The 72,089-nt window shown below is 37.1% G+C and overlaps 1 protein-coding gene and 1 long non-coding RNA gene across 2 annotated transcripts in view; one reads left to right on the top strand and one right to left on the bottom strand.

Moving 5' to 3' along the window:
• The window catches only part of LOC145159974 (uncharacterized), a 17,172-nt gene extending 11,539 nt beyond the window's left edge, over positions 1–5,633 (bottom strand). Inside the window, exon 1 of the long non-coding RNA XR_013737974.1 lies at positions 5,362–5,633. This is a non-coding gene — a long non-coding RNA (uncharacterized LOC145159974). The remainder of the gene's footprint in view (positions 1–5,361) is intronic.
• A 14,029-nt stretch (positions 5,634–19,662) lies between these two features.
• Positions 19,663–41,775, top strand: LOC145158116 (protein FAR1-RELATED SEQUENCE 5-like). The gene is made up of 5 exons (XM_079077055.1): positions 19,663–19,756; positions 19,831–19,865; positions 30,427–30,651; positions 40,474–40,952; positions 41,034–41,775. The coding sequence occupies exons 1-5, from the start codon at positions 19,663–19,665 to the stop codon at positions 41,773–41,775; spliced, it is 1,575 nt and encodes a 524-aa protein (XP_078933181.1).
• The last annotated feature ends 30,314 nt before the right edge of the window (positions 41,776–72,089 follow it).

Genomic DNA, 72,089 nt, shown 5'->3' with positions numbered 1-72,089 from the left:
AAAAAAATATCTCATCCTGATAATAAAAGTATACTACCGAGCGATAAGCACAGAAAGGTTACTAACGCAAGTAAGTTATCGCTTAAGGGAGAAGAGGTAGCAACACTTAGAGTGAATATGTATACTGAGTTTGGCTCTAGCGAAGATACTCCTATAGTATTTTATGTGGGATGATTTTGGTAAGTTTTACGCCTGCTATAACACCACAGTCACTCCCAAGCACATGTTGGTCATGTCTCGACTGAATATAGTTGATCAGGCTATATTCACCCTAGACATGATTACATAACTGCCCAGGTTTAACCGCAACATTCCAACATCCAAATACTTTTTGTTTTGTTCTACTAGAGACACGAACTTTGTTATGTATGCATGCTCGTATACTTTTATAAAAATACTTATATTTTTGAAAGTATACTTTTAGCGTAGAGCACTTAGGCCCCTTAGTGTTTATAGTTGTATACCACGTAAGGTTCGGTATACTAGTTCGCTATAAACAAGGGCTCTGATACCAATCTGTCACACCCTGAAACCGATGGCGGAAACGTTCCGGGGCGGAGGACGTCATGTGTAGCATCACAACCAATGAATAACAACAATCATAGCAACACAACCATTACACTGAATACTTAAATAAAAATGTTTACATCAGTTGAAACTTTGTCTGGAACTTTGTTTGAATTACATCCAATAGCTTTGTATAGTATAAACATAAAACTCTTATAGCTCCAGTTCCTCGAAAATCCAGCAAATACCTATCTACTGATTTCCTGAGAATACAAGCAGTTTGAAAGAGTATCAGCATAAAGCTGGTGAGTTCATAAGCGGTGATTTGTAGTGAAAATCGTTGATGAGTTCGGAAAATATTTGTATTGTTTCAAGAAAATCCGATATTTTCCTTAGTGAAAATCTGGTGTTATCAGTTCTGTAATAAACCATGAATATCTGTATGTTTCCAAGAAAATCTGATATTTTCTTTAATGAAAAGGTAGCGTTATCGATTTCGTATAAAACCATGAATGTTCGTTACTGAAAACTGTAGTGATATGCGAAAATACTACCTCATGTGATTAGCTAAAACTAATCATTAAGTATAAGTATTTTGTATGTGAAAGCATTGCATAATCGGTTCTGTTTGAAAACCCTGGCTTTAGCCAGTATACGTAGTGTGTATCAGTTCTATTTAGTAAAAATAAAATTGTTGAAAAGTGTCAGGTTGTAAACTAAAGGTGATTTATACATAATGTGAGTCGTATAACCATACTTGATATGACTAGAGACCTTTCCAACGTTCTTCAGGCGTCGAGTTAAATGACATTTGTACATCTCAGGCGTGCCCGCCTGACTGTAGCTAGCAGTCCAGATGTGGGATTGTCAGTCCCGAATAGATCTATTCACAAATCTCACGCTCTCCCTCCAGGAGACTCTGGTTATACTATGGTAGGATTTATCCCTGTACACCTAAGTGTACAGTAGTGAAGTAGCGCCTCACAGTATCGTACAATCTAGTTTACATGTAGTGTAGTAGCGTTCTATCGTAGTGAAAATCCGTATGTATACCGTATATAGTGATAATTACAGTTATGAAAACCATGATAAAGTAGTGATGTAACTGTAAACTATTTCTGTCTTAGTGCATATGTTTAGTAGTGAAAGTCTCTGTACCCGTTATGTTTAGAAAATCCCAAACTATACCGATTATAGTTTGCATGTATAGTGAATAGCGTGTCCGGAAAACTATGCAAATTTTAGTGAAAACGTCCCTTATGCTCAACACAGTACAAAAATGGTTAAAGTATGAGATTTGCATAAGTTTTGAAAACATTTATGTTTAGCTTGTATTCCCCCCCTGAAAACATTAAAAAATACGGAAAATGTAGGGGTATGAACTCACAGTTGTTGTGGGAAAGCGTTGACTGAAATGAAGATCCTCGAGTTGTTGCACGTGACACTTAACAGAATCCTATTATCAAATAAATACATATATGTATCTAAATTAGCGATTTTGTTAGATAACGTGTTAGAGGAACACTTGTATTCGGTTGAGGAATGTTACCGGGACTTGATCGAATCGATGAAAGTGGGTTTTCAGCCAATTGCACCACTTAAAATGTGTTTACGGCCGTGAATAAGAGTTTACGGTTTCTGAATGCTTGGACCGTAAACTCAAGAACAGGGTTTACGGTTTCTGAATGCTTGGACCGTAAACTCAAGAACAGGGTTTACGGTCTTTGAAGGTGGACCGTAAACTCAAGAACGATGGTGCTGATTCCGAGGAGATAAGCATTTCCAGACGTTCCGAAGTGACTCCAAACGGTGTTTCTCGATGTTTCCCGAAATTTGAAGGTGTTTTTAGGTGTTTACGGTCAAGGTTCTTAGAGAGAGAAGGAGAGAGTTTTTGGCCAGAAATGTTCAAATGAAGGTGGAGGTCTCGTATTTATAGGGGTTTTGTGGGGGTCCACTCTTTACTGGCCGTAAACGGGTTTACGGCCGTAAACGAGTTTACGGTCGTAAACTAGTTTACGGTCGTAACCTCACTTAGACCGGAAATGTTTGGTTTTTCGAGATATTCAGGTTCCCGCGCGATTTTTAGTTCCGACTCGTAAATAATTTAATTATATATAACTAGATTATTTTCTTAAACCAAGAAGTTTGACGGAAAAGTTAATGAATTCGAATTTTTATTAACGGAAATCACGTAACGGAAACGGTCGAAGTTTCGGGTTGTCACATTTTCCAACCACATTTGCCACGTGATTTATTTACTACGTCGGCATTAAGTTCAGTCACTTTTAACAAACCAAGTTCTTCAATTTGCCTTATGGTTTCTTCACCATTCATACTTGGAGGAGGACCTTTTGTCTCTACACGATTCTTTTTGAACTTATTTTTATCTTTTCTATATGGATGATCAGTGGTGAGGAATCTTCTATGACAATCAAACCATGATATCTTCTTACCATTTTCAAGCCTAAAAGCTTGTGTATGTTTCCCACAATATGGACATGCTAGTTTCCCTACGGTTGCCCATCCTGATAACATTCCATATGCCGGAAAATCGCTAATTGTCCACATCAATGCAGCTCTTAATTGAAAATTTTGTTTCAAAGAAACATTATAAGTTAAAACACCTTCTTCCCATAACTGTTTGAGTTCTGCAATAACTGGTTGAAGGAAGACATCTAGTTTTTGCTTAGGGTTTGTAGGTCCGGGCACAATTGCAATCAAAAACATGTAAGGCTCTTTCATACACATAAACGGTGGCAAATTATAAGGTGTTATAATGACAGGCCAAGATGAATATTGTTTTCCTGAAGCACCATGGGGTTGAAACCCATCTGTACATAGGCCTAATCTAACATTACGTCTTTCGGCTGCAAATGAAGGATGGTTAATATCAAACTGCTTCCATGCTTCAGAATCAGATGGATGACACATTACACCGACATGGTGGCCATGATTATCAGCGTGCCATCGCATGGAAGCGGCTGTTGTTTGTGAAGCGTATAGTCTCTTCAACCTTGGAGTCAAGGGAAAATAATGCATCCTCTTGAAAGGTATACGCGAACGTGTGGACGAATTTCTTGACTTTTTGTACCTCTGTGTGTTGCAAAATTTGCACCGATCAAGATCTTTGTCGCCCCTCCAATATATCATACATCCAGACCTGCAGCAGTCAATCAATTCCATAGGTAAACCCAATGCTTGTATTAACTTTTTGCTCTCGTATAAACTATCAACCATGTTATTCTCCTCCGGTAATCCATCCTTTATCAATTGACAAATGGCATCAAAACATAACTCAGGGATGCGATATTCTGATTTGATATTCAATAGTCGAGCTACAACAGATAGTTGTGTCACCTTTTTACAACCAGGCCACAACTCTCTATCGGCTGCCTCTAGCATATCAAAAAACTTCTTATCTTCTGAATTTGGCTCCTCATCAAGAGTTCTAGTCATGAAATCAGGACCCGCTGCATCCATAACCAGTTCTCTATAAGTAGGATCATGGTGTTCATTTAAACTCGTGTATGTATCATCCATCCCTAATGAAGTACTATCCAATGATGTTTCTCCATGTTTATCCCAAAACCCATAATTTGGAACAAAACCAAACTTGTATAAGTGATATTTTGCCTCATCAACTGCTTTATATGCTTTGTTATTGCATTTTGTGCATGGGCATTTAATTTTATCCCCATCCATATAACTATGCTTAGTAGAAGCAAACTCGATGAATGTTTTCACACCATTAATGAAAAGATGAGAGACATGACCGCGATCATCAAGCCGTTCATACATCCAATTTCTATTTCTATTGCTCATTTTATTATATCTGCACACAAATATCAAAAACTAGGTGTAATCAGGGAATAATAAAAGATTAGGAAACAAACCTACTAACCTTATTTCTTGAAATGAAAATATTAATCTAAGAAAATAACATGCAACTAGGTGTTACTTTATCCTTTATCTTTTGTGCTACAAAAAGTAAGTATTTCCACTAATAATATGCAAATGTTTTATGATTTTGAGAAAAATGGTTACTTTTTTTTGTATTGTTAGGTGCTGATCATTTAATACCAATGAAGATTACATTAAAGATTACTAGTAAGATAAGGGCAAATGAGAGATTTGTGGTTTACATCATCATTCCAATGTGGCCTGAAGGCCATCCCACCTCTGCCCCTGTTCAAGAAATTTTATTCTGGCAGGTAGATTTTATTTTCATAAAACTTTCTTATAAATGACCATTTTACCCTTGAATTAATGATTGTGGTTGGGTCTCCCAGGGACAAACTATGCAAATGACATACGATATTATTGCTCAAGAGCTAAAGAATTCAGAAATCACGGATGCACATCCACAAGATTACTTAAATTTCTACTGCCTTGGGAATCGTGAAAGAGGCAAAGAAGAAGATTCAACTTCCGGAAGTAATTCGGTAAATAATGATGCAACATTTCGTATATAATACATATTTCTACTGTTTTTATTTTATTTATAAAATTTTCAGGTTTCGGCTTCTTATAATACATATTTCTATTGTTTTATTGTATTTTGCAGGGGAATAGGCTTCTTGCTTCAGCAAGTGATGACGGGACTATCAAGATCTGTAACATTCTTGTCAAGGAAAGTATTTTTCTTAAATTACATATTTGCCCAACACACTTTTCAGCAACTAGACTCCTTAAAATTTCATCTCTAGTGCCTTGATTAAACCCACAACCAGATTTTAATGTAATTCTTGGGTGTTGTCATCTTTTCTTGACTTTGGAGTAGATTAGAATATTTTCTATATCTATTAAAAAGAAACAACAAAAATACCTAATTAACATGAAAGAACAGATGCTTACCGTGATACAAGAATACCAAGGAAATCGTTTAGGGCTTGGGGCAGTACTTGAAATGGGGTTCGAGTTTGCAAAAATTACCAATGAAATCAGAATGTTATGACCGGCGACGACGTGGCTAAGCAACGGCGGCAGCAGCAGCAGGTTGAGAGAGAGGAAGAGATGCGATCGGCGTCCGACGATGGATTTGAACTCAACAAAAATACCTCTAATTTGGGAGGAAGTAAATTGGCGTTATTGGATTTACTAATTTGCCCCTAATGAAACATTATTGAAACAAATTGAAACATTATTGAAACAAACTTTATGCGGCAATTCCTTTGACCATTTTTTTAACTAAAAAATCAAAATAAAACATTTTTATTCTTTTTTTAGAACAGCTAGTACAAGAGAGGGTAAATAAATTTTGATTTAGAGGTAATAATTTCCACAGTCGGGATAATATTATTATAAGAAAATTAGCAAATGTATGTCATCAAAATCTAAAAATTGAAGCTAAAATATTTATAATGTAGAAATTATGTTATAACTAAATTTTCAAAACAATTAAAAATAATATTTTATTTTTGTTGTTGAGTTTTCAAAGATAATTGTGTATTTTTAATATATTTTTTTCAATAATTTTCTATATTTTGCTACGGAAACATATTCCGTAACTACTTAACTACGGAATTTTCCGTAGCCAAATACCTATGGATTTTGATTTCGTAGCTATTTTGCAAATTCACCTTTTTTGTAACAAATTCCATAATAGATTAGCTACAAAATTTTATTTTGTAGCAAAATTTCCTAGCAAAATAGTTACGGATCCTAATTCCATAGCTAACTAGCTACGGATTTTTATTTTGTAGCCAATTATGTAGCCAACTAGCTACATACATGGATTTTGTAACAAGTTTCATAGAGAACTAGCTACAACCAAAAAACTTGTAGCATTATTTGTAGTAAACTAGCTACGGATTTTAATTCCGTAGCAACTATTCAAGATTTAGCTACGGAATGCAATTCCGTAGCCATTTCCGTAGCAAATTAGTTACAACCAACCATTTTGTAACATATTCCGTAGTAAAATAAATATGAATTTAGATTTCGTAACAACTTTACGTAGCTATTTAAGATTTAGCTACATAATGCAATTTCGTAACCATTTATGTAGCAAAATAGCTACGACAAGTCGTTCCGTAGCATATTCCGTAGTAAAATAACAACGAATTTTGATTCCATGGTAACTTTCCGTAGCTATTTAAGATTTTTTTTGTAGTGAAAGAATAATAACATGAAGTTGCAAATAAATTTAAAGTTATAATAATGTAATCAGATTTTAACTTCCGAGACAACCTATTCCAATAATAAAGACATGACAATAGTAGGGAAGTGACACATTTTATGTGGATTTGAAAGCTGCATAGCAAGATACAAGAGTTGATGTTAGATTTCTGGATCAGAATATATCGATGAATATCTAAAATAGGGGAAAAGTAAAGGGAAACCTTATTAGCATTTTACCCAACATTTGTAATTGTGTGAGACTACAAGTAAGACAGGAATCCCTTTGTAGCTTCTACCATGGGAATTGGGAAGGAGGAGGTATTCAGTGTTCTCTTGCTCAACTAATATGATGTGGAGCTCAACTACTTAAAGACGAACCAAAATGCCAAAATGGTAGCTTTTAATTTGTTGTCCTATTTCACTGCAATGGGTTGGTAAAACCCATTAAATAGAGAACTAAAATCAAATACTCCTGCTTGTTACTTTATGCATTGGTTAAAAGCAAATATAAATTGTCAGAATTGTTTGTCTTATATTGAGCTGGTAAATACCATTTTTCATGTTCTATCTTTTCCCAAATTTAGCCAAAAGGAGAAACTTTGTCATAACGTTTAATATAAATTTATGTTTTATCAAAATAAGTAGTAAATTGTTTATAATAGTTATTTTTATTTATATTTTAAAATATAAACATAATAAGATATAATACTTACAATTTCGTAATCATATTTTCAATCAAATAAATAACCTACAACTTCACATAGAATGTTTTACCCAACATATAAAATAAAAATCAGTTTATCAAATAAAATACACAATGAATTAAGAACAACTAAGACTTAAACTTTTTACCCAAAAAAAAAAATGAAACATACTTTTATATATATTTTTTATTCATGACGTGGATCAAGTTCTATCATTTGAAACATATAAATTTTTGGAATGTGGGAATGAAAAATATTAAAATAAAATAAACTGGTTATCGAGAAAACTATTAATGATCTAAATTGGGAGGGTATTTCGATTTTTGGCATCTTATTGGACCACTTTGTGGTGCTCTTTTAAGAAGAGTGATTATTGGAGGTGGTTTTGGTACCAAAAATTCAGTCAAAGATGTGGTACAAGATGTACTCATTGATTCCTCTACTAACAACTTTCAACATTACATACCAAGTCATAGTTTTATGTTAGGCTGAATGGAGTGGGGTTCGCCACCGGGTCGCCAAGGCTCGCTATAAAGAAGACAACACCGCCCCCTAGCTCTCGCTAGGGGACTCGCCAAGAGTTAATCGTCAATTGCATGGCGAGTAGAAAGAGAAGACAGTGGAAGAATTTCATTGGTGCAGAGGAATTGAATGAGATATATGCAAATATTTTGACTCCTTTTCCCAGCCACTTATTTAATTTACCACTTTAATTTCCAACTGCCTAACATTCAATTTTTCATTTACTTTCCACAAAATTCAATTGTACATTTACTTTCGTCAGTAAAAAAAATGTTTTTTTATAATAAAATTCAAAATTTATAATACTATTTCACTACTTTCACACACACAAAAAAAACGTTTTTTAATAAATAAAAATTAAAAATTTCATCTACTATTCAACTACTATAAATCAAACCACATTCTTAACATTTCACACACATACAAAATATCATTATCTCAATTCATCAACACAAAAAATTTCTTCATCTCAAACAAAAAAAAACTCCAAGAACCAACAAAAAGAAATCTTCAAACCTTCCATCAGTACACCTTCCACCTCCAAACACTCAATCAAGAAATCTTCCATCCCCAAACCTTCCATCACCACCATGTTATCGACCATCATTTGATCAACCAATTCACTCTCCCCTAACTTCTACTTCCCTACAATGGCTCCGCAAATGTTTTCATTTAATCCCTTATCTTCTCAACCACTGGGATTTTACCACAACCAATCTCAACCAACACCTCGTTAGGATATGGATCTTGATCCGTTTGAAACGGTTCAAGAAACTCAATTCTTTTCTCAACCCCAACCGCAAACTAACTTTCAATCTCAACTACGCCGCCTACTCGACGATATTAAATAAAAATGTTTGTTTATTAAAATATAGTAATTAACTTAAATTAGAAAAAAGAAAATAAAAAAAAAAAATTGAGTGCTTGGAGTGTTACCACTCTTTACCAAATGTTAAGTTTATGTGTTAAAAGGAGAAAAATGAAGTGGCATTTAAAATGCTGATGTGGCAATGTGTTAAGAGTGTCACCACCCTCCTTAGCCTTATAGTTAGGCATACAAGGTAAACAAAGACGTCAAGAACTGGGAGATATGATGGTGACAGGTGCGGTTGAAAAAAAATTAGGAAAGAAGGAAACCCAAACTGTTAGTTTTTTACATATACAAAGCAAATCACATTACTTGCAATTTTGTATTTGATTATTTGATTTACTTTACACTATAATTGACGACATACCACACCCGTGAACAGCAAGCCGGACCGGGTTAATTTGTTGAACCAATAAGTTGTCAGTTCTCAACCTTGTCAAAGTGCCGTCCGGATTTCAAGTGATGGACAAAAATGACGGACATAAATAACGAACACACATAAGTGATGGACACAAGTGACAGAAAGAAGTGCATGACCCAAATGTATGACTCATTTGAACCCAACTAGATAAAGAGCCTTGATATCCTTACATAGAAGCGTATATTTATATTCATTAAGCATACATATTGTGTCACACGCATAAAATATTAGTATATATATTATATTAGATTATATTATGACGTGTTGATCAGAATGCACACTAATGCACTGTACTTGCATATGAGTATATCCTAAGTTGGGTCTATCTAGAATATTATCAAGATTCAAATTGCTAAACGTATTCTAAATGTAATTCGGATGACATGTAAATCATATATTATAAATAACTAAGGTTTCTAGCCCAAAAGGAGGGGAGAAGAAAACCCCTGAGACCTTTCATTGAGCTTGTATCGTTCACTATCATCAGAAACTGACTTTATCATCGGAGTGTTGTCTCGGGTCCCTGCCCGAGATTGTTTCAAGTATCACCGGAGTCAAGATTGAGCGAAGATCGTGGCACTTTTCCTTGTTTCAACCGTCTCGTGAACCCATGTATTCATCATTGGCGCCATTTGTGCCCTGAACAAAAGCCACAAAAGAGAACATGACTTTTAGATCAAGGGACTCATCTCACAGTCCTATCCCATCGTTTCCCAACTTGGGAGATGGACCGGTCGTAACCAACATCACTTTTGCGGAAATCGGTTTCTTCTCGTATTCGACAACTGGAGCGTCGATCGTAACCGTAACACCCATAAAAATTCAAGCCAATTTAAAACTTTTAAATCATTTCCAAAACCATTAACCATTACAAAACTTGTTTTCAAAATGTATAATATCAGAGTTTTCCCAGAAACATAAACAAAACATGAGGAGCTGTACGATCACGCCTTCGCCTTGCCGCGATCCCCTGATGTACCTGAAACAATAAACTGAAACTGTAAGCCCGAGAGCTTACTGAGTTCCCCCAAAATACCAATACACTATACATAACACATATATAAACAACAGCATGTACTGGGTCCACAGCTTTACAGACTGGATTACCCCCTGGGCCCACAGTATGAGTCTGGATTGCCTTCCGGGCCCACAGCTCATATCTGGCTTGCCATCGAGCCCAAAGTACGAGTCTCCCTTAGCCCGTAACTGGAATGCTCCCGAGCCCACAGTACGAGTCTCCCTTAGCCCGTAACTGGAATGCTCCTAGGGTTTGTTGGCTACCGCACGGGGCAGTACAACCTCAACCCATCCCACATAACATATAACATATAACATAACCACTGAGCATGCAATAATCATATAACATCACAGGTAGTCCTACAAGTTTACCTAACTGGCATAACCACTAGTATACATCACTAACTCATACTCAACATCTAACACTGCTAGGATAACATATCCAATGGGCCGGACTTGGTGCCTTAGACCCCTTAGTATAGTGAGGATAACTCACCTCGCAACTGTCGTCTGAAACTAGAAAGCTCAACTCCCGGATCACCAACACGAACTCCCCTACCTATAGTTACCATAAAACCCTTTTTCATAAGTTTCCAAATTACCAAAATACCCTCATAAGTCAACTGGTCAACTCTTGATCAAAGTCAAAGTCCACAGTCGAAGTCAACAGTCCATGTCGACTCGACTCGTCGAGTGTAGTTCACCGACTCGTCGAGTCCTTCCTGAACTCGAGAAGTCGTGAAATCCTTGGTTGGCTCGTCGAGTTCCCTACAACCCGCCGAGTCCATGCGTGTCCAAAGCTTCGGGAGAAACCCTAACCGACTCGCCGAGTCATTCCACTGACTAGCCGAGCCCACAGAAATCTTCATCGGACTCGCCGAGTTGTTCATCAACTCGACGAGTTCATGACCATCTTCATATGACTCGCTGAGTCGACCTTGCGACTCGCCGAGTCCCTTCAATCCTTCAACCATACAGATGCTTTTTAAGCCATGCAAGGGCTCCAATTTGCAGATCCATCCTTCCAAGGCCTGCTTATCACGTAAAGTTGCAAACTTTACATGCATGCAAGGCTTTAAGGACCTAAAATGCCAAAACTAAGCTTGAAATGGAGTCCAACATTTGAGGGAAGGCTCATACTTGCCAAATCTGCTACCTTTATGGATCTAAAGACCAAAGGGAATCCAGATCTGAAGTTGCAACCTCAGATCTTGGCTCAAACACAAAATCCTTTCCTAAAACCCACCCAAAAGAGGTTAAAGATGAGATGAGCCAAAGAGACAGCTTAATACCTTCCAGAGAGTGTCAACTGGTGTATATCTTTGCTTCCCACGAGTTCCTAGCTTCGATTTTACTTGTTTCCTCCAAGTGTTCCTCACCAAGATTTCTCTTCCAAGCTCTACCACACCAAAGAAACACACACACACGATTTAGGGTTTAAGGGTGCCAAGGAGCTGTAAAGGGGAGGCTAGGGAAGGCCAATGATCCTTTAAATAGGGTGCAATACCCCGAAATTTAGGGTTTCATCTGCCAGCTCCTACTCGTCGAGTCCCTTCTTGGACTCGGCGAGTAGGTCACCAAAACACGCGAACCAACTCGTTGCTAATCGACGAGTAGGGCAACCAACTCGTCGAGTAGACCTTGAAAACAAGAAAATTCTTATATTAATTCAATACCCGAGAATCGGTGCGTTACAATTCTCCCCCACATGAACTAGACTTCGTGCTCGAAGTCTGCCGCAGCGAATAGTTCCGGATAGTGCTCCCGCATCTCTGCCTCTGGCTCCCAAGTCCACTCAGATCCTCTCCGATGCTCCCACTGTACCTTTACCAAAGGTATCTCCTTGTTCCGTAGAACCTTCCTCTTCCTCTCCAGAATGGCCACGGGCCTCTCCACATAATCCAGACGCTCATCGACCTGAATATCATCCAACGATACTACCGCCTCCTGATCCATAATGCATTTTCGCAGCTGCGAAACGTAGAAAGTATTGTGGATCCGACTAAGCTCCTCCGGCAGCTCTAGCCTGTAAGCCACCTTGCCATGATCCTGAACGACCCAATATATCAGGGACCCAATTTTCCCCTCTTCCTGAAGCGGATCACACCCTTCCAGGGCGAGACCTTCAGGAGTACCATGTCACCGACCTGAAACTCTAACTCGGATCGGCGCCGATCGGCGTAACTCTTCTGTCGACTCTGAGCGGTCTGCAGCCGCTGCCTAATTTGCTGAATCTTCTCGGTAGTCTGCAAGACCACCTCCGTCCGACCCATCACCCTGTGACCAACCTCAGCCCAACAAACCGGGGTGCGACATCTCTGCCCGTACAACAGCTCGAATGGCGGGGCGCCAATGCTGGAATGATAGCTGTTATTGTAGGAGAACTCTGCAAGCGGTAGGTGGGAGTCCCAGCTCCCACCGAAGTCAATGACACACGCCCTTAACATGTCCTCGAGGGTCTGAATGGTCCGCTCGCTCTGACCGTCAGTCTGCGGGTGGAATGTTGTGCTGAAGTGCAACCGCGTGCCCAGCTCCTCGTGGAATTTCTGCCAGAAACGGGAGGTAAACCTGACATCCCGATCAGAGACAATGGAAACGGGAACCCCATGGCGAGACACGATCTCGCGAATGTACACGTCGGCCAACTTCTCGGCCGACGAACTCTCCCGAATCGCCAAGAAATGGGCGCTCTTGGTCAATTGATCCACGATGACCCATATAGCATCAAATCCCTTAGTCGTCCTCGGCAGCTTGGTAATGAAATCCATCGTGATCTGTTCCCATTTTTACATGGGAATCTCTAGAGGTTGCAGCTTACCATGCGGCCTCTGGTGTTCGGCCTTGACCATCCTGCAGGTCAAGCACCTCTCGACATACCAAGAGATTTCTAGCTTCATACATGGCCACCAGTAACTCAAACTCAGGTCTCTATACATCTTGGTGGCCCCCGGGTGAATAGAAAAATGAGACTTATGAGCCTCCTCCATGACCGTCTGCCTGACCCCACCAGACATCGAAACCCAGAACCGACCGTATCGGGTCAACAATCCCCGACTATCCTGCACAAACCGGGTATTCTCACCCTTGATCCTCTCCAGCTTCCAATTCTCCGGTCGCATGCCCTCAACCTGGGCATCTCTGATCAAACTCACAAGCGGAGAATCCACCGCTATCCTCATACATACCGCTGGGGTGGAAGGCCCAACTGACTTGCGGCTCAAAGCATCCGCAACCACATTCGCTTTACCAGGATGGTAAAGGATCTCGCAGTCGTAGTCCTTGACTACATCCAGCCACCTGCGCTGCCTCATGTTCAGGTTCGGCTGATCCATGATATGTCTCAAGCTCTTGTGATCCGTGTAAATGGTACATCGGACCCCATAAAGGTAATGTCTCCATATCTTGAGGGCGAACACCACCGCTCCCAACTCTAAATCATGCGTAGGGTATCGCGTCTCATGCGGCTTCAACTGCCGCGACGCATAAGCTATCACTCGTCCCCTCTGCATGAGGACTTTCCCTAGACCTGTGATGGATGCATCACAGAACACCACAAGGTCCTCAACTCCTTCCGGGAGTGTCAAAACTGGAGCCTCACACAACCGATGTCGGAGGGCCTCAAACGCCCTCTGCTGCTCAGGGCCCTACCAGAAATCCACCCCCTTCCTCGTCAGACGAGTGAGGGGTACTGCAATCTTGGAGAAATCCTGTATGAATCTCCGGTAGTACCCTGCCAATCCCAAAAAGCTCCTGATGTCTGAGGGAGATTTCGGAACCTCCCACTACATAACCACCTCGATTTTGGCCGGATCGACCAAAATCCCCTCCTGGTTAACGAGATGTCCGAGGAACTGGAGCTCTCGTAGCCAAAACTCACACTTCGAGAACTTGGCGTACATCCGTTCTCGTCTCAGAACTCACAATAACTCCTGTAGATGCTCCTCATGCTGCTCTCGGGTCTTGGAATACACCAAGATATCATCTATAAACACTATGATCGAGCGATCGAGCATCGGTCTGCAGACCTGATTCATCAGGTCCATGAATATTGCTGGCGCGTTGGTGAGCCCAAACGGCATCACCACGAACTCGTAATGTCCATAACGAGTTCGGAACGCGGTCTTCTCCACGTCCTCCTCTCTGACCCTGAACTGATGATACCCAGACCTCAAGTCTATATTGGAAAACCAAGATACGCCCTGCAACTGATCGAAGAGATCATCTATCCTCGGGAGTGGGTAACGGTTCTTCACCGTTAACTTATTCAACTCCCGGTAATCAATGCACATCCGGTGCGAACCGTCCTTCTTCTGGACAAAAAGAATCGGTGCTCCCCATGGAGAACTGTTAGGTCGGATGAACTGATTGCCCAGCAGTTCCTGTAGCTGTGACGACAGCTCCTGCATCTCAGGTGGCGCCAATCGGTACGGCGCCTTGGCAATAGGGGCCGCACCAGGAACCAGGTCGATCCGAAACCCGACCTGCCTCTCCGGAGGTATCCCTGGCAACTCCTCTGGAAACACATCTGCAAACTCCCTGACCACAGGAACATCGGAAACCGAAATCTGATCCCTGACGTGCGTATCCAATACATACGCTAGGTAACCTGCACCCCCGTGCTGAATATACTGCCGAGCCCTGGCGGCTGAACAAAACCCTGATCCCGATCTGGTGCCCTCGCCATATATAATCAACTCTCCCCCACTTGGGGTTCAAACTACTACCCGCTGGCCCTCGCAATCAATCATGGCACTGAAACGACTGAGCCAGTCCATCCCCACAATCACGCATACATCCCCCCATGGGGATCGGAATCAAGTCTATCGGAAAAGGTACCCCGAAGATCTCCATCTCGCACCCTCGGTAGATCGAAGAAGCAGAAACCCCGTGTTCGTTGGCGATAGAAACTCGCAACGGACACTCTAGCTCGCCTACTGGCACTCTGAACTCCCTACTAAGTGTCTGAGATACAAAAGACCGACTCTCCCCCGCGTCAAATAAAACCAATACAGGTAAGGAGTTCACTAGGAACGTACCTAATCACAAATATAACGGATAAGCATGCAACAGATATAACCAATGGGAGTAAGGATAGAAACATACCACCAACCACATGCGGTGCTGCCCTGGCCTCCTCGGCTATAAGCTAGAAGGCACGACCCTGAGCCTTCGGAGGCTCTGCCTTGACTGGTCTCCCATCCGTGATCCTCAAGGTAGTCGGCGCTGGAGTATGCGCCGGCTTGGCAGCTAGCAACGGACAGTTGGCCTTAACGTTGCCAACCTGATCGCAGTGATAACATAACCTCAGTCCCTAAATTGGGACTGCCTGGCGACAGTCCTTCGCGTAATGCCTCTCCTTGCCACACCTGTGGCACCCACTACCAGCTCGACACACACCAGAATGACCCTTGCCACACTTCCCACAAGTGCGGCTCTGCTGACCCCCGGTCCTAGTATCAGCGGTCTTAGACCGCTTCGGCGCCGGCTGAGACTGTGTCGGGGCCTGCCGCTGCTCTCTCAACTGCAGCTCAATCTCCAACTCATGCCGTCTGGCGGCGTCCTGCAACTCTAGAAGAGTATCACATCGCCCTCTCAGTGAACATACGGGTGATCTCCGTCACCGACTCCTCATCCTGTCTCAAACTCAGAAACTCCTGTACCAAACGTTCCCGCTCAACCCGCGGAATGTAACGGGCGCGGAACATGTCCCTGAACTGCTCCCAAGTAACAGCAGCTCTCTGATCATCAGTGTACGACCCAGTCGCAAGTCTCCACCAGTCCTTAGCCCCGGACCTAAGCAGGTTCAGAGCACACCTGACCTTCTGGTCAGTAGGACACGAGCAGGTGAAGAAACACCCCTCCATATCTGAAATCCACCTCATAGCCTTGATGGGATCCTGCGTCCCATAAAAAGTAGGGGGCTTCGTGTTATCGAAGTCCCTGTACTGAAATCCCCTACCAACTCCTCCCCCTGCCGCTGATACAGCTGATGGAGCTGCTGTGGCAGCTGTCTCTGCAAGGGCTGCGTAGCGCTCATCAAAGTACTCCACCATGGCGGTCTTAATCAACCTGAACATCTCCGGCAACTGTGCCCGGAACGCAGCAGCAACCTCATCATGCAGGATCTCTCGAATCCTGGCATCCAACTCCTCTGTACCCATCTGCACCACCGGCTCAGGTGCTGTCGGCCCCTCCTGGACTCTGTCCCCTGATCGTGATCCCGAACCGGATCCAGTCACAAAGCGCCTCGTCATCACCATTCTGAAACATACCACAAGATATCAGATAATCCATATAAATAACTGGGAGCCAACTCCCTACTAACCCTAGGGGTTGTGACTTACTTGACACGCGTATGGGTCCTATGCTTTCAGTAGTACGGGCCCATACTACCTTCCACACCTACCCATATTTGTCTCAGGCATCACCACAATGCCCTAACTGAATACACAACATGGCGAGCGCTCAATCCTCACTCTTAGAGGAATGCTAAATATCTCATAACTGGCCTCCCGACCTCACACAACCTACCCATCCATGAAACTTCCACCAACCCTGCAGCACTGGTGTATGCTAGCCATACATAACGCTGGACCCTATAGACTTTCGAATATCCAATCCTACCCTAAGCTCCCAATCAAACAAGAACAGAACATAAGGCCAAATCAAACATTCTCAGGCTATAAGATCTTAATTATGTATAACCGTGATGCACACACTAAGCAACTACAGTAATGATGTCAATCTCATATAAGGAAACCCTAGGCTAGCAGGCATCATGTAATCAGACAATTCTATCATGCAATTCCTGAAGATCCCTAGCCTAGTACTAACATGCTGTTATACATATCTCATAATCAAATAACTTGTATGGTATTTTGGGGTCTACTTACTGGCTTCGGCTAATCGTACACCCTGCATCCTCCTTTACTTATTTTGAAAACCTTTTTGAAAAAAATTCATTTTGAAAATCCTTTCATTGATTTGAGATTGGAGTTACACGAGTGTTCCTCCAATTCACTCAAACCAAGGCTCTGATACCAACTTGTAACACCCATAAAAATTCAAGCCAATTTAAAACTTTTAAATCATTTCCAAAACCATTAACCATTACAAAACTTGTTTTCAAAATGTATAATATCAGATTTTTCCCAGAAACATAAACAAAACATGAGGAGCTGTACGATCACGCCTTCGCCTTGCCGCGATCCCCTGATGTACCTGAAACAATAAACTGAAACTGTAAGCCCGAGAGCTTACTGAGTTCCCCCAAAATACCGATACACTATACATAACACATATATAAACAACAGCATGTACTGGGTCCACAGCTTTACAGACTGGATTACCCCATGGGCCCACAGTGTGAGTCTGGATTGCCTTACGGGCCCACATCTCACATCTGGCTTGCCATCGAGCCCACAGTACAAGTCTCCCTTAGCTCGTAACTGGAATGCTCCCGAGCCCACAATACGAGTCTCCCTGAGCCCGTAACTGGAATGCTCCTAGGGTTTGTTGGCTACTGCACGGGGCAGTACAACCTCAACCCATCCCACATAACATATAACATATAACATAACCACTGAGCATGCAATAATCATATAACATCACAGGTAGTCCTACAAGTCTACCTAACTGGCATAACCACTAGTATACATTACTAACTCATACTCAACATCTAACACTGCTAGGATAACATATCCAATGGGTCGGCCTTGGTGCCTTAGACCCCTTAGTATAGTGAGGATAACTCACCTCGCAACTGTCGTCTGAAACTAGAAAGCTCAACTCCCGGATCACCAACACGAACTCCCCCACCTATAGTTACCATAAAACCCTTTTTCATAAGTTTCCAAATTACCAAAATACCCTCATAAGTCAACTGGTCAACTCTTGATCAAAGTCAAAGTCCACAGTCGAAGTCAACAGTCCATGTCGACTCGACTCGTCGAGTGTAGTTCACCGACTCGTCGAGTCCTTCCTGAACTCGAGAAGTCGTGAAATCCTTGGTTGGCTCGTCGAGTTCCTTACAACCCGCCGAGTCCACGCATGTCCAAAGGTTCGGGAGAAACCCTAGCCGACTCGCCGAGTCATTCGACTGACTCGCCGAGCCCAAGGAAATCTTCATCGGACTCGCCGAGTTGTTCATCAACTTGACGAGTTCATGACCATCTTCATATGACTCGCTGAGTCGACCTTGCGACTCGCCGAGTCCCTTCAATCCTTCAACCATACATATGCTTTTTAAGCCATGCAAGGGCTCCAATTTGCAGATCCATCCTTCCAAGGCCTGCTTATCACATAAAGTTGCGAACTTTACGGGCATGCAAGGCTTTAAGGCCCTAAAATGCCAAAACTAAGCTTGAAATGGAGTCCAACATTTGAGGGAAGGCTCATACTTGCCAAATCTGCTACCTTTATGGATCTAAAGACCAAAGGGAGTTCAGATCTGAAGTTGCAACCTCAGATCTTGGCTCAAACACAAAATTCTTTCCTAAAACCCACCCAAAAGAGGTTAAAGATGAGATGAGCCAAAGAGACAACTTAATACCTTCCAGACAGTGTCAACTAATGTATATCTTTGCTTCCCACGAGTGCCTAGCTTCGATTTTACTTGTTTCCTCCAAGTGTTCCTCACCAAGATTTCTCTTCCAAGCTCTACCACACCAAAGAAACACATACACACGATTTAGGGTTTAAGGGTGCCAAGGAGCTGTAAAGGGGAGGCTGGGGAAGGCCAATGATCCTTTAAATAGGGTGCAATACCCCGAAATTTAGGGTTTCATCTGCCAGCTCCTACTCGTCGAGTCCCTTCTTGGACTCGGCGAGTAGGTCACTAAAACATACGAACCAACCCGCTGCTACTCGACGAGTAGGGCAACCAACTCGTCGAGTAGACCTTGAAAACAAGAAAATTCTTATATTAATTCAATACCTGAGAATTGGGGCGTTACAGTAACACCTACGGCACCCATCATGACCTCCACAGTACCAATCGTAACGCCCACACCCACGACGGTGTTCCCCAGAAGCACGACAAGACCACAACTTGATATCTAAAAATTTCGAAATCCTGGGGTGTGGATATCTAAAAATTAAATATTAACAGCTAGACCCTGGAGTGTTGGGTGTTCAACACTAGATATCTAAAAATTTGGAAAAGTGGATTTTGATATCTAGATCTGAATTTTCGGATTATTTCATATCGGATTTTCGAATTAGCATATTTTTTAATACCCCTAACTAGACCCAACTTGTACCAGGTAGTTGTTAATGTATTCTCTTAGTTTTCATTAAGTTTCTAAGTTGTGCGGATCCACCCCATTCCCCACAAGTCGCAAAAATGCTTGCAAGTTGCACATATGCATATGGATTCTTCGGATCCATCCCAATCATTTTCTCCGCAACTTTCTTCCCTATAATTTTATCTCCATGAATTACTTCCAAATTTAGAAGTATTACGAAATAAAAAAAGGTCGTCCTCATTCAACAAGACTAAAAAAATGGTATGTATATCAAAGAAGGAAGAAATGCCAATCTTTGTGGAATTTGTAGGCAATCGGGGTATAATCGAAAACGATGTCCGTCTAAGCCAAGGTAGTTTAAAAAAATATATTTTTATGGTATTTGTTGTGGTTATTCTTTTATTTTTTTTCATTTTTATTTTACAGGTAAGAATTTGTTATCGTTCAAGTTCAAGTTAATTGTGATATATATATATATATATATATATATATATATATATATATATATATATATATTGTAATAAACAATGTTTTTTTTTACCTTCAAAACATTGTATGTGAATGTTGGAGTTTTAGCACCTTAAATTATATTGTATTTTTAATTTAAGATGGCTAAATTTTGATGGTAAAGGGTTGTATAAAAAAAACAGATATTAAAAAAAAAGATACAAAAAAACTGTTATTTATAAAAACAGTAAAAAAAAGGTAAAAAATTTAAAATAAAGGTTGTTATTTAATATATATATATATATATATATATATATATATATATATATATATAAAATAAAGGTTGTTATTTAATATATATATATATATATATATATATATATATATATATATATATATAACAATAAAAAGGTGGAATAAAAGATAAAAAGAGAAAAATAGATATTTAAAATAAAAAAAAAATAAAAAGAAAACTGAAAATTAAAGAAAATGAAAAAAAATACAATTTTGGTAAATATTTTTAAAAGAACACTAAAATGGTAAATATTTTTTTACACCACCCCATTATGGTAAAAACTCACACATAGTCACTAACAAACACTCTATAGAAAAGAGTAGAACTTTGGCATTGTTTATCCTCTTTTTGGGCTTAATTTTAATATTATGTAAATATTAGATATTACATTGACATTTAGTCATTGTGCTAACATAACTAAAAGCTTTTCTAATTTTGGTTCTTAGTTCAAGGTTGCATATTGAATTTGATATTTGGAATCTCTAAAATAAGGAGCACGTTTGATACTAGACTTTGAAATAATGAGCAAGTTTGATACACGAATTTGAAATAAGGACCAAAATCAAAAAGTTTACCAACTCCCCCTCCCTCACACGAAAAAGGTAGAAAGTTCAAAATTTAAACATTTTTATCGAAATTAGTCCACACATAGACACACTATGTGGCGGCTTAGGTGGAATGACATAGTTGATGACTTTCACATGATTTCGTTTAATATATAGCGACATACTTTCATTGTATTGATTGTTATAACATAACAAAGTCAATGTAGATGAAATCATGTTGCTTTTTCTTGTATTTAGCCTAACTTTTACAACTTTCCCTTGTAGGGTTTTCAATGGCAATCAACTATGTTTATATTCACTTTTTATATTTTTTACAGTTCAAGTTCGCTCTGGGCATGTTGAAAATTTTGTGCTTATAATTTAGAGCTTTATGCAATAATTTTCTATAACAGAAAGAAGTCAAATTAATTAAAACTATGTTGATATTCACTTTCAACATTTTTTACTGTTCAAGTTCACTCTTGGCATGTTGAAAATTTTGTTTATACTGTTTAGAGCTCTATGCAATAAATAACAATGTGCTTTTATTTATTTGCTTGAAAATTTAATTTCGATGTGTGGCAGCTTGAAAGGAATTTTGGCATGATGATACTGTCACATGGTAAGCATATTGAAATGATCCCATAAAAGGGAAGTAAGCATGTATTGTTATCTGCTAGAAGTAACGTAATGGGTCAAAGTGATAAGGAGAAGGGCGAGAAAGCAAGTTTGTTGAATGTACAGTTATGTTGCTAAAACAATGAAATGGTGAAAGTAAAAATGCTTTTTTATATTTTGCTATCTCCTCTTTTTAACACCCCATGTGTCAATTTATTGTTAAAATGTGTACTTTAAATTGACAATTAAATGGAATTTCTCAACTTAACCCGAGTATTAAACTATAAATGTTATTAATAAACCATGGAAGTACTACATGGAAAAAGTACTATTGCAAATGTGTAAACGGTCATATCCAATAAAAAAAATGTGACACTTGATCGCGAAATTAAATTTATGTATGTTACATTTTGAATATTAGTGCATAGTGTATCCATTTTGTTAGGAGGATTTTCCTTCTAATGGGTTTGATTGGAAATATTAGTTGGAAATTGTAGTCAAATGTCGTTATTGTGCCTGAATAGTAGTCAAATGTTGTTGTTTTGTTTGAAGTCAAACTGAAAAGTGGAGAAATAAATAATTTAGAAGTTGAGAAAAAGTAATAATAGAATACTATAAATAAGAAAAAGAATAATTACATTGTCACTATTTTCGTTTAGTATTTTTAATATTCAATTTGTGTTTTTGTTAAATATTTGTTAATTATAAAAGAGCTTATATTTTTTTAATGTCGATGGTTACATTGGTTGATTTAAGAAGCATATTATAGAAAATTCAAAGGTTTTGTTAAATAAAAGAATCGAAAAATAAATAAAAAAGAAAAAGAATGAGTCGCACTCGATGGTTGTAGGTTGATTAAAAAAATAAAGAAATTGTGCATGAATGTTAGGCTATTGTTAATGGGAGGGTGTGTCATCTTGTGTGGCCATCTTCTATCTCACCATCATGTCAACCACGCCCCTTCACCATCACGGGGTGGTAAAGCGCACATATGAAGAAATGACAAGAGAGATACAGAAAGAGAGGTGAAGAAGAGAGAGATAGAGAGTAGAAGAAGTGGTAAGTTGTAATTAGAATCACAATGCATCACTTTGATGCGACCACACACCATCGGGGTTGGTGTTCACCCCAATAACGTGCATGATAGCTAACTGATGATGTTTACAAAGCAAACAAAAGTGAGCGTTAGATTTGATGTGTCGTTACATTATACTACGGTTTATTCAAGGCATTGAGATATCCCACATTACCATTCATTATTCATAAATAAATTATCATCTTTTAGATTAAAAAAACATAATATATTTTAGTCCATTTAATGTTCAATCATTTTGTTTTTACAAGTTTATTTATGTTTTCTCAAGCTTTCAGTTATGTTTTAGTATATGATAACTAATCCAAACATTTTTATCAAAAATTTATCAAAAATGCATAAGTTGTTACAAATAGGCAAACCCAAACATCCTCCTCACCTTTAAGAATTTCATTGGGTTTTGTAAACAATAATGGAATGGGTTAATCCACGATATTCAACTATCACAATATCATCTTTTATTTTTAACTAGTTTATAACCCGTGGGAATCACGGTTATAAAATTAATTAAACTTTTATAATAAAAATTTATAATTATTAATCAATTATTTTAAATAAGTCATTTAAAATAAATTATTAATTAAGAGATATATCAAAATTTTAAAGTTATTATAACTTCATATTTATCATATAATTAGAAAATGTAAATTTGAATTTTGAAATGAGTTGTCAAATATATATCTACATGACACATGACATAATATTAATGAGGAGTTGTATTAGAGTGACATTGACAAAAGAAGATTAAAACTATTCATTTATTAGAATAGAGATTGAAAAAACACCACATCTTTATTTTTTAACTGAAAATCCAAGACCTAAAATGCAAAAATTCAAACTCTAGAAAACACCTAACCCTAAAAGCTTAAATCTTAAACCCTAAACTCTAAAGTTAAAATCCAAACAAAATAATAATCGATTATTCGCTCCCGTTGCTTGGCGCGGGTAAACGGCTAGTATATATATATATATATATATATATATATATATATATATATATATATATATATATATATATATATGTGTGTGTGTGTGTGTGTGTGATTTGTTGTAAAAATGTAAACTAAAATATATTTTACTATAAGAACCTTAAAGTTTTTTAAAACCACTAAACATCATTTCGTTCTCCTTAATACATAAACATTTGGTATATAAAATGGGGAAATCATAGTCAAGGAGAAGACATTATAAACAAATAACTAAAAAACAAATTCCAGTAAGTTTTGAATTAATAAGAACATAATAATAAGATAGAAACCCATATTTTAACTTTTACTTTAAGTAACCAATATATTCGTCTATAAACTCTTAGTTACTAAGTTAAATGTATATCCGTTGTAAATATGTTGCATTGCATATAATTTGATGACAAAAAGACATGATTCGATTAAAAATTCTACCTCCAAGAAATATTTTAGTTTTGAGAGATCATAACAATGAGACCTTTTTTTTATCTTTCTTCATTCTGTTCTCAATCAATGGAATAGCAATTGAACTATAAGTAAGATACAGAACAATAGGGTTGTGAGGAATTGCTTGAAAAGCTGGTGGGAATGCTACAGTTTAAAGAGTTACCTATGTGCTTGAATCAACAACCAATTCATACAAATAAAATTTGTCAACCAAAACCTATTCATACTGAAAATTTTAAACCATCACATGTAAGATTAGACTGAAACTTTTCAAAATTACTAAAATGCCCATAATCATGTTTTGTACTTTTAGACTAAACGTCACCAAATAACTAAAATGCCCCAAATCATATTTTTATAAGTTGAATGAAACCTTGCCAAACTATTCGTACTTTGTAAGTTAGATTGAAACTTTGCCAACTCAATAAAATGCCCTTAATCATACTTCATAATAAAAGTTCATTATACACATGCCCAAGTTTATGTAGATACTAACATTTAATTATGTAACAGAACATAATTAATCGTGTGTTAAGGACATACAATTGTTTATGATACTTTCTACATATGATTGACTCATCTTTATCCTCTTAGATTCCAATAATATACTTACTGTATAGGAAGGCATGTAAAAGCAAAGTTGCATCAAGGGTAGCAAAATGGAATGTTGTAGTTGCTCTGCTTTAACGTCAAAAATGGAGGTAGAAGAACATGTTGCTAACTTCTCACCTGTTTCCTAGAAGATGGAATGAGAAGATGTGTGGCCATAATAACAATAATTGTTTTAAATACAAGCAACCTGGAAATGAGGCAAAACTGAAGTCACTTGTTACAAGGGAACGTTGTCATTAGTGTGTCAAGTGCTAGAATTTAGGTGAACTGGAAGAAGGGTACTACCACATTATTGAAGGTATCATTTTCTGATCTATATAAGTGGAGGATTCTTGATATATAATAACATTTGTATTTCAAAAAACGTTTTTAATTAAAATGAAAGAATAGACCTCTCCTTTTGTAATTGATGTCAGATTTAGTAACAATAGTACTTTTTTATGCTAACTAATAATGAAATAAGCTACAATTTAGAAAATAGATTACTAATAGAATCTAGGGAAAATTATAATTTTTGCAAATCATTGTTTCCATACAAAGCTAACTTTTTTTAGTATTTTTTAAATTTTGATCCATATTTCAGTTTCTATGATTTCATTTTAATATATTTAAAATAGAGTTTCAAAATGTATGAATGTCTAACTAAATAACACCGGATTTTAGTGTATAATGTTATTCTATAATCATATCACATTATATGTGATTGTTAAATCTTTTAATCGAGATATATAAAAAATAAAATTTATTGTTTACTAATCATTTTATGTATTTTGCCTAATCTGTCGGTATTTTTACACAGAAATATGATGAGAGTTATTCATAATTCACAAAAGGATATAATATTAGTGAAATGTAATTTATCTACCTTAGTGATTGAGTGAGAAAGAGAGTAACCAAAGCAACACTTATGGCTCTAAAACATTTCAAACAACCATATGAAAACCAACATTTAAACATTTTTTCTTATTTACAACACAAAAAAGATGTTTTTAACCTCTGTACAGATTATTTATACCCTCCAAGATGATATAAAAAGAAAAACATATAATTAAGAGAGAAGAATTCCATAGACTTAGCTAACTTATTAAACCTCTGTGCAGAATGGTGAATTTCTAGAAGTACACTTGTTTGATAAGATCGACAAAAATAAGGATGCTTCAAGGGGCAAAGATAAAACGACATGTTGTGATTTTGAGATGAGATGTATTTGGGATAATAATAAAGGAAATAGAGATAAAAATGATAAACTTACCATAAATTGGGGAAATATGGTTCCTGGTTAAAAAGGATAATGATGGAAAAAATTTAATTATAACCAAATTACCTGGATTTTATGCACCGAATTGACTAGAAATATTTTTTTTCCAGATATAGTGGGAATAATATGATCGTTTCTATCGGTAAATTGCAGAAAATAAGGAATCATTTAATTGAAATTTCCAGCCGGATGATATATTTTGATTTTTTTGAAACTGTTGACAAGAAGGAAGATATTATACGTTTGATTGTAACTCATCTTCAGAAAAAGATGAGTTAGTCGCTGAGAAAATTAGAAGTCCGATTTTGTTAAAATCATAATCAGAAAAAGATGTCTCAAACGAAAGAAAAAGGAAAATAAATGAAGTACCAGAAAGAGGCAAAAAGAAGAAGACCAAAGAGACGAACCAGGGCAATTAGATATGATGAAAAGGCAACTATTAGTAATCATCTTCAAATTTCACATGTCTCATCTTCCTGATAAACTTTTTATTTTCCAGGTTCTGCAAAAATTTCAAAAAAAACACATCCAAAATTGAACTAATAAAAGCTCCCAATTTTGTTTATTACGATTTGGAACTTAATGAATCTCGAATTCAATAAGATAAAAAAAGGTACGGGGAAGTGAAATCAAGATACCAAAATTTAACATGAAACCAAAAACCCAAAAACTAAAAAGTCGCTTAGAAGAGAATCAAAGCAGAAGCACATGGTGATTTTGAGAGCAGATCAAATTCATCTTTGGAACACCCTAAATCGAAGACAAAACTTGAACCTGGGAGGAAGCGGCTATATAAGATATGTTGAGTTACATAGAACAATTCAAATTTGGAGATGATGTTGTTTCCTGATTTATTGCAATTTAATCGCTGATTCTATGGGAGACCAAAGACGGAGCTATAAACTCTTTGCAGATTTTATGCACCGAGAGTTTAAAAGTAAAAATGTATTTTTGGAAATTAACTTAGACATTTGAGCGGAAAAAATCGATTGGGGGAGGCTTAGAAATTGCCACGTATCAAAAATGTACTTATTTATTAGATTAGGATATATATATATATATATATATATATATATATATATATATATATATATATATATATATATATATATATATTCAAAACTCATGCATTTATATAGTAAACACGTTGATTTAATATTTTTCTATTCGCATTTAGTATAATACGTTTAAAATAAATATCAAACAGGAATGCTAAAATATATATAAATAATAATTAAGATATAAAATATTTATATTAAAACTGAAAGTTATATAAAGATTATAGTTAAAAGTTTAAAAATTAAAAACTTAAGGGTTGAAAATGAAAACAAGATTGAAACCTTGGGTGGATTGATGGGGCCACCATCCCATTTTTACAAAAAAAAAAAAAAAAAAAAAAAAAAAAAAAAGTTGAAAGAACCCTATTTTTATAAGGAGAAAGCAAAACTTCATATAAAAGTATATTTTCATATTGGTTATGTTCCATCCCTAATAATTTTTGATGTGTTGAATGATGCAACTTAATCCACTTCCTGAATAGAAGTATATACAAGTATGTTTGATACTTATTTTTTTCTGTTGGACAATGTTGTTCTTAATTCATAGTTCATTTTATATAATGTATTGATTTATAGTTTATTTTATTTGATTATGAAATTGTAAGTATAATACCTTATTATATTTTAGTTTAAAACACAACTAAATCAATTTAAAATTGGGTTGTTGTATGTAGCAGCTTTACTCTCTGCAATTCCAGAAAGTACTTGGTACGATTTTGGTTTTTTGTAACAAATCGGTTTATCAAAACATGCAGAGAATTAAAAAATCTACACGATTTTGGCTTTTGGCATTTTGGTTTGTGTTTAACTAGTTGAGCTCCCTATCATATTTACTTGAGCTACAGAAGACTGGATACCTTCTTCTCCTTCAAATGGTAGAAGCTGCAAAGGGATTCCGATCTTGGATTCTCACACACATACAAAATACAAATGTTGGGTCAATTCAAATGATTATAAGGTTTCCTTTTCCCATTTTTTGTATGCATTCTGATAAAAGAAACACTAAGCATGGACTCTTGTATGTTGCTCTGCAGCTTGCCATTCCGTATGCCTTCATTGTTGGAATCTGTGTCCTCGAAGGTAAAATCTGATAAATTTCATTATTTACCATTTCAATTAATTTCCATATTCGATAATTGAAGATAGTTTAATACATATGGATGGAAGACAAACGGGCAACAAGCTGCGCCGCTAGCCTTTTCTGGATAGCAAAACCAATTCATTATTTTATCTTAACTTTTACCCTATTTTTTTTACTGTGGTCATATTTAACCTTAATCATATTAATTTATGTTTGTATTAACATTATATTGTTAGTTAATAGTTAATTCTGTAAATTGATTTATCTTACTATTTAAAACAAACATGTATTATAATTAGTGTAGGGATGTTTAGAAACATCTGATATACAATCCAAAATTAAGAGTACCAAGTTTTTGTATTCTAATACTCAATTCAAAAACGTTATGATTTTGTATATATGTCGAATATTTTAATAATTAATATTGATATTACTATATCAGTTTGAAGATACTAATAAAATCTGTTTAATAATATAAATTGTTAAAAAGTATACAAAAATTCTAAGAGTATACAATAGATGAACAAGTTATAGGGTTCAACAGATTTTATTTATATATATATATATATATATATATATATATATATATATATATATATATATATATATATATATATATATATATATGGTGAGGTTCAATAGAGAACCATAATTAACCAATGAACCAATATTTTTTTCAACTTTTATAACTTATTTTTTATCAAAAAAAAACTAAAAATACAGAAATTCATAACTTTTTATCTTTTTTCCAATGATATCAAATTCGATTTTTTTTACGTCATATTCACAATGTGAATCTTTGAAAATTCACAATGTGAATCCGGATTCACACGGTGAATCCGAAAAATATTTTTCACATTCACAATGTTAATATATGAATTTAGATATTTTTAGATTTTTTTTGATAAAGAATAAGCTCTAGAAATTGAAAAAAAGATTTGGTTCCTTGAAAAACCAATAATTATGGTTCTCTATTGAACTTTTCCATATATATATATATATATATATGGAAAAGTTCCTTGAATGGAAAAATGAATATACCCTTGAGGGTATATAAGTTTGGGTATCCAACTCACGAAAATACGTCGTTTTGTTTGATATATTCATTATAATGTTCTTAAACTTAAACCCCTAACTTGATTTACTTTCAATATTTTCGAAATTTCACTATTATTATTCCTCTTACATCACATCCTTTTACCGAACACCTAGTAGACTATATATATTATAGAGGAAAATAAAAATTATATAAGAGGAAGATAAATGTGAAATTTATAAAAATCTTAGAAGTAAATCAAGTTAGAAGTGGTATTATAAGAACATTAGACAATTACAATGTATATATATGATACAAAACCACATAGTTTGGTGAATTTGGGTACCTGAGCTTATATACCCTCAAGGGTATATTCATTTTTCCCATATATATATATATATATATATATATATATTCTAATAAAAGAATAGGTTGATTGTCATTTTGCCATGTGTCACTTTATTAGGGCTCATAACTAATGTCATGTCACATGTCAATATATTGATTATCCATTTCAAATCTCAAAATTTAAATTTTCCATTCTAATTACATTAAATTATATAACATTAAAATAAAATTAATATAGATTATAAGGTCACGTACTTATTTAAATCAACGATTATAATTTTATATAACTAAAAAATATATTTTAATTAATAATTTATTTAAAATAATTGATTAATAATTTTGAGTTTTTACTATAAAAGTTTAATTATATATATAGGAAAAGGAAATATACATTCAATCCTACCTAAGCTTACGTACATAACCTTCAAAATGACGTCGTTTTGCGAATGATATTCCTGGAAATAGTTTTGGCTGCGTGATTTCCTAAAAAAAACTCATCCTTCCATACCCATACGTGATTTTTTTTCAAAAGATTTTCCCGATTATTCCTTCTTCGTGAATCTCTTCTGGTACGTGAATCTCTTTTGGCTACGCGATTTTCTTGTTTACTTATCGGGTTTGTGAATTTTTGTTTCAATTCTTTTTACGTGAATTTCTTCTAATCAATTGAGTAGAGTTGCTTTTTGGTTTATTTTGTTCTATTTCGTCATTTGAATTGAGTTTGTGAATCGCATGTGGGTCGTGATTGTTACTGCTGAATCTCATTGTATTAAATTTGTGATTGACTTCGTGAATATCTTTGTACTCATGTTTGTAATTTTTTTTTCAAAAATTTTACTTACGTAAGGGTTGTGCTTTCTTTGAGGCAATTATTAATTTTCTTGTTCAATAAGTTGCATAGGCTCTAACACTATGTTTTTTAGTTGGTATATTTAATGGGAAAAGACAATCGTTTTAAACCTTCTACCTACAAGGACCCATACGTTTTTTGGAATTCTAGAACATATGAATACTAAAACACTCATTTATTGTAGTTTTCTCATAGAAAATGGTTTCAGCCATAGTTGCTCTTTGTGTTTAACCATTTTTTTTTTCATTATTGTTGCTTGAGTTTTAATAATTGTTCCTCTTGTGTATTGAATTTTATAATCATTTCAGCGATTGTGTTTGATCATTGATAATTTTAATGTTAAATCATATATTGTTTCCTTTTGTACAGTACATGATGTTTGAAAATGAAGTGAATGTTCACCCTATCGAAACGCATATAAGTGAAGATGTTGATGTCGATGATTTGTCAAAAACAACATGTGAATCTGTAAAAATAAACGGGGCCGATTTGAGCGTCGAATGTGACAAAGATGAAGTTAATGATGAAAACATTTTGGGAAAGGTTTTCAATACAACCGAAGATGCCTATGACTTTTTTAATGATTATGCATTTGTATGTGGATTTGGTATACGTATTCATACCACAAGCAAAAATATGGAAACAAATGAACCTTATCGAAAGATATTTGTATGCGACAAAGAAGGTTTTAAACGGGAGGATAGTAATACTTCAAGTGAACATGAGAAAAAATGTCACACCCTCAAACCTGAACGGCGGAAACGTTCGGGGGCGGAGGACGTTATGTTCAATATCATAACAATTGAATAGTAAAGAAAGTACACACCATCATAATATAAATATATTTTGAAAAGTTTACATGATTGTATGTGTTACATGTTTGAATATCAAATACAATATGGTGATCCAAAATATGTTACTAACGCCAGCGCGTTAGTCTTCAAAAGTAGTTGCTAACTGGTTTAGCGTTTTCCTGAGAATACAAGTTATTTCAAAGAAAAAGTGTCAACAATAAAATTGGTGAGTTCATAAGTAGTGTTTTGAGAAAATGTATGCCATTCGAAAATTTGTGTATGTTTTCCAGAAAATCCGATATTTTCTAACAAATGTATGAAATGAGTATGAAAGATTGTTGTATAAATTGTATGTAGTTGAACCAGGAAAATCCTATATTTTCCTAAAAGTGAAATGCAGTCTCAAATGACCAAGACTGTAACCTGTAAGCAACTATGACATGCTCAAAAGAATGATGTATAGTTTTATTATAAAACAAAACTATAAGAAGATTTGTATTTGAATGTGAAAAGAACTGTATCTGTTACTTTTCCCGTGAAAACGTAATACCATAATAATTGTCTATCCAGTGAGTTTTCATAACCGTACTATCATAATTTTCCTGTAGCGACGTTCTTCAGACGTCGAAATGAGATGACACTTGTCACCCCGGGGACTGTAGCTAACAGTCAGGGCGCAGGATCATTAGTCCCGTATAGATCTATACACACTTGTCACGTTCTCCGGACGGGAGATTCTGGTTACAAACAGGACTTCTAGCGGTACCTTAATAGGTATATTGAAGATGAATGACTCACAAATTCTCAATTAAGTCCCGTATTAAAATGAATGTATTTGTTTCTGAAATGTTTATCCTTTTCAACGATATTAACAAAGGCATAATAGAGATTGATATGTTCTTGTGAATATACAATGTTGTAGTTGAAATGTTTATTCTATAATATGCAAACTTATAAACAAAACATATTTCATTTATAAAGTAATGTTGTGTTATGAGATATTTTGCATGATGATGACTTCATAAGATAGTTAAAACAACAATATGAAAAGTATATCCAAGATTGACGTTTCACACGTGTTAGCCGTGTGTTTACTTGTATTCCCCCCCTTAAAAGCATAAAAAAAAGTATTTAAAAACGTAGTGATAGGGGTATGAACTCACCTAGTTGAAGTGGCCGTTTGAAGAAGATGAGACAAGAATCGAGCAGAACTTCGACTGGAGAAAGCTGATTTCTCGGGATTCTCGGGAATCTCGGGAGCGTAAAACTTCTTCGGAACTTGGATATGAAACCGAGGCTTCGGGATGGCTTCGAGGGGTTAAACGCAGAGCAAAAGCACGAGAAAGAGAAGAGTTGAGCAATTAAGCCCGGAACCCTCGCACCCCTTTTATAGAGGCTGAACCGCCTCGGTACGCTGGGCGTACTCTAGGAGTACGCGGGGCGTAGTGGGTCGTCATCGCTTACGTACTTCGGACTTGATGTCCGATGGGAGGGCTGCTGGCCGATGGGACGAGGCCCTTATCGCCTGGTATGTGGGGCGTACCCTCCTTTTACGCGGGGCGTAATTTGAATTCCCAAACTTCTAAATTACGTAACTTTTGCGTACGAGCTCCGTTTTTGGCGTTGTTTATATCCACGCATAGGTGAGACTGTACTCTACAACTTTCGTTTAGACTCCGTTGGCTAGTTTGACTTTATCTTTAATAATATATTTTTAACAGGCCGGGACTGGAAAAGTCTGTTAAAAATCCATAACTTCTTCATCCGACGTCCGTTTTCGTCTGTCTTTTTACCGTGGTATTACTATTGTCGAGATCTTCGATTCTCGTTTAGGTTGCATTGGCCAAAAGTCACTCGATCCCTATTTCGAGTTTTTAGCTGTCTACCGCTATGTCCGAAACTTCGAAAAATCATAACTTCCTCATACGAAGTCAGATTTGGGCGTTCTTTTTATGCACGTTCACAGTTTAATGATATCTACGACTTTCATTTAGATACCTAAGGCTAAAAAGTATTTTATTGAAATTTCTCGTTTTACGCTTAATAGCGTCTTACCGGAATTGTTACGAACCTTCAATTGGTCGTAACTCCTTCGTTACACCTCGGATTTTAGTGTTCTTTATATTTTTGGAAACCTTATTATGATATCTACCACTTAGTATAATCAAACTGAGCTTTTTGAACATTTCATTTTTGACGCTATTTTTACTAATTCACAAAGAGATTACAGCATTTGACTCTTAGTCATTACATTGATCGAAAAATAACGGGATGTTACATCATCCCCCGTTAGAGGGAATTTCGTCCCGAAATTAATTACAAAGTAAAAGTTTATGGACTAGGGAAAAAATTCAGGTACTTTTGTTGCATCTGATCTTCTCGCTCCCAAGTGAATTCAGGTCCTCGCTTAGCATTCCAGCGAACCTTCACTATTGGTATGCGACTCTGTTTAGTTCGTTTGATTTCCCTATCCATGATCTCGACGGGTTCTTCCACAAAGTTAAGATTTTCATTTAGTTCGATTTCCTCGAGTGGAATTACAAGAGTTTCGTCGGATAGACATTTCTTCAAATTAGATATATGAAACACCGGGTGTACTTTGTTAAGTTCGACTGGAAGTTGAAGTCTATAAGCTACTGGACCAATCCTTGAAGTAATTTCGAAGGGTCCAATGTACCTTGGGTTTAGTTTTTCACGCTTCCCGAAGCGTATCATGCCCTTCCAGGGTGAGACCTTCAGTAGAACGCGGTCACCAACCTGAAATTCCAAGGGTTTTCGTCTTTTGTCGGCATAGCTCTTTTGTCTATCCCTCGAGGCTTTCAGTCGCTCTCGAATTTGAACGATCTTTTCAGTCGTTTCCCTAATGATCTTCGGACTAGTGAGAGTGTTATCAGGGACTAGATCTCTCGCCAACTGCGTGTCGCCTACTTCCGCCCAGCACAAAGGTGATCTGCACTTGCGGTCGTACAGGACTTCAAATGGAGTAGTCTTGATACTAGTGTGATAACTGTTGTTATACGAGAACTCAACTAATGGTAAGTGGATGTCCCACTCTTTACCAAAGTCGATCACACATGATCGCAACATGTCTTCTAGGGTTTGGATCGTTCTCTCACTCTGTCCATCAGTTTATGGGTGATAGGTTGTACTCATATCTAGCTTAGTACCTAAGGCCTTCTGTAGCGTTTTCCAGAACCTTGAAGTGAATCTACTGTCTCTGTCCGAGATGATAGATATCGGCACTCCATGAAGGCGCACGATCTCTCGGATGTAGGTTCTTGTTAGTTTCTCCATCTTATCGGTCTCTTTGATCGGCAAGAAGTGGGCAGATTTGGTTAACCTGTCGACGATCACCCAAATAGTATCGTGACCACCCTGTGTCTTGGGTATTTTGGTTATGAAGTCCATGGAAATCTGCTCCCACTTCCACTCAGGTATTTCGGGCTGATGGAGTAGACCTGAGGGCTTCTGATGTTCTACTTTGATCTTGGCGCAAGTCAAGCACTTGCCCACATAGGTTGTAATTTCTGCTTTCATGTTTGGCCACCAGTAGAGTTGTTTGAGATCCAGATACATCTTATCTGAACCTGGGTGCACGGAGTATGGGGTCTTGTGTGCTTCGTCCATAACCATTTCTCTGAACCCACCGAACTTCGGTGTCCAGATTCAGTTTATGAGGTAACGTACTCCGTCACTTTTGATCTCAAGATTCTTGTCCATCCCTCTAAGTGTTTCACCTGTCACATTTTCGGGTTTCAAGGCTTCCAGTTGAGCTTCCTTGATTTGTGTTGACAGGTGTGAATGGATCGTCATGGTTAATGACTTCACTCTTCGACCAGAGTACTCCTTACGACTAAGGGCATCTGCCACCACATTGGCTTTTCCCGGATGATAACGAATCTCACATTCGTAGTCGTTGAGTAGCTCAACCCAACATCTTTGCCTCATATTGAGCTCCTTCTGATCGAATATATGTTGAAGGCTCTTGTGGTCTGTGAAGATGGTGCACTTTGTACCGTATAGGTAGTGCCTCCAGATTTTTAGGGCGAACACCACTGCTCCAAGTTCTAAGTCGTGAGTGGTGTAGTTGACCTCATGCGTTTTTAGTTGTCGTGAGGCGTACGCAATAACCTTTCCTTGCTGCATTAGTACACAACCCAACCCTTGTTTGGATGCATCGCAGTATACTACAAAGTCTTCTGTCCCCTCTGGAAGAGACAAAATGGGTGCACTGCACAGGGCTTGCTTCAAGGTTTGGAATGCAGTATCTTGCTTTTCCCCCCAGTTGTAAGTTACACCCTTCTGAGTCAGGGAGGTAAGAAGTTTTGCAATGCTGGAGAAGTTCTGTATGAACTTGCGGTAATAGCCAGCAAGGCCTAGAAATTGGCGAATTTCGGTTGGCGTTGTTGGCGCAGACCAATTCTGGATAGCCTTGATCTTGGAAGGGTCCACGTGGATTCCCTCTTTGCTGACCACGTGACCTTGGAAGTCCACCTTCCTAATCCAAAACTCGCATTTTGAGAATTTCGCGTAAAGCTTCTCAGTTCTTAGTGTCTCTAAGACTTTTCTCAGGTGCTGACAATGTTCTTCTTTACTTTTTGAATAGATGAGAATGTCATATATATATACTATCACAAATTTGTCCAGGAACGAACGACATACCCGATTCATTAAGTCCATGAACACGGCGGGTGCATTGGTTTGTCCGAACGGCATCACTACGAATTCGTAGTGACCGTATCTAGTTCGGAAGGTCGTCTTAGGAACATAGCTCTCTAGGACTCTCAGCTGGTGATATCCCGACCTCAGATCGATCTTGGAAAAGTAGTTTGCTCATTGGAGTTGATCGAACAGATCATCTATTCGTGGTAGGGGGTACCGGTTCTTAATGGTAAGTTTGTTGAGTTCTCGGTAGTCGATGCACATTCTGAACGATCCGTCTTTCTTTTCCACGAAAAGCACTGGTGCTCCCCAAGGTGAGAAACTTGATCGGATAAATCCTTTGCTGAGAAGTTCGTTCAGTTGAGTGGATAGTTCTTGCATCTCTGCTGGGGCTAAGCGATACGGCGCTTTGGCCATAGGGGTGGCTCTAGGAATTAAGTCGATTCTGAATTCGACTTGCCTTGCAGGAGGTATTCCCGGAAGATCCTCAGGAAAGACATCAGGAAAGTCACAGACATCAGGCACGCTCTTGATGTCTTCTACTCCTCGTTTCACATCCACAATAAGTGCCAAGAATGCGTGGCATTGCTTGCGCAGATATTTTTGAGCCTTGATGCAAGAGATGATACGAAGAGGGGTGCTAGGTTTGTCGCCATAAATAACGAGGGCTTCGCCATTTGGCAGATTAAGGCGAACGGCCTTATCGTAACATAAAACGTCCGCACGATGAGAACTTAGCCAATCCATGCCTATGATGACGTCGAAACTTTTTATTGAGACTGGCATGAGGTTGATTGGAAAGGATTTATTGTTTAATGAGAGGGTACTACTTCCGGCCCTTCCATTGCCGTTAGAGTTTATTTGTGACAGTGCAGCTGCTACTGCTGCGGTGATAGAAGCCTGCACCATGTTGGGGTCATAATGGGGAGGTGGTGGTGGTGGCGTTGGTGTTGTGTTTTTTTTACCCTGCGAGCAGATCTGCGAGGCGGCATCGTGCTATCAAATAAATAATAATGAAGACAATAAGTCTTTAATGGTTGAAAGCCGCGTGTTAATGAGTTAGTTATTTTAAAATTTTCATGAATTGGATTTGACCTAAACAAGGTTTTGACTTTGGTTCCTAATGAGAGTTTATCTATTAATAGATAAACTTATGAATTTGAGTGATAACCAATAAATTTTTACATGCAAAGGAAATACTTCATTATATATATATAAGTTGGGTTACATCATAGTGTTAGGAAAATTTGACCTTTCTAAAGGTCTCTGATACAGAAGTTAAAGAAAAGTAGGACTTTTAGCCGAGATCCTATACTATAACAAAATTTTGGGGTCGAGCAAGTACTACTTGCGACGTGGGTGGCGCTTGGAGCTAGACTCTGCGTCTGATTGTTTGGCTTCCATTAGACGCCTCTCAAAGATGGCTTGCTGCTCCCTCATTTCCCTTATTTCGGAGAGCGCTGCATCCATTCGGTCCTGGAGTGTGTCGGTGTGAAGTTGGGCATCCTCCTGCAACCTGTCCAGGCGACGGATATCGGCTGCGTTACCTTGAACCTCCACATTTACTTCGTGAATCCGGTTCGCTTGGACTCCTGATTGGTAGGACTGGTTGGCTAGCTTGCCCACAATGACTGGGAGTGCCCGGTCAGCTGAACTTCCACCACTGACGTCGTAGAAGTCCGGACACATGCCGTAGGGAGGGCGCAATCCTTGCTGTTGACTCCAATGGTGAATGTGACTTCCCCAGACGGGAGTTGGCCCCTGAAAACCTCTTCGAACCGCAGGAGGTCGGACGGCTGGTGGATTGATTACTTCTGGTTCTGAGTCTAAAGCACATACTGAAAACCTCTTCTCCAGCCATTGTGTCTATACGAGAATAGGGTTAAGAATTGACTATAAACTAAAGCACATACTGAAGTATCAAAGTTTAAACTTATTGTATTTACCAAATACTCCTATAGTATTCTAAATGTTATGTTTGATTCAAAAAGGTTATGCTTTTGGTAAGTTTTTAGACTTGTTGTCCACTGCAGCTACTCCCTGGCATACGTTAGTCGGCTCTCGGACAAATATAGTTGATCAGGCTATATTCATCCCAGTTCCGATTACATGTTCCAAGGCATACCTGCACTGCACAACTCATCTATAATACTTCTATATTGTTTTCAATATGATACTGACCCTGTTATGCAATGTATGCATGTATACTTCATAAAAAATTTCATTTTAAAAGTATAACTCTCAATCAGAGTGTTTTTGCCCAGTTGTGTTTATAGTTGTATATCAAAAATGGTTTTGATATACTTAGTTCACTATAAACAAAGCTCTGATACCAATCTGTCACACCCCCAAACCTGAACGGCGGAAACGTTCGGGGGCGGAGGACGTCATGTTCAGTATCATAACAATTGAATAGTAAAGAAAGTACACACCACCATAATATAAATATATTTGAAAAGTTTACATGATTGTATGTGTTATATGTTTGAATATCAAATACAATATGGTGATCCAAAATATGTTACTAACGCCATCGCGTTAGTCTTCAAAAGTAGTTGCTACCTGGTTTAGCGTTTTCCTGAGAATACAAGTTATTTCAAAGAAAAAGTGTCAACAATAAAGTTGGTGAGTTCATAAGTAGTGTTTTGAGAAAATGTACCAGAAAATCCGATATTTTCTAACAAATGTATGAAATGAGTATGAAAGATTGTTGTATAAATTGTATGTAGTTGAACCAGGAAAATCTTATATTTTCCTAAAAGTGAAATGCAGTCTCAAATGACCAAGACTGTAACCTGTAAGCAACTATGACATGCTCAAAAGAATGATGTATAGTTTTATTATAAAACAAAACTATAAGAAGATTTGTATTTGAATGTGAAAAGAACTGTATCTGTTACTTTTCCCGTGAAAACGTAATACCATAATAATTGTCTATCCAGTGAGTTTTCATAACCGTACTATCATAATTTTCCTGTAGCGACGTTCTTCAGACGTCGAAATGAGATGACACTTGTCACCCCGGGGACTGTAGCTAACAGTCAGGGCGCAGGATCATTAGTCCCGTATAGATCTATACACACTTGTCACGTTCTCCGGACGGGAGATTCTGGTTACAAACAGGACTTCTAGCGGTACCTTAATAGGTATATTGAAGATGAATGACTCACAAATTCTCAATTAAGTCCCGTATTAAAATGAATGTATTTGTTTCTGAAATGTTTATCCTTTTCAACGATATTAACAAAGGCATAATAGAGATTGATATGTTCTTGTGAATATACAATGTTGTAGTTGAAATGTTTATTCTATAATATGCAAACTTATAAACAAAACATATTTCATTTATAAAGTAATGTTGTGTTATGAGATATTTTGCATGATGATGACTTCATAAGATAGTTAAAACAACAATATGAAAAGTATATCCAAGATTGACGTTTCACACGTGTTAGCCGTGTGTTTACTTGTATTCCCCCCCTTAAAAGCATAAAAAAAAGTATTTAAAAACGTAGTGATAGGGGTATGAACTCACCTAGTTGAAGTGGCCGTTTGAAGAAGATGAGACAAGAATCGAGCAGAACTTCGACTGGAGAAAGCTGATTTCTCGGGATTCTCGGGAATCTCGGGAGCGTAAAACTTCTTCGGAACTTGGATATGAAACCGAGGCTTCGGGATGGCTTCGAGGGGTTAAACGCAGAGCAAAAGCACGAGAAAGAGAAGAGTTGAGCAATTAAGCCCGGAACCCTCGCACCCCTTTTATAGAGGCTGAACCGCCTCGGTACGCTGGGCGTACTCTAGGAGTACGCGGGGCGTAGTGGGTCGTCATCGCTTACGTACTTCGGACTTGATGTCCGATGGGAGGGCTGCTGGCCGATGGGACGAGGCCCTTATCGCCTGGTATGTGGGGCGTACCCTCCTTTTACGCGGGGCGTAATTTGAATTCCCAAACTTCTAAATTACGTAACTTTTGCGTACGAGCTCCGTTTTTGGCGTTGTTTATATCCACGCATAGGTGAGACTGTACTCTACAACTTTCGTTTAGACTCCGTTGGCTAGTTTGACTTTATCTTTAATAATATATTTTTAACAGGCCGGGACTGGAAAAGTCTGTTAAAAATCCATAACTTCTTCATCCGACGTCCGTTTTCGTCTGTCTTTTTACCGTGGTATTACTATTGTCGAGATCTTCGATTCTCGTTTAGGTTGCATTGGCCAAAAGTCACTCGATCCCTATTTCGAGTTTTTAGCTGTCTACCGCTATGTCCGAAACTTCGAAAAATCATAACTTCCTCATACGAAGTCAGATTTGGGCGTTCTTTTTATGCACGTTCACAGTTTAATGATATCTACGACTTTCATTTAGATACCTAAGGCTAAAAAGTATTTTATTGAAATTTCTCGTTTTACGCTTAATAGCGTCTTACCGGAATTGTTACGAACCTTCAATTGGTCGTAACTCCTTCGTTACACCTCGGATTTTAGTGTTCTTTATATTTTTGGAAACCTTATTATGATATCTACCACTTAGTATACTCAAACTGAGCTTTTTGAACATTTCATTTTTGACGCTATTTTTATTAATTCACAAAGAGATTATAGCATTTGACTCTTAGTCATTACATTGATCGGAAAATAACGGGTTGTTACAAAAAACGTCGTAGAGAAGTTAGAATCGGATGCAAAGCAAAGCTTCGAATTTCAGAAAAGAACTTTGGGAAATGGTTTGTGGACTTGTTTGATGACACACACGATCACAAATTAAGCATAACTCCAACAAAGGTGATGAAGCATCGCTCTCATGCAAAGTTCCACCGTTCAGTGGAATGCAAATCTCTCATGGTGGAACTTAATCAAGCTGGGTTGAAACCTTCTGAAATAAAAAAAAGCTATTAATGCAATGAAAACCCCAAATGAAGTTGATATTACTTCAAAACAATGTGTTGATGTATTATCTTAGCAACGAAAACACAACAGAGGAAGGGAGTTCTATGGATTAATAAAACATTTACAAGATAAAGCATTGGTGGATAATGATCAGTATTATGTTGTGGATTTGTGTAGTGACGGGTGTCCTAGAAATATTTTTTGGGCTGATGGAAGATCAAGAGAAGATTTTACTAAATTCGGAGATGTTGTTGTGTTTGATGTCACTTATATGACAAACAAATTCAAGATGCATTTTGCTCCATTTACTAGGGTGAACCATCATGGACAGTCTATACTTTTTGGTGGAGCGTTGCTAGAAAACGAAAAGGAAGAAACTTTTGTATGGTTGTTTGAGCATTTCCTAAAATGTATCTTTAGCAAGTATCCGAATGCTATTATTACTGATCAAGACAAGGCTATGGGTAATGCAATAAAAAAAGTGTTTCTAAATGCTCGACATCGCTTTTGTGCATGGCATATAAAAAAGCATGAATTGGAACATCTTCGACCGTACGTTGCATGTTATAATGATTTTCAAGAATCATATAAATAATGGGTAACGAGTGACACATTTGAAGAATTTGAAACTAGGTGGGAAGTTATACGTGATAAGTATAAACTCGAAAACAATTGTTGGATAACTAATATGTATAACCAAAGAATACATTGGGATAAAGCCTTCTTAAAGGATATTTTCTTGGCCGGTATGACAATAAGTGGACGAAGTGAGAGTACTAATTCATTTTTTGATGATTTTGTTAACTCGACTACCATGTTGAATGACTTTTTAGTACAATATGACAAAGCAGTTGCATCACGGAGGGCCGCAGAAGAAGATGAAGATTTTAAGACTATGCATGTTAGCTTTTGTTTGTTAAAAAATATGCATGTCACATGTTCTTGTGCTAAATATGAGACATGTGGGATTTTATGCAAACATAACCTATATGTGATGAAGAAGAGGCATGTTGAAACACTTCCGAGTCACTACATTTTACCTCGGTGGACTCTTAATGCTAGGTACAAGGTGGGTAAACGTAGCATCAGACTCGAAGAAATGAATAGCATAAATGGAGTTAGTGCTTTCACGTTATGGTATGTCCGTTTAAATTTTAATAAAGTAATTGAACAAGAAAAAGACTCCCCTTCAGAAATAGAAAACATCAATAACATATTGATAAAGCTCTTACAAGATCAATCAATTCGAAAAAAATCTATACCAGTTGAGAACGTATCTCAAGGTTCTTATGTGAAAATTTCAAAATTCGATAAGATACTTCAGTTATTTGTTCGGGATCCTCTTGGTCCAGCTAACAGAAAAGGACGTCCTTAAATTGCTAGTAGAATAAAGTCTTCTTTAGAAGTTCCAAAAAAACGAACATGCTCTTACTGTCAAGGGTTGAGTCATTATGCTACTAGTTGTTCTAAAAGAAAGGTACTTATAGTATTAACTTACTTTGTCATGATTTTAGCGTTCTTATATATATATATATATATATATATATATATATATATATAATAATAATAATAATAATAATAATAATAATAATAATAATCTATTTATATTTTCATGTAATAGGTAGATGAACCGTTGCAAGAGAAACACTGATGAGATATGCAGTTGATGTGAGAAAGTGAAAAATCTAGATGGTTCATGACATTTTGTTTTTGTGAATTGTCCTCTTTTTCCAGTTTTGGTTACTTGTCATTTTTTCTAGTTTTGGTTAATTCTCTTTTTTTCCAGTTTTGGACATAAATCGTGTAAGTTGTTGTTTTGGAATGAAAATTTTGAATGGTTAATGCTATTATGTGTAAAAATGAAAGTAAGGGCTATTTTGTGTAAAAAATGAAAGTATGATGCTATTATATGTTAAAAATAAAAGTACGACACTATTGTAGGTTAAAAGTAAAAGTAGGCTGTTGTTAAGGAATGAAAATGAAGGTATGCTGTTATTAGGTGTTAGATATCAACGTAGGCCGCTATTATTTTTATTAGTCCAAAGATGGAGTTTTTAAGTTGTAGTGGAGATGATGGTTTTAGCCTTTTGGAAATGGACCAAATTAGCAGGAGCAGTACCCACAGAAGCACACGAAACATAATAATACTTCAGAATCAAGATACAAATTATGATAAACAAGAATGAAAAGATGCCTTAATAATGCCCTCAAATTTGTACATACAAATTATCCAAAAAACTCATCAAATACCAAATCCAATTACCAAAAAAGAATTCGTATAACTAAACATATCAATAAAGCACTATAATCCCCCTATAAATAATCAAGAAAACTACATAATCAATCAATCAATCTTGACCGCAGAGTAAATCAGCCTGGTGAACTAGAAACACACATATAAGCCAATCGTCCCAAATACAAAGCCGATGAACCTAATGTCAAATACGCCCTCCACAACCAAAGATAATCCTTAATACAAAGATGGAAGTAACACAAATCCAATGCTGCCCCTCTTGCTCATTGGTAATTACTCTTTTCCCTTTTTACCCTTCCTTTTGTATGTGTAATGTAACAATGGTGCCACACCCCCAAACTAGGACAGCGTAAACGTACGGGGGCGGATGACGTCATTATGTAGTATCATAACGATTGAATATGAATGAAACATAGTAACCAAACAACATACATTGAGATAACAAACTTACATTGTTTACATTTTGTATTTGTTCAAAAATTACACAAAAGTGACAGAAATGTAAATCCCATAATGCAGCAAAAATATCCAAATCCCATGGTCCAAGTACCTGCTTACTGGTTTCCTGAGAATACAAGTCATTTTGAAAAGCGTCAACATAGAATGTTGGTGAGTTCATAAGCATCTTTGTATGAAAACCATTTTGTATCTGTTTTGTTTGAAAATGTTGTATGTTTCCAGAAAATCCGATATTTTTTTATCATAGTGTGTTGTATGTCTTATACCAAAGACTGGAAATGTATGTATGCATGTTTCTTTGTATCTTGTATATGTATGTATCTTCCCCAGAAAATCCTATATTTTCTGATGTATAAAAAGTTGTAGTCTTAAAACCCTAAGACCGAAATAGCGATAGTAGTGTACTGAAAATGGTGTGTAGTTTTATATTTTATAAAACTAGTGAAGTGTATGTTTTCCCGTAAATCAAAATAGTGTTGTTAATCCCTATGTAAGTCACTATAACCATGCTTGATGTGACTGTTATGCCTCTCAAGACGTTCTTCAGGCGTCAGAATCGGTAAGATATTTGTCACCCTAGACTGGCCCCGTCTAGCTGTAGCGAACAACTCAGGTGTGGGGGTGTCAATCCTCGTATAGATCTATACACAACTATCTCGCTCTCCCTCCAGGAATCTCTGGTTATAATTACAGGACTTAGAGTGTACGCAAGGTAGGTACGGTGAAGGTAGTGTCTCACTAGAGCATTAACGGATTTACGCAAATTTCGACTCCCTTTACTGAATAATGAAATGACTCTACTAGTGCAAATTCGTGACAGGTGTTTTATGACACGCGATTTGCAGGTTTCATAACATTTAGTTTATGACACGCGTTTTACAGAATTCATGACATGCAGTTTATTTTCCATGCTTTATGAGTTTTATGACATACTATTTACGACACGCAAACCTTTCTGTCATAATTCTGATTTGTTCACCATTTTGGTTAAACTATTTATAACACTTTATATAAATAGTCATTAATGAATGCGTCTAGTTGTAACTTATGGTGTAAAAATAGCATAATATTTTGGGTTTGAAACCATCAAAGTAGTGACAACTTAATTACGACTATTTTACTAATAAAAATTATCTTTAGTAAAATATCAAACTTTGTGTTTTTGTTTAACATCCCTTTTACCAATTATTGTAAGTATTGCAACACAAAATATGTTGTTTTGGTTTGACTTTAATAAGTCACGATTTTTATAACACCACAAATGATAAACTTTATATTTTATCCAAATATTTGTGTAGGTTTTAAAAAAGGAGAGCATGTATGTATCCAAGAGTTAAACATGCATGGACGTATACATGACATGATTTCGAATTTCTTGAGTGAACAACCCATATCCACAAATTTTTATGTAAAAAATATGTTAATAAACACATTCATCACGATTTTTATGAAGCTACATAAGAAAATAACCTTTTTACACAAGTACTTGCTCCATATTCAACACATAACTAAGATGCATGCAATTATCCAAAGGATAAACTTATTCTAGCATACATGAAGCTTGCAAATCACGATTTTATGGTGTGTTAGCATGAGGTATTTAACATTTTAAACACAAATCGTTACATAAACATATAGGTGCATGCAAATATCCAATGGTTAAACGAAACTTGACTTGTATTCCTCCCCCGAAAAGCATGAAAAACACGAAAACATGGGGGGTATGAAGCTCACCTTGAAGATCTCGTGACTTGTAGGAAGAAGAAGAAAGAATTTGTTGAGCCTAGCCTTGTGTAACTTGAAGGTCACTTGAAAATTGCTAGTGTTCTAGGTTCATACACACGAAAATGGATGTGTAAATGTGATGATCTTAACCTTTTGGTGTATAAAATCACTTGAGTTCTACAGGAAACTTACCAAGATTTCTTAGGACCACTTGAAGATGTATCTTATCTTGGAGATAGCACACGAAACTTGGAGAGGAAGGAGGAGAGTGTTGGGAGAACTAAATAAGTGAAAGTGATTTTTAGTGTTTGGGTGTGGGGGGTTCGGCCGATCTCTCCCTTAAATGGAGAGTGATGGCTTTGTTGATGTATGGTGGGTAATAGAGAGTTATGCATGGGAACATTGAGGGTAAGTGCATGCATGGTCTAGGTATATGGAGGATAATGTATTGTAAAGCATTGAGGTGTCAACACTAATCCTTTATCTTTTTCTTTATCTTTTTTGTTTTGTCTCATCCCAAACTAAAACCTTATGAGGTTTTCGGCCATAGTGGCTATCCAAGGGGGTTTTCGGTTTTAGGGTGGCCGAAAAAACCCTATATGCTTAATGGATTTTCGGGTTTGGAGTGTGCATGGGCTTTTGGGCTTAATTTGACCCAATAGAAGGGTTTTCGGCCCATCAAGGCCCAAAGAAAAGGGTTTTCGGTCCAATAAGGTATTTGGGCCGAGAACTCTAAGCAAAGCCCAAAAATTGATTTTGTGTGACTATTGGATCAAACTTGGGCTTTCTTGAGGTTATGACAACTTGATTCTAAGTGTGTGCACATATACTTGTCGATTGCTACATTTCATAACATTATAAATCATAATCCATCAAGTACATATATAATTATATAATTTCAACATTTCATAACTTCATACACACATATCAACATATCATTAATATATAAAACTTAAAATTGGGTTCATTTACATAAAAAAACTTAGAGAAATTGGGTTCATGTATAAAATATTTGAAAATATAAATAAGTTCATAACGTAAGTGGTAACTTCTAAAACATAAATATATCGTAATCCATTGTAAGTGATAACTTCTAAAACATTAATATCTATCAGTAGATGTGATTATAATCACATGTGATTGAATATGTTTTTGTATATAAAAGATGGTAATCACATGCGATTAAATTAGAATTTGGATTGTTTATGTTTAAAATCATACGTGATTGATGTATAAAATATATTTTGTGTATATAAAAGATGGTAATCACATGTGATTAAACCAGAGTGTGGGATATTTATGTGTTTAATCATATGTGATTGATGTATAATCATATATGATTTTGTATTGTTACATGTGGAATTAAAATGTCCTGAAAAAGAAGTCAAATGCACTTGTGGACATTTAAACCGTTTTGGTATACAGAGCAGACATGTAACATCCCAATTTCAGGAATGAATTTTAAGCTTATATATTTATATTTTCAGGGCAACTCGACGAGTTGGAAGGCTCCAACTTGCCGTGTAGAGTTTTAATGGCCGCGTCTTTTATAGGACCTACTCGACGAGTTGGAAGGCTCCAACTCGACGAGTTGAAGGCTCCAACTCGACGAGTTGAAGGCTGAACATGAAAACCCTAATTTTTAGGTTTTGTACCCTATTTAAAGGACTTAACTCTCATTGTTAGCCTCCCTCATTGTCCCCTCAGTCCACAGAAACCCAAAATCGTGCCTCTTCTTCCATTTTGAGTGTGTGAGAGTTTAAAGAGTGTTCGTTGGTGCTTTTCTTGAAGGAGTGTGAAGTTAGTGTTGCATAGTTGAACGGAGAAGCTTTAGATCCGAGGTTTTCTGTCAAAAATAGCATTTTTAGGGCTAGGAAATTCTGTCCATGTGTAAATAACTCCTGGTGTATCTTGTATCCCTAACTTTGGTGTTATACAAGTTGTCCATTCAAAAATGACAATTTAAGTCAAAACTCCCTCGTGAAATCTCTAAACCTAATCCAATACGCTGCATTTACTCAACTTTGGATTTTTAACCCTAACTTCCCGGTTCAAACCTCTTAATGGACTAGGATTCTCTTATTGGGCCTAGTGGGCTAGTAACCCCACAACTTGGTTCTTTTGGGCCAAGGCTCCACATTTGGGCCCTAGTGGACCGAAATTGATCATTTAACACTGATTTGGGCCATAAGTCATGTAATAGGCCTTATTGGGCCGTAAGCATTTTCTTTGAACCTTATGGGCCGCAAATTATCATTAAAGCTCTTATTGGGCCTTCCAAGGCCGAAAACTCCTAATGGGCCCTATTTGGGCTGAAAATTCATGCATATAGCTTTCATGGACCCAAAATTCATTTATTTTGGGGCTTCTAAACCGAAAATCCTATTGGGCCTAATGGGTTTACGGCTACACCCCAAATTCAAGCCCAATTTCTTTTTTTTTCTTTCCCTCTCCTAATTCTCGGCCTTATTTATAAAAAAAATGTTACAATGGTTAATATGGTGACACCTTACTAATGCATGGAGGTAATCCAAGCAATTTACCCATCAAATATCTAGGCATTTAGGGACTTACCTTCATGTAATGACCACACAAACTCTCCCTCTCTTCTTCTCTAAAATTTGGCCGAAACCCTCTCACCCCTCTTCATTCTTAAATTCAAACTTCATACTCTATACTCCTTCCTCTCTAGAACTTCAAGGAATCCCCCTCATTTCCCTTGGAATTTTCGTGAGCTTAGTGTGTGATTTCAAGAGTTTTTCATCAAGTTTTCATCCTCTTGGTAAGTTTTTATCATAACAAATTATGACTTTCCATTTTATGCTAAGGACACTTCCTTACATGGTTTCATTTCGTGTTCTAGCTTCCTAGAACCATCAAGTTTCGAAACTCTTCCTAAAGGAGTTAACTAAGGCCGAAAACACCTTCATTCTTATCTTCAAAACCGATCTAACACCAAGGTGAACTTCATACCCCCTTGTTTTCGAGTTTTACTACCTTTTGGGGGAGAATACAAGCTAGTTTTGTGGTTAATCTTAGTATTATGCATGCATGTTTATATTTTTCATATTATGTTGTGTGAATATGCCATGAAAATATGATAAACACTCACAAATTCAAAATATCTTCCACGATTTGATGATATTAGCAAGAAATCTACTTGAAGTAACTTTTTATGATGTTTGGAAAGATTAAACATGTTAGAAGTTACTAGAAAACTAAAGAAAGTATACAAAAGGACCACTCTTGATAATAAAGATAAACAAAATGGGCTTTTAGTGCCATTTTCGGGTTTAGTGGGCTTAACTTGACAACTCACGATTATTTGGGCAAAAAGTGTTAATATTACACAAAAGTGGGCTTTATTTCACAACCCTCGGTTTAGTGGGCCTAAAGTGTCAATTTTGATAAAAGTGGGCCATCTTTGACAATTCACGATTTTACAGGCCAAAAATGTTATTTTTGATAAAATGGGCCTTTATTTGATAAATCACGGTTTATGGGGGCCTAAAATGTCATTTTTAACAAAAATGGGCCTTTGTTGTAATTTTCTGCTTTAATGGGCCAAAAATGTCATTTTTAACAAAATTGGGCCTTTGTTGTGATTTTCGGCTTTAATGAGCCAAAAATGTCATTTTTAACAAAATTGGGCCTTTGTTGTGATTTTCGGCTTTAATGGGCCTAAAATGTCATTTTTTGACAAAAAGCGGGCCTTTATTGTAAATTTCAGTTTTGTTGGGTCAAAATGGTCATTATTAATAAAAGTGGGCCTTTTATGTCATTTTTGGTACGATTTGAGCTAAATTGATTATTTGATAACAAACGGACTCGTTACGATGTGTTTACTCTAAATGGGGCCTTATAAGCATATTTACATACTTATTGGGCCATACATGGAAATTATTACTCTAATTGGGACTTATAAGCCCATTGACGTTCCTATTGAGCCATGAGTGATCATGACATTCAAATTGGGCCTTTTATGACAAATACTATAATAATCGGGCCATTAGTGAAAATTCTAATACACTCGAATTATTCACGATAATTTGGGATAACTAGAAGTTATTCACGATAACAACAAATATTTTGACATTTTAGATAAAAACAATTATATTTTTATCACCATTAGTTTGTAGTCAAAATTCACATTTGCAACATTATTTATAACGTTAAATAATGGGATACACATTCACGTAAATTTAGTTAAGGCTCTTATGAGACAATCTTTCATTCGTACCTACCTAGTGTACACCGTAAGCCCTGTAATTATAATCAGAGTCTCCTTGAGGGAGAGCGAGAATTTGTGTATAGATCTATACGGGGTTGACACCCCACACATGAGCTGCTCGCTACAGCTAGACAGACCAGTTTAGGGTGACAAATGTCTTACCGAAACCGACGCCCGAAGAACGTCATGACAAACATATCAGACATATCGAGTACGGTTATAGCAACTCACATAGAGAATAACAAACAAATAAATTTATGGAATGCACATACTATACTCATGATACAAAGTATGAACTATACAGTTACTATTCACGTTTAAACTTTCACCTCTCAGGTCTTAGGGTTGAGACCACACTTTTTCATTATACAGAAAATATAGGATTTTCTGGGAAACTCTCTTTATACACTATCAAACAAAATCACACATGCTCTAATACAAGATTTGAAACAAAACTCTCAAATTAATTTTACAAAAAATATCGGATTTTCTGGTGTTTACAAACTGCTACAAAACTTTTCATACAAACATGCTTATGAACTCACCAACATCTTTATATGTTGACGTTTTTCAAAGACTTGTATTCTCAGGAACACGTTAAAATAGGTTGGTCGATAAGGAATGAAGATTTTTGCTGTATTTTTGTTTCTCACCATACTGATGTTTTGGATGTATTGTTATAAACAAATACAATGATGTAAAACTATGATGGTTGGTATATTTTATGTATGGTGATGATGTTGTCTATGATTCAATTATATACACTGTGATGATATTACAAGATGAAGTCACCCGCCCCCGGACGTTTCTGCCGTCTGGTTCGAGGGTGTGACAGATTGGTATCAGAGCAATGTTTATGGTGAACTGGCATATCTAATCATACAAGATATGCAACTATAAATACATTGAGACTAAAATACTCTAAACAAAAATAAAATACATACCCATGTGTGCACTTTAGAGTATTGTCAAGATAAGAAACTAATAAAACTCTTTAGTGGAGTTGAACATCGCGATCAAACCCGGGCAGTTATGTAATCGTATTGGGGATAAATATAGCCTGATCAACTATATTTATTCAAAATACGACCAACATGTGCTTGGGAGTGATCATGGTGGGCAATGAATCTAGAAACTTACCAACCTTGTATCCAGAATATTTGGGAATCAAAACTAAACAATTAAAAATATAATAGGAGTATTTTAGGATAACATGTACTCTTCGCACGTACACTTTCTACACACTTCTCACGCCTCCATGTTCGCACAGGCATTATGGCCGAATTTCAACAAGGCAACCTCTACTATCAAGCATTTGTGGCCAACGGGCGGATTGATGAAGGAACAGAAGTAGTTCAAGAAGGAAATCCAGAGGAATATCATGAAATGGACTATGAGGATGACAAATCTGACGAGGAGTCAGATAAGGGAGAAGACATTGGAGAAATCCCGAGTGAACCCCACCCTTCGACAATCATACCAGACCAGCACACAGTGCAGGAGAGCACTACTGACCGTATACGCTCTCTAGAGGAAGAAGTAGCCAACCTAAGGCAACAACTCTTTGAGGCCGAAGCTAGGGCAGTTGGAGCAGAGCAGAAGGAGGATGAGATCACTCATGAGATGAGTGAATTGGCCGAACTTCTGATGCGTCATTTCGGCATCTGAGTATCATCGCCACTATCGATAAGACACTCTCTTTGTTTACTATTGTATGTAGGACAGACTCTATGGTTAAGCGACTACACTACTCGTAGGGTCGTTATGCTGGCAGACTTTCTTTTATCTGTACTGTACGCCTTGCAAAGGCAAATTTTCATGCATTGTACTACGAATTATATCATTTGTAAAACAATTCTGTGTTTTTATTTGTGATGTTGTTATCTGCTATGAGTTCTATTTTCATAATTTCTTGATACTGTATGATTTCACTTATAAGCACAACCGAATTACCGAAAACGCAAGACACTAAAAGATATCCGAAATCATTATATGCTCATCGTCCTTCTGTTCCATGACAGAAGATGCCTCGAAGGTACATCCGCAAGAACAACAACACGACAGCTGCACCACCACCATCGCCACCTCTGCCAGAGGTAAACTCTGCTGCATTCCAGGCAGCAGTATCGGCTGCAGTCACTGCAGCATTGGCTCACATACACAATGGAAACAATGGAGGCGGAAATGGCCAGGGAATAGAAAGCTCCAACCATGGAATGAATCAAGGATCCACGAAAGTATGCACTTATAAAGATTTCTCTAATGCAAAACCCCGAACATTCAATGGAACCGGTGGGGTTATAACTTTGAAGCACTGGATTAAGAAGATCGAGTCGGTCTTTGAAATATGCAAATGCCGTGAAGAGAGCAAAGTAAAATTTGCAGCCTGTACGTTTGTCAATCGAGCACTGTCATGGTGGAATGGCCACATTGAGACCTTAACACTTCCCGCTGCAAATGCCATGCCGTGGGAAGAGCTCAAGGAGATGTTTTTGGTTGAATACTGTCCCTGTGGGGAAATACAAAAGATGGAATAGGAGTTATGGAATCTTACTGTACAAAACTCAGATATTGAAGCCTATATCTCTAGGTTCAATGAGCTGGCACTCTTGTGCCCGAGTATGATCACCTCAGAAGGAAAGAATATCGAACGTTTCATTTGGGGGTTAACACCTCTAATTCAGGGAAATGTTATTGCAGCTAACCCTGAAACTTTTGATAGTGCAAAGCGTCTAGCTCAGAAACTGTATCATCATGGAAACAAGAAAGGCGCCAACACTACAGAGACAGAAGCGAAGAAGGAAGGAGGCAACAAGAAGAATTCAGGAAATAAAAGGAAAGGAGGACAGACATCAGGATCTTCCAAGAAACTGCAAACAGTGGCAGTTCATGTGACATCCCCAATTTCACGGCCCGAAAAGACCGATTTGTTTATGCTTGATTTTGAAAATCAGAGTATCTTTTAAAGAAATACGTTGCGGAATTTGTTCCCAAAAAAACATGATAAATATATTATCAAAGCATTTCCGAAGAAATGTATTTATTCATATTAAAACTTTGGGATGTCATCGTCAATACTGAAACATAAGCATAAAAAGAACTTACATTCATTTACACTAGTAATCTACATCCCCTTTAATCTCTTAGTGTAAAGTAGCTTCGTATCGATACCTGTGATACAAATAAGTTGAGTGGGTCAGGTTGCGAAACCTGGTGAGTGCATAGGGGTTTTAACCCACAATAATATAATTATTATGTTTAATCATCAAACAATTAACCCAATTACCCATCCCCCATTATCTTCTTTATTCTTAAGGATCTACCCTAAGAATCATCTATCCTTCATTCAATCATTCCTAAGGACTGACCTAAGGAATAGGCAAGAAGTCCATCTTCGCCAGGGTTTATACAATAGGCACAAAGTCCATCGTCGTCAAGGTTTATACAATAGGCACTAAGTCCATAGTCGCCAAGGTTTTTAAATTACAACTGGTGAACATGTAGTCCAAAACATCTGGTAAACACGTAGTTCAAAAATACCTGCTGAACACTTAGTTCAAAAACACCTAGTGAACACCTAGTTCAAAAACACCTAGTTCAAAAACACCTAGTGAACACATAGTTCAAAAACACCTAGTGAACAAATAGTTCAAAAACACCTAGTGAACACATAGTTCAAAAACTCCTAGTAAACACATAGTTCAAAAACACCTAGTGAACATATAGTTCAAAAATACCTACAGGTTACGAGCCTGCTTACGTTCCACTGGACTGTCTAGAATAGTCTGTGGTCATTGTCTATACTATGTTAGATGACTAGATCATCTTAAACATCGAGACCTCTCATCAATCACACATCATCTAATTCATCTACCCATGTTTTACCCAACATATTTGTAGATATAAAATACATATACAGTTTAAATCAATTAAAACATGTATAAAATTGTTCATCCATCATTGATAGCAAGTATAAAAATAATATGCACACATAGCACGTAATTTATATAAAATACTTCATATCTATGTGTAAGATGAAAATAATATGCACTCAATTTAGTAGCGTGAGTTGATAGAATCTACGAAAAAACGGTCAGCGGTTCGTGATCGTCGGGCTCGGGACGCGGAACGGCTTCAGCAAACGAGAGAGAAAGATGTGTTTTTGTAACCGAAACAAAGAAGGCGAGCCTTCTATTTATAGTCTAAAATTTGGACTCTTACTTCGTGAGAATTCATTTCTCACGTCGTGAGCCAAGGCTGATCACCCTGTAGCTTCGCCATTTGCGTTCTAGGCTTGCATAGTGTCCGTTTGACTCCTCACGTCGTGAGAAATCCATTGCTCACGTCGTGAGCTTTTGACTTATCACTCCGTAGACTTGTCATGCATCTTCTAGCTTCGAAATGTGGCGTTTTGACTCCTCACGTCGAGAGAAATGATGCTCACGCCGTGAGCCCAGTCAGATTAGGATTTCTGACACATGTCATGCTCTCAGACAGCTACATCTTCGGAAGGCCATAACTTTTGCATATGAGCTCTGTTTTTGACGCTCTTTATATCCACGCGAAGGTGGAGATGTAATCTACAAATTTCAGGCTAAAAAGTAATCAATCATAATCTCACTTTTTTTACGGTTCCGGTGTCGTGCCGGTTTTGTCGCGAAACTTCGACAGGTCAAAACTTCTTCGTTATAACTCGGATTCCGGCGTTCTTTATATGCACGGAAACCTTGTGACATATACTACAACTTAGTTAAGATTATTTATTCTAAATAATCCTCTATCAAAAAGTAATTTTTGACGCTTATCGTCTCTAAATTGACTAGCCCGAATCTGCGGGCGTTACAGTTCACGTTGCTACCACTCAAACCACGCCAGCCCCAGCCGCTCCAACCTCAACTGCACCAACTCCTACAAAGCCTTATGCTGGTACTTTACCCAAGTGTGGTAAATGTAACTTTCAGCACAATGGCGCTTGCCGAGAAATGCAGTGTACCAACTGCAACCGCAAAGGTCACACTGCCCGGTACTACAGGTCTCAGCCTCAACAAAATCAGCAGCCCAACAACAACAATGTTGGGTCTAGTCAGACCTGCTATGGGTGTGGATAGACTGGTCATTTTAAACGCAACTGTTCAAAAACCAACACTTACGGTGCAGAAGGATCAGGCAGGGTCCTAACTTTGGGACAGGGGGAGGCGGTGCAAGACCCGACGGTTGTCACTGATACGTTTCCCCTCAACAACACTTAGGCATGCATTTTGTTCGATATTGGGGTCGAACGAAGTTTTGTGAGTCATAAATTCAAACACCTACTAAATCAACAACTCCAGAAGCTAAGCAAAGCCTTCACGGTGGAGATGGCTAATGGGAAAACTGAAACAACCAAAGACATTTTCATAGGGTGCACTCTAACACTAAATAACCACTCGTTTCAAATCAACTTGATGCCTGTGAATATTAGAAGTTTTGATGTGATCATCGGCATGGATTGGTTAAGCTCCCATGGCACACCCCCAAACCGAGATGGCAGAAACATTCGGGGGCGAAGGACGTCATGTTCAGTATCACAACAAATGTAGAATAGTAAAACAAGCAACAACATCCATTGCATTGATATTAAAGTGTTTACATTGCATTCAAAACACATATGATCGACTCCAAAAGTAAGTAACAAAACAAGACTTGTAGCTATTATGCTCTGTCTTCTAGAACCCTGTGTGTGTACCTATCTACTAGTTTCCTGAGAATACAAGTGATTTTGAAAGTGTATCAACATTTAAGTTGGTGAGTTCATAAGTATTTTGTTTTAGAAAGCATGTTACTTGTTCCTCGAACACCTTAGTATGTTCCTCCAGAAAATCCAATATTTTCTAATGTAATTGTAACATCCGGACTCCCAGGTATATTATTTATTTATTCATTTCGAGGACTATTGAGCAACTCGACGAGTTGGTGCTACCACTCATCGAGTCGAGTCGCGTGTGGCCACGTAGGATTAATGGCCTACTCGACGAGTCCGAGAGTCGACTCGCCGAGTAGACGCTAAGTGGTGAAACCCTAAATCCCCGGGTTTGGGACCTATTTAAGGACACTTATAGCCTCATTTGCGGCTCACCAGCTGCCCAACTTCACTAAGAGAAAACCCTAATCGGCCATTGAGCAAAGAGTGAGTATTTCAGCTAACTTTGAGTGTTTGGTGCATCTTTTGAAGAGAAGGGAAGGATTCCAAGCCAAGGGACGAGAAGGGGCTGTTAGATCCGTGGTTATTCCATCTAAGAGCTTCTGTGAAAGGTAAGAGTTCACACCTTTCTCATGTTATTGGGTAGATCTCATGATTTTGGAGTTAGGGCTTTTTCCATCTAATATTGGGACTTTGAGTGTATTGAGTTCATATGGAGGTTTGGACTTCAGATCTGGACCTTGTGAGGTCCCTAGAGTCCAAAGGTCCCTGCTTTTTTCAGCCTTAATAGAGCTCTTGAGTGAAAAACCCTTAATAGAGCATGTTCTTGGCATTTCAAGCCCTAAGTGCCATGCATGGACGTAAAGCTCGTGGCTTTACGTGATAAACGAGCCTTTAGAGTTTAGATCTAGAGTTCGGGAAGGTTCTCTGCCTTAAAATCGTCTGAATGAGAAAAGAGTCTGAATGAACTCGCCGAGTCGCTGAGCCGACTTGACGAGTCGGTTAGGGTTTGTCCCGATGAGCTTAAACATGCGATAGCTCGGCGAGTTGGGGGTCAACTCGACGAGCTGAGTTGGACCTTCCCGAGACTTCTGAGGAAAACGAGTGGACTCGACGAGTCACATGGGTGCACTCGGCGAGTTGGGTCAAACATGGACTGTCGACTCGAGTTTGACTTCTGTTGACTTTAGGGTTTAGTCGACATGAGTAATAGAGACCATGAAAGGGTAAAATGGTCTTTTACCCATTCCAAGAGTTAGACAGAGAGAGAGAGAGAGAGAACAACCCTTGGTATATTTTGAGTATGAGTAGAGTATTAATTAGAGACAATTATCCTATGTGTTAGGCGGAGGCTAGTTCGAGATTCCGTGTACGAAGTTGTTACTTGCTAGCTTATGAGGTGAGACTTCTCACTATACTTACCTAGAGTGGTAATCTATGCGTGTATTATTCTGAGCTTACCGAGTTAGGACCGGAGGGTCCACCCAAGTTATGGGACTGGAGGGTCCCACTGAGACACATTGACCGGAGGGTCTTGGCCGAGCATAGCCATGAGAGGCTAATGAGTTATGTGTGGTATTTTGGGGAACTCACTAAGCTCCGTGCTTACTGTGTTATGTGTTATGTGTTATGTGTTTCAGGTACTTCTCAGGATCGTGGAAGGCACCGGCTTGATTGTACACACCCACATCGGAAATATGATTTTGGAGGATCCTGGATTTGTGATAAACAACTTTTGAATTATGTGTTAATAATTGATACTTGACATTTTTATAGAATGTGACATGTGTTTTAATGTGTTTGAAAATGAAAAATTTGGTTTGAAAATTTAAGTTGTTACAGTAATCTAATTTAAGAAAAATGTGACCCTTTAGTTCCTTCTACAACCACCTAGTAGATACAGGTTATATACAATACAGATCGAACAAACAATCGATTGTGTGGTTCTGCCCTAAGCCCACAACCAAACAAGGAACAAGAAATGAAGCGGAATCCACACATTCCACTGTTTGCCGGATCTACATTGTATGTAACCCTGGCGTATACACTAGGTAAATACAGAGTTAACGGTGTTGGTCCTTTTTGTGTGACATCTACATTGTTCTTAGAAAGTAATGTAATATTATTGTATTGGTATGCACTCCTTTGTGTATGTATGTACTTTATTAAACGTTCCATCCGAAAAGTATGTTTTTGTACTAGAAAATAGTATGTTGTACTTGTAAGTTATGAACTGACCCATATCTGTTTCCCCCTATGATTACTTAGCGTACACGGATTATATATATAACCAAGATCGAATAGATAGTAGACTGTGTGAATCTGCTCTAAGCCCACAACCAAACAAGGAACAGAAGTGTAGCAGAAAGCACACATTCTACTACCTACCGGATCCTATTTATATTTATCTCTAATGTATAAACCAAGAAATCATAGAGTTAGCATTATAGGATCCTTCTAAACTGTATGTTCATGTTACTAGAAAAGTTGTGTGGTGTAGTTCTATTGTTTAGTAAAACTACTTGAAGTTATGAAAATCCCGTAATCTAAACGCCTTAGTTGATACCATTGTGAGTTTCACATAACCATACCTAATTGGATCGGATAAAAACACGACGTGCTGTAGGCGTCGAAAAAGTTATGACGTTTGTCACCCGTAGACCTGCCTGTCCCAACTGTAGCTAACAGCCAAGGTGCGGGATTGTCAGTCCCGTATAGATCTATACACAAACTCACTCTCTCCCTCCAAGAGACTCTAGTTATAATATATAAGACTTAGATACCTGTACCTAGATGGGTACGACCAAGTAGTACCTCATAACTCTATATAACTAGACACGAAGAGAATACTAATGTTCTTTTGTACTTGAAAATGTATGAATTGTATTGTACTAGTAGTGTACTATAATTATAATTTAAATAATCATTTTAGTATGATATTCCTGACTTAGTAAAATAGTATTAGTGTTCCCTAAACTATACCTATTATAGTTTATATGTATGTTCTGTACGCAATGAAAATCTTAGTAATTTAACAATTTATATAACACAATGAATTAATTTGAGAAAGACACCTATTACTCAACATGTTTACAAAAGGGATTAAAGTTTTATTTAAATAAGTTTCATGTCCAATATATATATATATATATATATATATATATATATATATATATATATATATATATATATATATATATATATAAATCATATATAATTGAGATCAAACAGGCAGTCAGACAAATGGTTCCAACCCCAGTCCACAACCAGACAAGGAATAGGAGGTAAGGTGGAAACACCAGTCCTAAGTCTGTTGGATCTTCATTATATATATATATATATATATATATATATATATATATATATATATATAAACATGTATTTTGGAAAATAAAAGTATAAAACAATTTAAGTAGTTTGAAAACACTTTTTAAAATAGTTTAAATCAGTTGAAATAGCTTGAACTAATTAACACAAGATTTCCTTGTGTTTTTAACTGTAACCCCCCCCCCCCCCTTTAAAACTTTGAAAAATAGTAAAAACATAGGGGTATGAACTCACCTTATGTGAGTGATTCGATAGAAGGTTCGATATAGGATGTTATTTCCACAAGTTAAGTCCCGCAACAAAACCGAGTCCAAAAAGCATTTCACATAATATATAGGTATACAATTAGTGAATATATAGCAAGTATGTTAAGGAAGTAGTCTAATTTGTAAGTTTCACTTACAAATAAGAGTGTTAGAAGTGAATTCGTGAGGCTGCAAGGTGTTTTCTGCCAGCCCTTGGGTTTTCGGCCATATGAAGATCTAGGTGATGTTCTTCGTGTTCTTGGTCAAACCAAGAAGATTCAAGGGTTTTCGGCTGAAGATCACCAAAAAGGAAGGTGATATCTTGATGAAATGAAGAACACTTGATGTTCTATGCAAGATCCGAAGGAGATTCAAAGGATTTTGGATGGTACTTGAGAGAGAAAAAGGGGTTTTCGGTTGGTGTTCTTGAGAGAATAGATAGTGTTTTCGGTTGGAAGTAGAAGTAGTGCGACTATGTTTTCGGTCCATGCTATTTATAGCAAGAAACTGATGAGAACTGACAGATGCGTGGGGATGTGAACCGAGGGGATAAGGCCGAGGGTTCTCGGCTGTGGACCGTTTACGGTGGCGAACCGTTTGCGGTCCGAAGGAAATGGTCAGATGCGAGGGTTTGCAGCCCTGACCGAAAACTCATTTTCGGTCCGAGGCAAGTGATTGCGAGACTTCTCTGTATTCATAGGAAAGGCATATTTTGATTTCAATAACACTTTTACACTATCACCATTTATAATAACGATTTAATCAAATGGTTTCTAGTATCTTGACCGTTGTTGACTTTTTGTTGACTTAAATTAATAGGTTGTCATATCATCCCCCGTTAGAGAGAATTTCATCCCGAAATTAGCTTTCTAAGCAGGACTTCAGGGGTTATGCTCATCCGAATGGTAGAATGTCCACTCGTAGTCCTGGGCAGCTTTGTCTAGAAGTTCATACTAGGATTCATACATGGTTCATCTATCATTACCTCGTGTATACAAGTCATATAGAATTAAGATTAATAAGACGGTCGGATGTGCGACTCTGCCGCAGGTCCATAACCAAACAAGGAACAGGGGCGGAAACACACATTCTAAGTTCGTAGAATCTTAATTATATATTACTCTCGCGTATACACTTAGTAGTGATAGGTTAACCGTGTTCGTCCTTAGCCTCTGTGCTTGAACTTGACCTGTTGCACGAGTGGTGTTCCCGAAAGGTCTGCTGGGTATACATCAGAAAGGTTTCAGAGGGCAAAGTACTCCTCGCATGAGTACTTTCAGGGTTTAGAATGCGAGAGACGATTCTGAGGTTTATGACGGGTTTGTCGTTATGAGTGACGAGGGTTTCGTCAGTTGGTCGGTTAAGGAGAGGGGTTTTTGCAGTACATGAACTTGGTATGGTCAGGACCACGCCAATCCACGTCGAATGTCGACGTCGGACTCTTTACAGAAACAAGTGTTAAGTTGATTCGAAAGAAACGTTCGTTATAGCGATAGTGCATTCCGTGCGTACTTGATAGTGCATTCTGTGTATACTTTCTAGTGCTTTCAGGTTTCTGCTTGTTATTACCACTACAACATATCGTACCGCAATAAGCGAGTACTACCAGTAAAAGTGTTCCTATAACTAGTGATGATACTTCATATTATGATCCTTATCAGGTCCCTCTATGATCGCTTGGTCTATACAAGTCATGCATAATTAAGATGAATAAGACGGCCAACTGAGTGACTCTGCCCTAAGTCCACAACCAAACAAGGAACATGAAATGGGGCGGAATCACTCACTCTAAGCCTGCAAAATCTTAGTTATGCATAACCCTGAAGTACACACTAAGCCATCATAACTCACCTGGCCGGATCCTTAGTTCTTATATGAATGTTGTGATTTGTTCGGACGAGTGAGTAATTTAAAATTTACTTTTTAATTGGAATACTAAGTTTTTTTTTAAATTTTATTATTATCTAGAAAATGTACCGTTGTTCACAGTTGGCTTAGGGACAGTCTCTCCTGTGGTGATCATCAGTATTCGCCCCTCTCCGCCAGGGTTCTTCGTTATTGGGCAGTCCCTCTTGTAGTGTCCCATCTCACCACACCCATAAAAGGCTTGGTTTACTTCAACTTCGGGGACCTGGGAGATTGGTTGTGCTGACGCCCTGCAGAAACGGGTAGTGTGTCCCTTCCTGCGGCAATTCTTGCACTGCATCTCCCGACAAGCTCCAGTGTGGTGGTAGTTACACTTACTACACTTCGGAAGAGTCCCAACATATCGACTAACAGGCGCTGGAGTGGTAGGTGTTGTGGCAGCGTGTACAATAACTATCTGTTGCTCCTGTGGGGATTCCTGTGTTGTTTGTCCCTTCCTCTTGTTCACCGACTTTCGTTTATAGTCTCCTCCCTTTGTTGGCTCCGGAATGGGGGCCACCACGCCATGGCAGACTCCATGGTTAATGAGTCGCCGGGCCAGGCGTTTGGCGCTATCGAAGGTAGTTGGGTTAGAAGCCAGTACATTCCCTTTAATCTGGGGAGATAAACCCCAGATGTACTTCTCTATCTTTTTACTCTCCAGGGTAACCATCCCGGGGCACAGTGCTGCCAGGTCGCTAAACCTGTCAGTGTAGGCTACTATGTCTGAGCCTGCCATGGTAAGGTTCCACAGCTCATGCTCCAGCTTTTGTATTTCGCCTCTTGGGCAATACTCTTCCATCATCATCTCTTTCAGGTTCTCCCAGCCCATTGAGTTAGCCACTAATAGGGTCAGTGACTTAACATGGCCATTCCACCATGTTAGGGCTCTGCCGGAGAAGCTGCAGGCAACAAACCTCACTTTACTCCCTTCTGGGCACGTGCAGATTTCGAAAACTGAATTTGTTTTATCGAAACATTGCATTAGAGCAATGACTCCCCCATCTCCATTTAAGGATTTGGGTTTGCAGTTCATGAAGTCCTTGTATGAACACTCCAGTGGGTGTCCGAGGTTAACTTCGGGGTTAGTTAGGTGGGCACCGGTACCAGATCTACTGGTACCACTTGCACGGATTTGAGTTATAGCGGCTGTCGTTGCGGCTGTTACAGCTGCCTGGAAAACAGCAGGATCGTGTTGTGGTGGTGGAGGTGGTGGTGGAGTTTCTGTTGTGTTGTTGACTACGTGCCTTATAGGTCTACCGCGAGGCATCTTTTTGTTATAGCGATTACAAGATGAAACGGTGATAAGTCTATAGTAGTGGTTATAAGTCGGGTATTGATTAAACTAAGTTATCCTAGTTCTGATTGTATCATGTTCCAACATTCATAGCGTTCTGAAAACAATCCATAATGTAAGTCTATTTAAAATAAACTTATGAATTAGTAGTGACTACCCTTGAATGAATTTCTGTGAATTGTATAACTGTTACAAGTTGTTACTAAAGATGAAATAATTCTAACACATAGTGTGAGTAGTGTAATCCCTAACTCACTAGGTTATATTAGTTTATTAGTTATTAGTGTGACAAATAAGACGTTTGGTCTTTTCGGCTGATCCCTTCTCAGAATCGTCCTCATGAATCTCTTCTTGTTCCTCTTTGACTCCTCTACTGGCTGCTATGATGGAGTGGTTACATCAATCTAGGTTTGTCGTGCGAGAATGGGAGTGTCTAAAGAATCTATGAGATTAAGTGAAACATTATGGGTGATCCTTACCGGGTCCTTCTATAATCAGCAGTGTATACAAGTTGTATATAATTTAAGATTTAATAGACCTTCGAATAAGTGACCCTACTCTAAAACCACAACCAAACAAGGAACAGGAAGCAGAGCGTAGGTCACCAATTCTAAGTCTATAAAATCTCAATTATATAAAACCTTGGGAGTATACACTCCGAAATTATAGACCTACCAGTAAGGGTCTTTTAATTTTCACATAAGTTATTTATAGTGGCTAAAATACTCCTATAGTATTTTAATGGTATGAACTTGGTAAGTTTTAAACTTGTTGTTATCTTATAGTATCAAAATACTCATATAGGTTTTTAACTTTATATTTTGTTCTAGAGCTCCTTTGTATATAGAGTTAGGTAAGTTTTAAGCCTGTTGCAACACCACATCACTCCGAAACACATGTTGGTCGTATCTTAAATAAATATAGTTGATCAGGCTATATTTATCCCAGATATGATTACATAACTGTCCAGGTTTGACCGTAGTGTCCAACATTTAAATACTTCTATTTTGTTCTTCTTGTGATACTTGTTCTAGTATGTATATATGTATGTATGTATACTTATATTTTAAAAGTATAACTCTTGGTCAGAGTGTTTTTATCCCATTCTATTTATAGTTGTATATATTTTATGGGTTGATATACTCAGTTCACTATAAACAATGCTCTGATACAAATCTGTCACACCCCCAAACCGAGATGGCGGAAACATTCGGGGGCGAAGGACGTCATGTTTAGTATCACAACAAATGTAGAATAGTAAAACAAGCAACAACATCCATTGCATTAATATTAAAGAGTTAACATTGCATTCAAAACACATATGACTAACTCCAAAAGTAAGTAGCAAAACAAGACTCGTAGCTATTATGCTCCGTCTTCTAGAACATTGCGTGTGTACCTGTCTACTAGTTTCATGAGAATACAAGTGATTTTGAAAGTGTATCAACATTTAAGTTGGTGAGTTCATAAGTATTTTGTTTTAGGAAGCATGTTCTTTGTTCCTCGAAGACCTTAGTATGTTCCTCCAGAAATACCAATATTTTCTAATGTAATCTAATGTAAGAAAAATGTGAACCTTTAGTTCCTTCTACAATCACCTAGTAGATACAGGTTATATATAATACAAGTGATTTTGAAAGTGTATCAACATTTAAGTTGGTGAGTTCATAAGTATTTTGTTTTAGGAAGCATGTTCTTTGTTCCTCGAAGACCTTAGTATGTTCCTCCAGAAATACCAATATTTTCTAATGTAATCTAATGTAAGAAAAATGTGAACCTTTAGTTCCTTCTACAATCACCTAGTAGATACAGGTTATATATAATACAGATCGAACAGGCAATCGATTGTGTGGTTCTACCCTAAGTCCGCAACCAAACAAGGAACAGGAAATGAGGCGGAATCCACACATTCCACTGTTTGTCGGATCTACATTGTATGTAACCCTGGCGTATACACTAGGTAAATACAGAGTTAACGATGTTGGTCCTTTATGTGTGACATCCACATTGTGCTTAGAGAGTAATGTAATATTGTTGTATTGGTATGCAATCCTTTGTGTATGTATGTACTTAGTTAAACGTTCCATCCGAAAGTATGTTTGTGTACTAGAAAATAGTATGATGTACTTGTAAGTTATGACCTGACCCATACCTGTTTCCCCCTGTGATTACTTAGTGTATACGGATTATATATATATATATATATATATATATATATATATATATATATATATATATATATATATCTATATATATATATATATATATATACATATATATATAAACCAATATCGAATAGATAGTAGACTGTGTGAATCTGCTCTAAGCCTACAACCAAACAAGGAACAGGAAGTGAAGCGGAAAGCACACATTCTACTACCTACCAGATTGTAGTGACATAAGAACATTGAAGACCCGCTCTGATACCAATTGTAGTGACATAAGAACATGGTTTGGCATGCGGAATTAAAGTTTGCACAATGAACATGGTGATTTGGGTGTTCAAGAGATGTATTGATTGTATATGGTGTTACACAAAAAGGATCTAGATCTAGACTACATAAATAACACACACCTACACATTCACTTTTACATCTCTCAAGCACAACTCTACAAGTGGTATGAACCCACCTTATATAGAGGTGTTTACATGTCTCTCTCTCACTCTCTATCTCTCATGTGTCACAAGGCTAATACTCCACATGCAAGTGAGTTTTACAAAAGTCAAACATTACAAAGTCATTCAAGGAAAACTTTGTACCCCAACATTCTCCCCCTCAAAGTTAGGAATGAATGACCCACTTCAAATCTTCCAAAATCGAGCAACTACGCGATTCGAGCCTCAAAGGTGACACATGTCGAAACAAACTTCAATCTTCAAAACCGAGCATCAACGAATGATCACGAGCTTCTCAAACTCCAAATTGATCGCCAAAAGTTGAGCATAAAGCACACCCCAAAAATCTTCAATAAAACCAAACCCATTTCGAATACATCACTTTCGAACTTCCAATTTCATCATTTCATATACTTCAAAAATCAAGGTCACTTCGGTCTTCAAATCCGCGTAATATGAAAAATTCAAGTTCGAATTTCCATATAAAATTTTCCCCCTTTTTATAATCGAAACTTGATTATAAAACCTTCAAGGAAAGAGAACGTGCTCTATTAGGAATTTTTCGTGTCAAAACTCCCCCTTAACATGTGGCATAAACTTTGTGCTTCAATCCGGAAAATCCAAAAAAATATTGAATTTTTAGCTTCGTTCACGGATAGCCTTTTTAATAAATTTCTCAAAAATGGGTAGAAATTGTCAATTTCAAAATTCTGCAGTGACCCGGTGCGCCCAAAACAGCAAAATATGCAAAACTCTCCCCCTTTTCCAAAGCTAGGTAGAAAGCGTCAATTCGCACAAACTACAAGGGCCTAAAATGCATTTTCTTCAATTTTCAGCAAATACAGTCCTTTTTCGAATTTGGGTATGAACCGCCAAACATTCGAAGTCTCAGGGACTATTTTCGAAAATTCTGCTCTTTCTTCTCAAATCATACGAAGCATTTTGGCAAAAACATATGAAGGGTTTTGAAAAGGTGCCAAACAGTCGAAATTTCAGGGGCTGTTTTCGAAAATTTGTCATTTGTTTCTTTCAATTCATACGAAGCTTTTATCTTCTCTCTCCCCTTCGTACAAAACTGCATTACCCAAATTTTCTCTCTCCTCTTCGTATGAAACTCAACTACATCCTACGTTCAATAAACTCAAATACACCCTTCGTACGAAAATCATCTGCACCATATGAACGAAATTTTTCCCAGTGAATAGTAACTCTTTGTATGAAATTTCTTATTCTTTCCCAAAACAAACACCCTTCGTTCAATAAGCCCAGATACAATCATCCTTCGTTCAAGAAACCCAGATACATTCTTCGTTTCTCAATCACAAAATAAAAAAATTACCCTTCGATCATTCCAACACAGTTGATCCTTCGACTGATTCACATGCATAAAAAAATCCTCGTTTCTTAACCATGTAAAACATCCAGAAATCAAACCCATTCGAATACCAGAACATAGAGACCCTTCTTACATTAATGACTTCTTCAATCAAACATTCATCTTCCGATTACAACTCCGAGAGACATTCGTACTCTTGACCATCGAGTTAGAATTGAAGAACCAAGATTGAATTCCAAAATCATCAAACGATACTCATATTTCCAAAACAATCGAATACAGTGAAGATCATAGATACCCAAACCATCAAACAACAAATCGTCAACATCAAAATCAATCAACCATCGATTTGATTCCCCAAACCAAATTATCTAAGAACAATCGAACAATGTTCTTCAATCAACCATCCTATAACATTCGAAGAAATCGCCGATCAACAAACCTGATTTCAACATCGATTCGAACCCAATCTGTTGATACCCAATCATCCATCTATTACTGATTTCAACTCAAACTTTATCTGTTGAACATCACACAACAAAACAATCGATTTTAACTATTACTCATGTTTGACTTTTTGAAATCATGAGGCAAGAAACATCAAATTCATGAATCTATCACTGATTTTGGATCAAATAACGAATCTTCAACTTGTTCTTCATATCATTCAAGAGTTCTTTGAACACATTCACCAAAATCAAATATTCACTTGTTCGATTTCTTAAGTAAAACTTGATCCTCATCGATTTAGAGATAGTAGACAATCAGAATTAAATCGATTCACAAGTTTTATATCTTCAAACAAATCCAAATCGATCGACAAACTTGAGGAAATAAGAACGAAGTTTCTGACCTAAGAACAAACGAAAAGTGAAATACGTCTGAACACAGAAATGTTGACTTAATTTGATGATGAACGCAATTAAGTGAACAGTAACAGATCATTTATTTGGGCTCAAACAGATCATGAACAGTAACAAGCACTGGATTGAATATTGGGCTTAAATCGGACATGAACAGTAACAGATCCTTGATTTTTGTTTTTAGTTTGGGCTTGATCAAAGAAAAATTTATTGGATCATCAATGTGGTTGAAACGGATTTGATCCAATGAAGCAAATCGATCAAAATTCAAAAACGTAACGCACGAATCAACAAGATTAAGAGAGATCATAAAGAAAGACTCACCAAAATTGCTCAAATTGCGACAAAAGTTGCCAAACCGAGAATCGTTCTTCAAAAATCGCCTTGATCTTGAAGACCCGCTCTGATACCAATTGTAGTGACATAAGAACATGGTTTGGCATGCGGAATTAAAGTTTGCACAATGAACATGGTGATTTGGGTGTTCAAGAGATGTATTGATTGTATATGATGTTACACAAAAGGATCTAGATCTAGACTACATAAATAACACACACTTACACATTCACTTTTACATCTCTCAAGCACACCTCTACAAGTGGTATGAACCCACCTTATATAGAGGTGTTTACATGTCTCTCTCTCACTCTCTATCTATCATGTGTCACAAGGCTAATACTCCACATGCAAGTGGGTTTTACAAAAGTCAAACATTACAAAGTCATTCAAGGAAAACTTTGTACCCCAACAACATTGTACTAGTAGTGTACAATAATTATAATTTAAATAATCAATTTAGTATGATATTCCTGACTTAGTAAAATAGTATTAGTGTTCCCTAAACTATACCTATTATAGTTTATATGTATGTTTTGTATGCAATGAAAATCTTAGTAATTTAACAGTTTATATAACACAATGAATTAATTTGAGAAAAATACCTATTATTCGACATGTTTTTAAAAGGGATTAAAGCTTTATTTAAATAAGTTTCATGTTCAATATATATATATAACATATATAATTGAAATTAAACAGGCAGTCGGACAAATGGTTCTAACCCCAGTCCACAACCAGACAAAGAACAGGAGGTAAGGTGGAAACACTAGTCCTAAGTCTGTTGGATCTCCATTATATATATATAAATATATATATATATATATATATATATATATATATATATATATATATATATATATATATATAGGCCTAGGTTATTCTATTCAAACTAATTATTGTGTTATTGTATGCATAAATATGAGCCAATCATTTTACTTATTTTAAGAAAGTGATTAATACATATTATTGAATTAAAAATAATCGAAAAATACCATCTAATTTAACTAGAAGGGTATTTTAGTCAATTAACATAGATTTAATAAAGGAAGTTTGTATATTTTAAGGGATCATAGATTCTATTAATTTTAAAAATCAGATTTTACGAATTATTAGGTTTTTAATTCGGACATTCTGACAGAATATGTTTGAATATATTCAAAAATAAAAAAATTCTTGAACCATAAAATAATAAAAATGTTCTTGAACATATTTTTCTTGTAGAATAACAAATTCTCGAACCAGCAATTGAAGAATTAAAACAAAAATTATATTAATTCTTATAGAATACATGTAACAATTGCTAAGAATTACATTTATTGTTATAGAATAAAACTAAAAAACTTTCAAATCGGGAAAAAAAACATCAAAATCTAACAATATACACTAATTTATTCTAAAAGAATAATGTTGCTAAGAGGCGTCGTTCAAATTTCGTGGTCCGTTCTTCAAGCATCAACTTCTGTGGAAACAAATCCAATGAATAAATTAGTGAGAAAATATCTATATATTCCATTCCAGTATAATTGGAATTCGTGATTCCATTCTGATAGAATTGGAATTCTTTTACCAATAATTATATTAATTCGGGGCATTCTAATAGAATATGTTCATGATTATTAGGGGTGTTCATGGTACGGTTTGAAACCGTGAAACCGGCCAAACCGGTCATCGGTTTGACTTTACGGTTTGTATTTTTCTTTACGGTTTGGCTTGCGGTGTAGAACTTTTCAAACCGTAATGAACGGTTTGGCTTACGGTTTTTAAGATTTCAAACCGCATAAAAACCGGACCGGACCGTACGATTATATATATATATATATATATATATATATATATATATATATATATATATATATATTATTTAATTTTTTTATATGTAATTGTATTTTTTGTATTATATATTAATTTTTATATATAAATAATAAAATTTAAAATCCATACGTCCACAGCCCACACTCGTACGGCCCAATCCTTTCTTTTGTGAAATTCAATTGAAAATTGAGAACTATTCGTCTATCCCAATCCAACTATCCCAAACAGGCAACACTCAGTAGAGTCCAATATTTGTTTGGTATCACATTAATGTGTGTTATGGTTGAATGGCAAGGTAATGACCACCACAATAATGTGTGTTATGGGGGTAGAATCGTCAAATATTTGTTTGGTATCATTTATTTTTACTAGCATAGTTGTATAATAATAGCAGAATGTTAGTGTTAAGATCAGTTGGTGATAGTTACAAGAAACTGTAATTAGAAGATATATAACGTTTTCATCGTTGTTCTGATCTTCGATATCATTTGCAGGTTTTGACCTTCGATTAACTGGTTGTTTTGATTTAGGTTAACTGGTTGCTTAACATCTCGTTCTTCCATTCTGATCAAATTCGTTTTTAATTGATTGACAAAGATTTGGAATGGTTGTGATGAAATTCGTTATAATATTGCAATTTTTTTAACAATATTTGACAGAATTTTAGTTGTTTTAATAGCTTTAATAATGCAGTTTTTGTTTACCAAATTAGTTTAATGGACTCGACTAAAATGGTCCTGAAAATCCCAAACCATGAAACCAAACCGGAGCCAAACCGTTAGTAACGGTTTGGTTTGGTTCGGTTTTAAATTTTCAACGGTTCGGCTTTGGTTTTTGCTTGACAAAAACCGTTACTAACGGTTTGGCTTCGGTTTCACCTAAAACCCGAAAAAACAGGACCGTGAACACCCCTAATGATTATCATAAAAAAACATTCTTTTCTGATAGAATACTATAAACGAAGAAATACCATTCAGTTGAAGCATTTTAGCGAGCGCTTGGTGTGCATCAAAACAACTTTTAATTTCGGATGAACAACATACAGAAATTATTCATACCACACCACCCCCAAATCACTACTTCTAAGAAACAGAAGTTGACGCAGCTAGAGGCTGCTAAAAAAAAAACTAATTTCTTCCTTTTTCATTTCCCGTGAATCAACAAACCTAAATTCCCTTCATTTTCATTGATTTCCCAGCAAACCCAAACACCCTAACGATTTCTGTCAAACAAACAAACAAAATCCAAAAAGAAATTTTTACCTGTGGTTGATTTGGAACTGCCAAAACATGGAAACATCGTGATCTTCGAGCAAACACCACCGAGGTCCTCACCTGTGACAGATGGCTGCCATCGGACCCCCTTTCCCCTCGTTTTCTTCCTTCTCTACTGTTCCCATCGAACACAAAGCCGCAGAGGTTTCACCTTGCCACTGCCGCTCCTTGCGAAGCCGGACATCACACCTTGCAGCCGGAAGAGACGAGCAAAACTCCGCTGTTTCTTTATTTGGCTTCTGTCGACCGGAGGGAGGAGACACGAAGAAGAGGAGGTGCGATTTTGGGAGGTGTCGATCGGATTTGAGAAGTGAAGAAGGAAAAAACGATACTGGCTTCAATTTAGGGTTTTGAATCTTGATGCCGATTGAATGTTATAAATATATCTGTGCTTCTTGCGATTTACTAGGAATACAGCTAAGAAGAGTCAATGGTTACCACAATTATAGGATATTATTTGTGGAAACTAGTTATCAAATTACCTATTTACCCTTATTTATTTATTTAATTATTTATTTTTATTTTAAGTTTTGATTGGCCCACATTGATGCATACAATAACACAATACTTAGTTAAAACACCTGAACCTATCTCTCTCTCTCTCTCTCTCTATATATATATATATATATATATATATATATATATATATATATATATATATATATATATATATATATATATATATATATAAACATGTATTTTGGAAAATAAAAGTATAAATCAATTTAAGTAGTTTGAAAACACTTTTTAAAATAGTTTAAATCAGTTGAAATAGCTTGAACTAGTTTAACACAAGATTTCCTTGTGTTTTTACTTGTAATCCCCCCCCCCTTTAAAACTTTGAAAAATAGTAAAAACATAGGGGTATGAACTCACCTTATGTGAGTGATTCGGTAGAAGGTTCGATATAGGATGTTATTTCCACAAGTTAAGTCCCGCAACAAAACCGAGTCCTAAAAGCATTTCACGTAATATATAGGTATACAATTAGTGAATATATAGCAAGTATGTTAAGGAAGTAGTCTAATTTGTAAGTTTCACTTACAAATAAGAGTGTTAGAAGTGAATTCGTGACGCTGCAAGGTGTTTTCGGCCAGCCCTTGGGTTTTCGACCATATGAAGATCTTGGTGATGTTCTTCGTGTTCCTTGTCAAACCAAGAAGATTCAAGGGTTTTCGGCTGAAGATCACCAAAAAGGAAGGTGATATCTTGATGAAATTAAGAACACTTGATGTTCTAAGCAAGATTCGAAGGAGATTCAAAGGATTTTTGATGGTACTTGAGAGAGAAAAAGGGGGTTTTCAGTTGGTTTTCCTAAGAGAATAGATAGTGTTTTCAGTTGGAAGTAGAAGAAGTGAGAGTATGTTTTCGGTCCATGCTATTTATAGCAAGAAACTGATGAGAAGTGACACGTACGTGGGGATGCGAACTGAGGGGATAAGACTGAGGGTTCTCGGCTGCGAACCGTTTGCGGCTGCGAACCATTTGTGGTCTGAAGGAAATGGTCAGATGCGAGGGTTTGTAGCCCTGACCAAAAACTCGTTCTCGGTCCGAGGCAAGTAATTGCGAGACTTCTCGGTATTCATAGGAAAGGCATATTTTCATTTCAATAACACTTTTACACTATCACCATTTATAATAACGATTTAATCAAATGGTTTCTAGTATCTTGACCGTTGTTGACTTTTTGTTAACCTGAAATAACGGGTTGTCACACCCCACCATGCCGATATTATGTGCCAGGAGAAGACCGTTCACCTTCACCTACCCAAAAATGAAACACTAATCATTTACGGCGATAAGCCTGGTGCGAATCTTCGTCTTATCTCGTGCATCAAGGCACAAAAGTGCCTGCATATAAAGAATCATGCCTTTATCGCCCACGTAGTGGACAATCAGAAAGAGGAAACGAACATCAATGATATCCCGGAAGTGCGCGACTTTTCGGATGTATTTCCAGAAGATCTCCCAGGAACACCCCCCGAGCGACAGGTCGAGTTTCGAATTGATCTGATGCCTGGAGCCACACCAATCGCCAAGTCACCCTACAGGTTAGCTCCCGCTGAAATGTAGGAGTTATCCAGTCAATTAAGCAAACTTCTGGACAAAGGATTCTTAAGGCCGAGCTTCTCACCCTAGGGAGCTCCACTCTTTTTTGTCAAAAAGAAGGACGGATCCTTCAGAATGTGTATCGATTATTGGGAATTAAACAAGCCCACTATTAAGAATTGATACCCACTCCCTCGGACTTATTATCTATTCGATCAGCTCCAAGGATCCATTTATTTTTCCAGAATAGATCTAAGGTCCGGTTATCATCAGCTG

Source organism: Lactuca virosa, chromosome 2 (assembly GCF_052849685.1).
Source record: "Lactuca virosa cultivar CGN04683 chromosome 2, Lactuca_virosa_CGN04683_v6, whole genome shotgun sequence".
NCBI lineage: Eukaryota > Viridiplantae > Streptophyta > Magnoliopsida > Asterales > Asteraceae > Lactuca > Lactuca virosa.
The sequence above is the reverse complement of the archived record's forward strand: the minus strand, read 5'-3'. Positions and strand labels throughout refer to the sequence as shown.

Excerpts from the sequence above, each read along its gene's own strand:
- LOC145158116 (XM_079077055.1), top strand. The coding sequence starts at position 19,663 with ATGGTATGTATATCAAAGAAGGAAGAAATGCCAATCTTTGTGGAATTT. Across the intron at positions 19,757-19,830 it reads CGATGTCCGTCTAAGCCAAG|GTAAGAATTTGTTATCGTTC; the intron begins GTAGTTTAAAAA and ends TTTATTTTACAG. Across the intron at positions 19,866-30,426 it reads CGTTCAAGTTCAAGTTAATT|TACATGATGTTTGAAAATGA; the intron begins GTGATATATATA and ends CCTTTTGTACAG.